The 62,869-nt window shown below is 45.6% G+C and overlaps 1 protein-coding gene across 1 annotated transcript; it reads right to left on the bottom strand.

Moving 5' to 3' along the window:
• Positions 1-4,951: 4,951 nt before the first annotated feature.
• On the bottom strand, positions 4,952-60,430 carry psmf1 (proteasome inhibitor subunit 1). Its single transcript, XM_038803784.1, has 6 exons — positions 60,256-60,430; positions 54,803-54,885; positions 45,107-45,304; positions 23,489-23,542; positions 11,541-11,699; positions 4,952-5,814 (listed from the first exon to the last, which is right to left on the bottom strand). Exons 1-6 carry the CDS (start codon positions 60,256-60,258, stop codon positions 5,763-5,765), a joined length of 549 nt encoding a protein of 182 aa, XP_038659712.1. The 5' UTR covers positions 60,259-60,430; the 3' UTR covers positions 4,952-5,762.
• Between the last annotated feature and the right edge of the window lie 2,439 nt (positions 60,431-62,869).

The following is a 62,869-nucleotide window of genomic DNA, read 5'->3' on the forward strand; positions in this document are numbered from 1 at the left end:
TAATTGTGACAGAGGGACAAATGTTGCCCAGAACAGGAGGATGTCATTGCTCTTCAAATTGTGTCAGAGGAAATCCATCAAAAACAACCAGACAGGAGTTTAGTGGCACTTCTGACATGACAGCACTCCCTCTGTACTGTGCTCAGGTGGCAGCCTTGATTATGTTCAAGTCTCTGGAGTGGAGCTTAAACCAATGACCTTCAAACTCAGAGGTGAAGAGTGTGCCCAATCAGCCATTAACAATTAAATCCAAGGATAGACCTAACCTAACAGGTATTTTTTCAGCCACAGAACTATTTTTTAATGGTATTGATACTATGGGAAGATGTTACTGATGAGACTTAACAATAAAAAGATCTGCACTGTCTATATGACAATGTGAAATAAATTAGTGGATGCTTCATAAATGACCAAAAACAGCTAAGGGTCATTACTCTGTGCTTAAGTGTGCATGGAATCTATAAAATCATCTTTAATGGCAATTACACTCGTTATCCATTTAGTGAAGGGGATGTGAATGAAGAAACACAGATTTTAAAAGCACTGCATTATTTAAAGAATATTGGGTCTTTATGTTGGTGCAAAGAGGAATCGAAGATGGGGGTGGAGGAAGAGACAAAGGCAATGTTCTCAAATTGCACTTGGAATTAAAATGCACTCAGTTGAAGAATTACATGTAAAGCAGGTACCTCCCCAGTAATAAGTCAAGTTTGAAATTCTAATTACAGAGTCATCGATCGTAATGCAGAAGTGTACAATATTCAAAGCCTTCCACTCTTATCGACTGGTTGGTTAATGGCTGCTGGTTAAGTCAGCAAGCTAGCAAATCAGCATCGGTGTGATGACCAGGTTCCAATCACCATGGAGATATAAACCCAATAGAACTAGATTAAAATTTTAATAAGCGATAACCCTGAGCATGAAAATTCTTTCAAAAGCCATACTGACATGTATTCCTTTAGATAGAGCTTTTTTTTAAACTCAGAGATTGAAATTTAGCAAGGAATGGTGAAAGAGGCAGAGGTGTGCAATAATGCTAAAATAGAAAAAACCCGATGTCAGCTCCAGCTCAGTACGTAGCCCCCTCCTCTCTGAGTGAGAACATTGTGGGATAACTCCAATGAGCTGTACGTCGTCCTCCTGATGCAATGTTAAAGGCTCATTTGCCCTCACAGGTAAGCACGAAAGATCCCCTGCCGCTCCTTGAACATGGTGCCTTTCACAATCATGGCGCCTTTCACAATCATGGCGTTTTACAACCAATAAATTATTTTTCAAGTTCAGTCATTACTGTAATGAAAGACCTGCAGTCAATCAGTGCACAGCAAGATCACACAAGTAGGAATGTGCAAATGGACATTACTGTGTGTGTGCGTGTGTCAGGGTGTGGCGATGGCAGAAGTTACCACTGACTGGAAACTTCAGTGGACCAGTCAAACAAATACCATGGTTACAAGACTAGATCTGAGGCTAGGTATTCTGCAGAGAGTAACTGACCTCCTGACACCCCGCGGTTTGTCCACCATCTACAGGACATAAATCAGGATTGAGTTGGAATATCCCCACTTACCTGAATGAGCTCCAACAACACACAAGAAGCCCGACACCATCCAGGTCAAAGCAGCTCGCTTGATTGGCACCTTAAACATTCACTTTACCCATTGCTGGTGTACAGTGGCTTCAGTATACATCAGCGACAAGATGCATTTCAATAACTTGCCAAGGCTCCTTCGACAGCATCTTCCATACCCACAACCTCTATCACCAAGAAGGGAAGTGTATCAGGTGCATGGGAACACCACCATCCCTAAGTTCTCCACCAAGTCACTCACCATTCTGACTTGGAACTATGTCGTTGCTCATTCACTGTCGCTGGGTCAAAATCCTGGAACAACCTTCCTAACAGCACAGTGGATGTACCAACACCACATGGACTTCAGTGGTTCAAGAAAGTGGCTCATCACCACTCTTCTCAGGGGCAAATACCAATGGCTAATAAATGCTACGTCCAGCCAGTGATGCCCACATCCTGTGAATTGATCATTTAAAAAAACACAAGATAATCAGATTTAGTGATGTTGAATGAGGGATTGTATACAAAGAATTGGTTTGTATACAAGGGAGAGTATCCTTGTTCATCTTTGAAATATGCAGTCTGACATATTTACAGCACATGAACAGGCCATTTGGTCCAGTAGTTCCATGTCATTGTTTATACTCTGCAAAAGCCTTCTCCCCCTTCCTTCCCACCCTATCAATATATCTCCCTATTCCTCTCTCCATCATGCGTTTATTAAGCTGCTCCTTACATGAAACAATGGCAGCTGTTTCAATCATCCTTGTGGTAATGAATTCCATATTCTAACCACTCTCTGGGTGAATAAGTTTCTTCTGAATTTCCCATTGATTTATTAATGATTATCTTATGGCCCCCCCAGTTCAGGCCTCCCATGCAAAATATTGCCCAGCTGAGAGGGCTCATGTCAAATAATGTACCTCTGTCGGCACGGGTAGCGTTAGCCTGGCTTTTGTGCTCAAGAGTGTGGCGGTCTCCCAGTGTTTCACTCGAGGCCTCCACACAGCAAGGTCACTGCACAGGTTCAGCCATGGTCTGGAGGTGCTCGCCAAATGAGATTCCACCTGTTGCACTGTTGAGTGGGGTAATGGCACAACGTAGCAGCAGAAAGGTTTACAGCACAGGAAGAGGTCACTTGGAGCATGGAGGACAATAGCATGGGGAGTGAGTGAGCTAAATGGAGATGTGCTGCATCCTCTCAAGAGGGGAGGAAGCCACAGCTGTGGTGGGAGAGTGAGGGGAGAATGAACCAGCTGATGGGGATTCGGAGAGATCAATGGCGGCACTGGCTGAACTCTCTAAAAACAATAACTAGTTGAAACTCGTCAAAGAATATTATTCATCGTAAGTCAGCACATAATCAATTTGGAGTGTTTATTTAAGTGGCCTTTTTATTGAAGCAGTCAACTATTGACTAAATACCTGCTGCTGGACACATGCAGCATTTAACTTGCTCTAAGAGGCAAATTTCCAATCGACCGTAATAGAAAACGATTAATGTATTTTGGCTGATCTAAACAATAGAATCTCAAGAATCAGGAACTGTACTGACACTGGGAACCTGAAAAGAGCTCTGTTTGCCAGCGACATCTGGAGAACAGGTTCAAGCACTTTATTTGCAGCAGAAGTTCTGTGTTCATATAGAATACAGCAGATGGCCATTTGCTTCATCCTCATCTGCCCAGGTAGCTCTCTGAAAGCACGACTTATCCTCCTACTCTTTCCCTACAGCCCGGCACAGCTTTTTTCTTTTTAAGTGCGTATCCAATTCCTTTTTGAAAATAACTATTAAGTTTGTTTCTACCAGCCTTTCAATCACTTTCTGATTTCTCAGGAGCCTTTCTCTAAAACATCAAAATAAATATTCCAAAACCACGAGGCTTGCTAAAGGCTTTTTAACTTGTCACATTCATTTTTACAACAGCAACTTCCCGCTGTTTCCACTCAACTACGTTTTTTCAAAGTTCCAGAAGAAGTGTTCGCATGGAATGGCTGATAATCTGCACATCACTGAAAACGTCCAGGATTTATTATCTGAAAGATAAGATACAAGTCCTAAGGCAACCCGAGGATACTGTGGGGATCAATCTGCTTGCATTTGATGCCTTAAAATGTCATTGACTAAAACTCTCAGGCAATGAGTTGGTGCTGAAAATTTCTTATGAGAAAAGTAAAGCAGAGTAATCACATTCCTGAATATCAGGTTAAAATCTTCAAACAGCATCATTCAGCTTTGAAGGAAGCCATTTAGCCTGTGCTGGCTGTCTGAAAGAGCTACCATTGAACCTCACTCCCACGTCTCTTTTCCCATCGCCATACAAATCTTTCTCCTTCAAGGATTTATCCAATTCCGTTCCAAGTCACTACTGAATCTCCTTCCACCACCTTGTCAGACAGCGAATTCCAAATCACAACTTGATAAATTTAAAAAACTCAACTCCAACCACATCCACTCGTTTCTGTAAATTATTTTAAACCTCTTGTCTTCTGATGACTGCCCCTCTTGCCAGTGAAAACTATTTCTCCCTACTTACTCGATCAAAACACCAGAATTTTAAACAGCTCCATTAATCATCCCCAAGTACCAAGGGGAACAATGTGGGTGGCGGGGCAGCACAGTGGTTAGCATAGTTGCTTCACAGCGGCAGAGGTCCCAGGTTTGATTCCCAGCTTGGGTCGCTGTCTGTGTCGGAGTCGGCACGTTCTCGCCGTGTCTGTGAGACTTTCCTCCGGGTGCTCTGGTTTCCTCCCACAGTCCAAAGATGTGCAGGTTAGGTGGTTAAATTGCCCTTAGTGTCCAGTAAGGTTAGGTGGGGTTACTAGGTTACGGGGACAGGGTGGCGGTATAGGCTTAAGTAGGGAGCTCTTTCCAGGGGCTGGTGCAGACTCGATGGGCCGAATAGCCTTCCGCTGCACTGTAAGTTCTATGATTCTATGAATCCCAGTTTGCTAGTCTTTCCACATAACTGTGATGTACGAGCAGATATTTGGAGCAACTAATTTGTTAAATATGGGCTACACATGGGGAAAAGATAGTGATGGCGCCAAAGGCAAACAGGGCAGGGCAGACATCATTTACCAGGCACCCTGGTGTGCACACGGAGCCATTTCTGACACCATTTATTGTATTCCCTGTCCCCAAAATGTGTTTCTCCCTTAACAAAGAAAGTTTGGAGGCACTTATAGATCAAGTCACAAACACGGTGCTGTTAAATTTTTGATATAAGTTTTAATTGAAAATTAAAATAATTATTGGAGTTATAAATGAGATCAATATTTGATTTCTGAAAACAAGCTTGTTGATTGAGCAGTCCAGTCAAAGAGCCGGGATGGCGGAGAAAGTAAATCGAACTGAGCTCAACCCACTCACGTTTGTTTATTCTGGTACACAGAGAGAAAACGGTCCGTCTACTGAAACTAAAAAGGTCTGTTAGTTGTCAACCAAAACAGAGAGTCTGGCTCAGTATGGTGAGGTGCACATACCCTAGGTTAAGAAAATAAATATTTCCTATTTTCCCCCAGGGCAATGAACTGATAGAGTGAGGATTTACAGGGCGCTGTGGAAATAGCAGGGGGAGTGGAACTAAATAGATAACTTTTTCAAAGAGCTGACACAGACATAATGGGTCAGATTACCTCTTTCCATTCTGGAAGATTCGACAAATTCATGAATTCAACAAAAAACCCTTACTTAAAGTGTAAGGAGACCGGTGTAACATGACAAAATACAATCAACGACTCTTTCATTTACACATCAGTTTATTAAGAGGATCAGTTAACTTAAACCCTCTAATGCATTTAATGTCATCTGCCTACCTCAGTCACCTCACATGGTGACAACGTGCAGGAGAATGGTCATAGGTCCTCACTGGGAGCATGTGTCAGAAACGACAATAAAGCACTTGGCTGCTCTTCAGACTTTCACTAGTTCAGTTCATCAACTACGCTGCACTGCTAAAGGGCAGACTGCTTGAGCTGAAGCTGATCTTCATATAGGGAACACGCCAGAGCAAGCGGCTAATTTACACGGTTCATAAAATATTCATTAAACCATAAGAAGCGAAGGCCACAGGATTCCTCAAGTTGTGATCTATATCCGAGGTCTTTTTAAAAAATAACCAAATCTGTTTTAAGGGAGGGGAGAGGCGAGGGGAAGGGGGGGGGGGGGGGGGGGGGGGGGGGGAAATCACATGAACAAGTCGTCATATCCAGGAGGAGGAAGGTGGTCTGGATCGGGGCTGAAAAAAAAAGAAACATTTTGTAATCATTCAGAAATCCGAACATTCAGCATAAAAACCCACATCTGCTATCAGACCGCACAATTATTGTTTACGGTTGTTATCCCTCCAGGGCTGTCCTTAAGAATCAAAAGATTAATCTGGACACTGCTGAGAATAATGACTGGTTCCTCCAGCACACAAACAGCAGCTAAAAGGGCAAAGCTTTCACTTTTACTACACTAACTGGAGTGGACAACACAGGGTGAATAGCAGCAGGATCCACAGGAGCCGCACTGGTGGCAAGTTGCTATCAGCACACACATCTTGGAACTCACTGGGCTCCAGTGAAAGGCCGGGTCGAGCGCAGACCCTACAAACATATCCCCTGGGATTGCTGCAAGTTGTGCTGTAAAAGTTAGACTGAACGCTAACATCTGAATACTTTCACCAACAACACATTCCTCTGTTCCTTAAAGCATTCGCCCTGGTGATGTCAGGTGTAATTTTTAACCTGGCACAGAAACTGGTCGCAAGTGAATCGCCTGTAAAAGCGCTCAATGCATCCGACAGGTATCCTGTACACGGGAGCTGAAACTCCAGTGAGGCTGTACAGACTGATTCGGACAGTTCATGACCCTAATATAAGGTAATCAATGTGGCAGTCACATCTTCAGAACCTGTTCAGTGTCAGAGTGTGACGTCGTTCTGAGCAGTCAGGTGAACTTTGTGATTGCCAATGACTTTAACTTTATCAAAATTGAGATCTGGTTCAAAAAAGGCTAAGACAGGGTTCTAAATATTCCAGGGTGGCTACGAAAGACAGTGGAGGAAAGAAAAGGAGGGGAGGCAGGAGAACATCACAGTACTGGAGAGTGTGGGCTGCCTGGAGAAATCAAGGACCGACCTAATTGGTTAGAGGTAAAAAGCAAGAAGGTATTATTTACACTACTGGGTGCATTTTATGAGGCACCATCTATGGGGAAAGATGTAGAGGAACGCATTTGCAAAGTGATTACAAAGATGAACAAAAACTGCAGAGTAGTTTTATTGGAGGGCTTTAGTTACCTTTTTAAAAAAAAATAAATTTAGATTACCCAATTATTTTTTCCAATTAAGGGGCAATTTAGCGTGGCCAATCCACCTACCCTGCACATTTTTGGGTTGTGGGGGTGAAACCCACGCAGACACGGAGAGAATGTGCAAACTCCACACAGACAGTGACCCAGAGCCGGGATCGAACCTGGGACCTCAGCGCCGTGAGGTAGCTGTGCTAACCACTAGGCCACCGTGCTGCCCTGGGCTTTAGTTATCCTAATATAGACTTGGTGAGGATAAGGATAAAGTGCACAGACGCAAGTGTTTCTGAATTGTGCTCGGGAGAATTTTCTAGATCAGTAGGTTTCCAGAAGAGGACATTACTGGATGTGGTTCTGTAGAATGAGAATCTCTCTTGCTCCACTCCATCTCGCTGCCCTCCAATTCTCTCTCTTTCCTCTCCACCTCTCTCTCTTCCCTTCATCTCTCTCTCTCTCTCTTTACCCTTCATCTCTCTCTCTCTCTTTCCCCTACATCTCTCACCCCTCCATCTCTCACTCTCTTTGCCCTCCATCTCTCACTCTCTCTCCCCTCCATCTCTCACACTCTCTCCCCTCCATCTCTCACACTCTCTCCCCTCCATCTCTCACACTCTCTCCCCTCCATATCTCTCTCTCTCCCCTCCATCTCTCTCTCTCTCCCCTCCATCTCTCCCTCTCTCCCCTCCATCTCTCTCTCTCTCTCCCCTCCATCTCTCTCTCTCTCCCCTCCATCTCTCTCTCTCTCCCTCCATCTCTCTCTCTCCCCTCCATCTCTCTCTCTCTCCCTCCATCTCTCTCTCTCTCTCTTCCCCTCCATCTCTCTCTCTCTCTTTCCCCTCCATCTCTCTCTCTCTCTTTCCCCTCCATCTCTCTCTCTCTCTTTCCCCTCCATCTCTCTCACTCTCTCTTTCCCCTCCATCTCTCTCACTCTCTCTTTCCCCTCCATCTCTCTCACTCTCTCTTTCCCCTCCATCTCTCTCACTCTCTCTTTCCCCTCCATCTCTCTCACTCTCTCTTTCCCCTCCATCTCTCTCACTCTCTCTTTCCCCTCCATCTCTCTCACTCTCTCTTTCCCCTCCATCTCTCTCACTCTCTCTTTCCCCTCCATCTCTCTCACTCTCTCTTTCCCCTCCATCTCTCTCACTCTCTCTTTCCCCTCCATCTCTCTCACTCTCTCTTTCCCCTCCATCTCTCTCACTCTCTCTTTCCCCTCCATCTCTCTCACTCTCTCTTTCCCCTCCATCTCTCTCACTCTCTCTTTCCCCTCCATCTCTCTCACTCTCTCTTCCCCTCCATCTCTCTCACTCTCTCTTTCCCCTCCATCTCTCTCACTCTCTCTTTCCCCTCCATCTCTCTCACTCTCTCTTTCCCCTCCATCTCTCTCACCTCTCTCTTTCCCCTCCATCTCTCCTCACTCTCTCTTCCCCCTCCATCTCTCTCACTCTCTCTTTCCCTCCATCTCCTCTCACTCTCTCTTTCCCCTCCATCTCTCTCACTCTCTCTTTCCCCTCCATCTCTCTCACTCTCTCTTTCCCCTCCATCTCTCTCACTCTCTCTTTCCCCTCCATCTCTCTCACTCTCTCTTCCCTCCATCTCTCTCTCTCTCCCCTCCATCTCTCTCTCTCCCCTCCATCTCTCTCTTTCCCCTCCATCTCTCTCTCTCTTTCCCCTCCATCTCTCTCTCTCTTTCCCCTCCATCTCTCTCTCTCTTTCCCCTCCATCTCTCTCTCTCTTTCCCCTCCATCTCTCTCTCTCTTTCCCCTCCATCTCTCTCTCTCTTTCCCCTCCATCTCTCTCTCTCTCTTTCCCCTCCACCTCTCTCTCTCTTTCCCCTCCATCTCTCTCTCTCTTTCCCCTCCATCTCTCTCTCTTTCCCCTCCATCTCTCTCTCTCTCCCCTCCATCTCTCTCTCTTTTACCTCCATCTCTCTCTCTCTCTATTTCCCCTCCAACTCTCTCTCTCTCTCTCTTTCCCCTCCAACTCTCTCTCTTCCCCTCCATCTCTCTCTTTTTCCTCTCCATCTCTCCAGCCCCTCCCACTCTGCAACTTCATCTCTCCCTCTCTCGCTGTTCCATCTCTCACTCTCTTTCCCCTCCAACTCTCTCTCTCTTCCCCTCCATCCCCTCCCGCTCTGCAACTTCATCTCTCCCTCTCGCCGTTCCATCTCTCCCTCTCTCATCCATCCATCTCTCCCTCTTTCACCCTGCCATTTCTCCCTCTCTCAACCTTCCATCTCTCCCTCTCTCACCCTTCCATCTCCTTGACTTTCCATCTATCATTGCCCTCCATCGCTCCCCTCCATTTCTTTATTTCTTTCCACTCCTTTCCCTCTCTCTCTCTCTCCTCCATTTCACTTTCTCTCTCCTCCATTTCACTCTCTCTCCTCCATCTGGTATGGCAACTGCTCGGCCCAAGACTGCAAGAAACTTCAGAGAGTCGTGAATGGCCCAGCCCATCGCACGAACCCACCTCCCATCCACTGACTCCATCTACACCTCCCGCTGCCTGGGGAAAGCGGGCAGCATAATCAAGGATCCCTCCCACCCAGCTTACTCACTCTTCCAACTTCTTCCATTGGGCAGGAGGTACAGAAGTCTGAGAACGCGCACGAACAGACTCAAAAACAGCTTCTACCCCACTGTCACCAGACACCTAAACGACCCTCTTATTGACTGACCTCATTAACACTACACCCTGTATGCTTCACCCGATGTCTGTGTTATAAAGTTATTGTGTTGCCCTATTATGTATTTTCTTTTCATGTACTTAATGATCTGTGGAGCTGCTCGCGGAAAAATACTTTTCACCGTACCTCGGTACACATGACAGTAAACAAAATCCAATTTCGCTTTCTCGCTCCTCCATTTCCCTCTCTCCCCTCCATTTCGTTCTCGCTCCCCCCATTTCGTGCTCTCTCTCCTCCGTTTCCCTCTCTCATCCCTCTCTCCTCTCCGTTTCCCTCTCTCCCTCTCTCCTCCGTTTCCCTCTCTCCTCCGTTCCATCTCTCATTTCCGTTTCCCCTCCTCCCCACTCTTTTCCTTGATCTCCTCCGTGTTCCCCTTTCCCCCTCCTCTCCTCCGTTTCCCCCTCTCCCCTCCTTTCCCCACCTCCTCCCCTCCTTTAACATCTATCCCCCTCCCCCCTTCACCCTACCCAACCCCTCAACACGCCCCCCCCCTTTCCCCCCCCTCTCCCCTCCATTCCACCCCCTCTCCCCCCATTCCCTCTCTCCCCTCCCTTTCCCCCTCTCCCCTCCATTTCCCCTCTCCCCTCCATTTCCCCCTCTCCCCTCCATTTCCCCCTCTCCCCTCCATTCCCCTCTCTCCCCTCCATTCCCCCCTCTCCCCTCCATTTCCCCCTCTCCCCTCCATTTCCCTCTCTCCCCTCCATTTCCCTCTCTCCCCTCCATTTCCCTCTCTCTCTCCTCCATTTCCCTCTCTCCTCCTCCATTTCCCTCTCTCTCTCCTCCATTTCCCTCTCTCTCTCCTCCATTTCCCTCTCTCTCTCCTCCATTTCCCTCTCTCTCTCCTCCATTTCCCTCTCTCTCTCTCCATTTCCCTCTCTCTCTCCTCCATTTCCCTCTCTCTCTCCTCCATTTCCCTCTCTCTCCTCCATTTCCCTCTCCCTCTCCTCCATTTCCCTCTCTCTCTCCTCCATTTCCCTCTCTCTCTCCTCCATTTCCCTCTCTCCTCCATTTCCCTCTCTCTCTCCTCCATTTCCCTCTCTCTCTCCTCCATTTCCCTCTCTCTCTCCTCCATTTCCCTCTCTCTCTCCTCCATTTCCCTCTCTCTCCTCCATTTCCCTCTCTCTCTCCTCCATTTCCCCCTCTCTCTCCTCCATTTCCCTCTCTCTCTCCTCCATTTCCCTCTCTCTCTCCTCCATTCCCTCTCTCTCTCCTCCATTTCCCACTCTCTCTCCTCCATTTCCCTCCCTCTCCTCCATTTCCCTCTCTCCCCTCTCTCTCTCCTCCATTTCCCTCTCTCCTTCTCTCCATTTCCCTCTCTCTCTCTTCCATTTTCCCGCTCTCTCTTTCCTCCATGCCTCTCTCCTCTCCTCCATTCCTCTCTCCTCTCCTCCATTTCGCTCTCTCTCCATTTCGCTCTCTCTCCATTTCGCTCTCTCTCCATTTCGCTCTCTCTCCATTTCGCTCTCTCCCCATTTCGCTCTCTCTCTCCTCCAATTTGTACTCGCTCTCTCACCCAATTCACGCTCTCTCGCTCCTGCATTTCGCTCTCTTTCTCCTGAATTTTGCTCTCCTTCTGTCCATTTCAGTCTCTCTCTCTCCCCTCCATTTCTGTCTCTATGTTCTCCAGTTTGCCCTCTCTTCTCATCACCCCCTTTCTCTCCTCTATCCCTCTCTCGTTTTCCCTTCCATTTCTCTCTCTAGCTCTCCTCCACTTCACACCCAAGTGTATTCCTGCACAATGGAAACACTGAACAAGGCAATTATAAACTATATAGTGTGCCGTATCTGGAAAGAAAGTGTACATGACAATATCACTGGGAGCAATCTGACGCCACACATCCAGTCATCTATTCCAGACAGAAGCAAGTTGGTTTAGAAATGATTGTTCCTACAGCGTATGGCACAAGTAAATTCAAACAACCACTTTGCATTTGGAAAGCTTGCTGTGAATTTCCATTAACAAAAAAAAAGCTCACACATACCCCGAACGACTGGGTCCAACTGGTCCGAATGGGTCAAACCTAGCTCCAGGTGGGACTGCCCCGGGAGGAAGCTGCCCTGGTATTCCTGCTGAAGGATCAAAGCCAGGAATCGGTACTCCTGACCTTAAAGGATCTACAATCATTCCACCTCTTCGATCACTGGTAGAAACAAAGAAATGACACTTTGAGTTCGCTGCATCAAAACAAAGCTATCAAACCTGATACAACCAGGGACTAAACGTAACAATCAAGGTCTGTTTTTTTTTCCGGAAGTGGGGGCTGATTCATTCGGTTCAGAAAACAAAGGTAGTTTTAAGGGATTTATATTGGCATTGGTAATCTTTAGATAAGTGGGTTTTATTTAATGTTGCCATGCCTGGAAGGTTAAAACCAACATCCAAGTTGGACAAAGGCGTTTGTATGTGGGGGCTTGGATAAGTTCCAAATGCATTTCTATTGTGCTTAGAGAGAGCTACAGTGTGAAGAATCAATAAATGATATGAGCATGTGGGGGTTCTGGAGCAATTGGGGCCTTGTAAGATAGAAAAGTTTTACGTTTTGGTTTCGCTAATTTGATTGGCAATTGAAGATAGGTAGTGAGAGAGAAGGCAGCTCTCACAGAGGGAGTTGGTTTTGAAGGCTAGAGAGGGAATAACTATGAGTGATGGTTAAGAAAGTAGATACCGGAAATCTGGAGTCCAGATGGTATAAGGAAACTAGTGAACTGGAGAGAAGTGTCCCAAGAAGTCTGGAGTTAAGTGAACAGGAAGCAAGGTATGGTTTTGAAGAATTCAAGGAAGGGTGTTCTGAGTTTGGCCCTGGGTCACTGTCCGTATGGAGTTTGCACATTCTCCCCATGTCTGCGTGAGTTTCACCCCCACAACCCAAAGATGTGCAGGTTAGGTGGATTAGCCACGCTAAATTGCCCCTTAATTGGGGAAAAAAATAATTGGGTACTCTGAATTTTTTTAAAAGTGTTCTGAGTTAGAGAGACAATTGCAGTAACGAGACTTGATGTGGGACAGCAGCCTTCAAAGGTAAATTAAATGCCTGATGCCATTCTGAGGAGGAATTCACAGACACTGACTTAGGTTTCACACCCCCCCAGAACCCCCCGCTCACAACCCCTCCCCCAGAGACCTCCTATACAGGGGTATCACCCTCCCCCAGTGACCGCGTCACGCTTGAACGATTTTGAAGTGCTCAACCGGAAACTGACAGCACTTAACTCTCTTCGAAGTGGTTGATGTTTGTAAACATTGCAGCCAGGGCACTTCAGTTACTAAAACATGAAGGGAGATGAATGAAGCAAGGCTCACAGCTGTGTGTGTGTGTGTGCGTGCGGAAGCTGCCAATTACAGCTTACCAAGGGAAATGAATGAATGGCTCGCAGTTCAAGGACCTGAGTGGTTTAAACACAGCCTTCTCTTTCCAGGGATTGACACATGGTGCTTCCTCTGTTTGAGCCAGCAGGTGTATGCCCAGGTGAGTGTTACAAGAGTGATTTTTTCACTGCCTCTCTCTGGAATGCTCTCTGGGGGGGGGGGGGGGGGAGGGGTAAAGACATATTGCATCATAATCCAATTTTTTCCTGTTTAATAATTGTTTTTTTCTTGTTGTTAACTAATTAGCCGTTCTGTGATTCTGTTCCTCCACAATTTATAAAAAAAATTAAAGTTACTGTATTTGGGGCCAGGGTTCCGTTATGAGATCTGCCCGTCCAACTATAACATTAACTGGGATTGTGGCAATTCATTCAGGGCCAGATTTCAACATTAATCTCAGAGATAACACAACCAGCCCTTTCAATTGTACCTCTTAGAATGAATGTGAACACTCAAAACAAATGCCTCTATCTCGAGTTGACAATCCCTGTGCAGTATTGATGAGTGCTTCACTGTCACAGGAGCCGTCTTTTGGATGAAATGTTAAAACAAATCCCTGCTAGCCCTCTCAGGTGGATGTAACACTATTTGTAGAAGAGCGGGGATATTCTTGCAAAGATTATTCTGTGATGAACATCTAAAACCAGATAATTTGATTGTTTATCTGCCTGTTATCAGAGGCAGCTTGCTGCACATAAAATAGCATCTGCTTTCCGACATAGTAACAGTGACTACATTTCAAAAAACGTGCGTTCGTGGTTGTAAAATGCCTGAGTTTGCGAAAGGCTGAGTTCGACAGATTTTTGTTTGACAAGGGAGTCGAGAGGGTTATGCGGAAAATCGGGTTAATGCCACAATCAGATCATTCATGATCTTAGTGAATGGCAGAGTGGGCCTGATGAATTGGATGCTTTCTGGGCTTCACCCTACAATCCCTGTTATTACAACAGTCATAGGTTAAGACAAGAGGAGAAATCAAAGAGTAAAGATGAAGTTGAAGTGCAATTATCAGAAACGATTTTTGATCAGATGGTTGAAAAAGAATAAGACCAGGTGGGGGATGAGGTGGATATTTTTAGTTCAGGAAAATTGGCGGAGTTACAACAGAAAGATATAGAAATAAAACGGATGTATCAGAAAGCATACACGGAAGAGGAATCTGAGTGTATACCAGACTGTTATTACCGTAAAAGTGATGTCTTGATGAGAAAATGGAGACCTTTACATATGCAGGCAGATGAAAAGTGAGCAGACGGTTATCAAATAGTATTGCCGGTAGGGTATAGAAAGGAGGTGTTGTGAGTTTCACATGAGGTACCAGTGGGAGGTCATTTGGGAATAAGGAAAACTCAAGCTAAAATAAAAAACATTTTTATTGGCCTGGACTACATAAAGATGTTGTTAAATTTTGTCAATCATGTCACACATGTCAAGTGATAGGGAAACCTCAAGCAGTGATAAAACCAGCGCCCTTAATACCCATTCCAGCATTTGAGGAACCTTTTACAAGGGTCCTAAATGATTGCGTAGGACCGCTTCCTAAAACCAAAAGTGGGAATCAATATCTTTTGATGATAATGGATGTGTCTACTAGGTTTCCAGAGGCCATTCCAGTACGCAATATTACAGCTAAAAAGATTGTGGAGGAGTTACTTCAATTCTTTACTAGATATGGACTACCCACAGAAATTCAATCGGATCAAGGATCGAATTTTACCTCAAAGTTATTCAAAGAAGTTATGGATAGCTTAGAAATAAAACAATTAAAATCAACTGTGTACCATCGAGAATCGCAGGGAGCGTTAGAAAGGTGGCATCAGACATTAAAGACAATGTTGAGGGCTTATTGTCACGATTATCCAGAGGATTGGGATAAACAAATTCCATTCGTACTGTTTGCAATTAGGGATGCACCTAATGAGTCAACCAAATTCAGTCCTTTTGAACTAATTTTTGGACATGAGGTAAGAGGACCACTTAAATTGATTAAGGAAAAATTGGTGAGTGAGAAATCGGAAATTACATAATTGGATTACGTGTCAAATTTTAGGGAACGATTAAACAGAGCAGGAGAATTGGCTGGACAACATTTAAAAGTTGCACAAAATCTGATGAAACGGGTAGCGGACAAGTAATCCAAAGTTCGTAGTTTTGCCAGTGAAGATAAAGTTTTAGTATTGTTACCAGTGGTGGGTAAACCTTTAAAAGCAAGGTTTTGTGGACCTTATCAGATTGAAAGGAAATTAAGTGAGGTGAATTAGGTGGTTAAAAACACCAGATAGAAGGAAGACTCATCGAGTGTGTCATATGAATATGCTTAAAAGGTACTTTTAAAGGGAAGGAGAGAAAAAGGAGGAGGTTTTAATGATTCTAACTCAAAGTGATGAACCAAATCCAGATGACTGTGAATTTGACATACTTCAAATTAAATTGGAAAATTAGGATGTTCTTAAAAATTGGGATAAATTGTTGAATTAACTTCCAGAGTAAAAACGGACTGACCTGAAAGAGTTATTGATATCACGTGAGCAAGTTTGTAGAGATAAATTGGGAAGTACTAAAATGGCTATACATGATGTAGATGTGGGAAATGCTGTTCCAATCAAACAACATCCATACAGACTTAACCCTTTAAAATTGGCACAGGTTAACAAAGAGATTGAGAGTATGTTTAAAAATGGCATAATTGAAGTGGGTTGCAGCCAATGGAGCTCACCCATAGTGATGAGACCTAAACCAGACTGTACCCAACGGCTGTGTGCGGACTACAGAAAGGTTAATGCAGTTACAAGAACGGACTCTTATTCTATCCCACGTTTGGAGGATTGCATTGAGAAAGTGGGACAATCAGCTTTTATTTCCAAAATGGATTTACTTAAAGGTTAAAGGTACCTTTATCCGAAAGGGCGAAGGAGATTTCAACGTGTGTGACTCCAGATGGTATATACATTTGTGAAATATTTCTGTAACGTGGTTGCTCCACTGATGGACTTGCTGAAGAAACGTCAAAAATTTCAGTGGACAGCGGACTTTCAACAGGCATTTGACGGCCTGAAAGCTGTGATAACCAATGCTCCTGTGTTGGAGAATTACAAGGGACTCTATGATCAGATTGCACTGAGGTATATGACTTTAAAGAGAAATGCCGAGGCGTAGAGAAATGGACGGATCATGCAAAGACCTCCTTGTTCAAAGAGACTGTCAATCGAGAAGGATTCCAGTTGGAGGAGGAAGAACAAAAAATGGACTATAATATTATACCTGTTTGCGTGTGTTGTTTTTTGAAACAAAAAAGTATATTTACTGTGTGCATTTCTTAAAGATAGTGAAAAGGTGAAAAATGAAACCATCTTGAAGTTGATGGGGTTTTTTTCTTGGGAGGAGGTGTCATGCAAGAGTACCTTTAAGAAATGATTGTTTTTAGAATAACTGTAGTGGGTGTATCTTTAAGAAATGGGTGTTTATTACTGCAGTAATGTCAGAGAGTGAGTGGAGCTGGGCTGTCGGTCTGCTTTACTTTCGATTTTGAGCAGGCTGCTATAGAGTTTTTAGTTTTGTTTTCAGGGAGAAGAGCTGCAGTGAAAGCCAGCAGATGTGCATGGATCTCTCTACAAGCTAAAGAGTGTTCATTTGGGTGATTTCAAAGGGATAACTGCTCTCATTAGATAATTTAAACCTGATCTTGGTGTTAAAAGGGTCTTTTGTTTACTGGATGTTGTTTGGGAATTTATTAAGGATTACTTAGTGTTGTATTCCTTGGGGGTTGTATTTGAATTAATGGTTGCTAAGATGTTCACTGTATGTTTTAAAAAGGTTAACTTGAGTTCATAGAATAAACATTGTTTTGCTTTAAAAAATACTTTTCCATTTCTGCTGTACCACACCTGTAGAGTGGGCCGTGTGCTCCCCATACCACAATCTAGTAAAAGCTGTGGGTCAGGTGAACTCCATGATACACTTTTGGGGTTCTCTAAACCCTGGCCCATAACACTGGGGTAGAGACAGGGGCTGGGGGGTGGGGCTGGGGCAGAGGCTGGGGGAGGGGCTGGGGCAGAGGCTGGGGGAGGGGCTGGGGCAGAGGCTGGGGGAGGGGCTGAGGCAGACGCTGGGGGAGGGGCTGGGGATGGGGCTGGAGTAGAGACTGGGGCTGGGGGTGGGACTGGGGGTGGGATTGATAGAATCGACAGATAATGAATGCAAGCTGCAAAATCCGCTGAATGTCACGATCAGTTGAAAGGAATGAAATATTCAATTTAACAATACAATGTCTGGCATGATTTCACCTCACATATCAAGTAAGTGCAACTTGAACGCAGTGCAGAGAAATGTCTGAAAACAGCCAGAGGGGACTTATAACTAAGAACTTTAACAACACGGACAGACTCAATCGCACCACTTCAATTACAAAACAGATTAAAGCTTCCTGAGGCAATTATTAGTTCATCTGCTTATTAACCAATCAAATGCTGCTATAACTGCAAAGGTGAGGATGACTACATGTCAAGATTGTTTCAGAATCCCAAACAAAAGAGAAAGAGGGAGAATTCTCTGCTCCAGAGGACAGTAGATAGTCACTCACTTGAGCAGCGAAAAAGCCTACGTCTGCTCTTACCTCTTATAACAATGTTACAGAACAGCACTATGCAGATGTCCTTGTGATTGTCCATTCACACTGGAATCGTAGAATCCCTACAGTGCAGAAGGAGGCCATTCGGCCCATTGAGTCTGCACGACCCTCTGAAAGAACACTCCGCCCAAACTCAGTCCCCCACCCTATTCCAATAATCCCTGAACCTAACCTACATATCTTTCGTTGGACACTAAGGGACAATTTATCATGGCCAATCCACCTAACCTGCACATCTTTGGACTGTGGGAGGAAACCTGAGCATCCGGAGGGAATCCAGACAGATACGGGGAGAAAGTGCTAACTCCACACAGTCACCCAAGACCGGAATTGAACCCGGGTCCCTAGCGCTGTGAGGCAGCAGTGCTAACCTTGATCCCTGGTGCTGTGAGGCAACAGTGCTAACCCGGGTCCCTGACGCTGTGAGGCAGCAGTGCCAACCCGGGACCCTGACGCTGTGAAACAACAGCGTTAACCCGGGACCCTGGCACTGTGAGACAGCAGTGCTAACCCGGGTCCCTGGTGCTGTGAGGCAGCAGTGCTAACCCAGGTCCCTGGCGCTGAGAGGCTGCAGTGTTAGCCCGGGTCCCTGGCACAGTGAGGCAGCAGTGCTAACCCGGGTCCCTGGCACTGTGAGACAGCAGTGTTAACCCGGGTCCCTGGCACTGAGACAGCAGTGTTAACCCGGGTCCCTGGCACTGTGAGACAGCAGCGTTAACCCGGGTCCCTGGCTCTGTGAGGCAGCAGTGTTAACCCGGGTCCCTGGCACTGTGAGGCAGCAGTGTTAACCCGGGTCCCTGGCTCTGTGAGGCAGCAGTGTCAACCCGGGTCCCTGGCACTGTGAGACGGCAGTGTTAACCCGGGTCCCTGGCTCTGTGAGGCAACAGTGTTAACCCAGGTCCCTGGCACAGTGAGGTAGCAGTGCTAACCCGGCTACCTGGCACAGTGAGGCAGCAGTGTTAACCCGGGTCCCTGGCACTGTGAGACAGCAGTGTTAACCCGGGTCCCTGGCTCTGTGAGGCAGCAGTGTTAACCCGGGTCCCTGGCACAGTGAGGCAGCAGTGTTAACCTGGATCCCTGGGTGCTGTGAGGCAGCAGTGCTAACCCGGGTCCCTGGCGCTGTGAGGCAGCAGAGCTAACCCGGGTCCCTGGTGCTGTGAGACAGAAGTGCTAACCCGGGTCCCTGGAACTGTGAGGCAGCAGTGTTAACCCGGGTCCCTGGCACTGTGAGACAGCAGTGTTAACCCGGGTCCCTGGCACCGTGAGGCAGCAGTGCTAACCCGGGTCCCTGGCACCGTGAGGCAGCAGTGTTAACCCGGGTCCCTGGTACCGTGAGGCAGCAGTGTTAACCCGGGTCCCTGGCACTGTGAGGCAGCAATGCTAACCCGGGTCCCTGGCACCGTGAGGCAGCAGTGTTAACCCGGGTCCCTGGCACTGTGAGGCAGCAGTGTTATCCCGGGTCCCTGGCGCTGTGAAGCAGATGTGTTAACCCGGGTCCCAGGAACTGTGAGGCAGCAGTGCTAACCCGGGTCCCTAGCGCTGTGAGACAGCAGTGTTAACCCGGGCCCCTGGCACCGTGAGACAGCAGTGTTAACCCGGGTCCCTGGCGCTGTGAGACAGCAGTGTTAACCCGGGTCCCTGGCACTGTGAGGCAGCAGTGTTAATCCGGGTCCCTGGCGCTGTGAAGCAGATGTGTTAACCCGGGTCCCTGGCACTGAGAGACAGCAGTGTTAACCCGGGTCCCTGGAACTGTGAGGCAGCAGTGTTAACCCGGGTCCCTGGCACCGTGAGGCAGCAGTGTTAACCACTGCGCCACCGTGCAGCCCTTAGTTTCCAATTTCAATAATCCCAATCAGTTGCCTTTTTGCCAGTGGACACAATGATGTGGTTTGGGGCAGTGATGTCAAACTCAGGCCAATACAGCATACGGCCGTGGCAGCAATATGACCACTGGCTGTACCAGTTAGTCTTCATCCTATACGGCTTCCCAACACACAGCAAAGCTCAAAAGTCAGTCATTCCTGGGATTCACAACCACGTCGACAAAGACAGGTCGGAGAACGTACCCACATTAATATGATTGTGTCAATGCTGTCTCATTGATAACACTCTCACCACAGAATAGAGCACATAATCTAGATTGAACCTTCAGCGCAATGCTGAGAGGAAGCAACACATAGGTACACAAGAAAAGGTCTCACAAACAGCAATGAGGTAACAAGATCATTTGATGTTCAGTGATATTATTTAAGGAATAAACATTGGCCAGGACACCAGGGAGAGGAAGAAAGTTAGCCTAAGTATAGGTCCATGGAGGGGGGGGGGGGGGGGGGGGGGGAAGGGCGGCTTCAGTAGCAGATGCCACAACTAATATTGCATGGATTTTGCAATGACATCTGAGTTCAGCAATGAACTTGACCACTCAATGTGGATCAGATATCCAAATGGCAGTAAAATGGTGGACTGGATACTCCCAATTCCTCCCCTTTAAAACATGGGCTTGGTTATATCTAGATTGGAACAAAACAACGCCGTCACCAATTAGGCAGACACCTTTCTCTCCACCTCCACACCATCACTAGTTGGACAGACACACCTGCCTCCAATCACTGTCCCCACATTCTCACTCGTCGGACCGATTTCTTCTTCCTATATCCCCAAAACATTTGGGGTCAGGAGTCTCCTCCTTCTGCATTGTCTCCTACCCTTTAAGTGAGCAAGATATTTAAACCCAGAAGCATTTAATTAAAAGTTGTCATGGGAAGACAATGCGGGATTGTTTGGAACCATTCTGACCCAGTTTCTGGGACTAGTTCACGGTGAATTGCTTAGCTTCAGTGTACTTCAGATCACGTCTTTCGGGACTTGTGGGAGGAACCGGAGCACCCGGAGGAAACCCACGCAGGCACAGGGAGAACGTGCAGACTCTGCACAAACAGTGAACCAAGCCGGGATTCGAACCTGCGACCCTGGAGCTGTGAAGCAACAGTGGTACCCGCTGTGCTACCGCGCATGTAGTGCTTTGAGATGATTGGATGTGAAAGGCACCATATAAATACAAGTATTCCTCTCATAAGCAAATGTTCCTCTTATGATATAACCTTGAGGTCAAGAAAGAATCGGTGACTGCACAAAGCAGAAACATTGAACTGCAATAAAATTCATGAATTGAGATTTCAAGCAGAGGGCAGGTCAAACTGTAATATAGTCTTTTAGGAAAAAACGGCATACAGTTAATAAAGGACTACAAACGCATTACCATGTCCACTGAAACATAATCACCTACTTATCCAAATTGAGAAAAAATGCTCTGCCGATCACACATGAAGAATCCAGTCGCTGTTGGTTTGATTAAAAAGGGAGGTGATTTATTGCCCTTGACCTTCATAAATTACAGAAGAATAATGGGGACTCGGGGCTACACATGGACGTACTGTAATACAAAGCAAACTGACTGATAAAGGGCAATCAGATTGAGATCTTCCATCATACAGTACACACTCAATTAGAAGCTGCTGTTCAACTACAAGCTGGACACTGATATTTAATTGCAGTTTAATCAGGGAACATTTGCATTCAGAAATGAATGTTGTAAAACACGGGAGAACACAATTAAAATTTGACACAAGATGGAGAAATGCCAAGGATAGAGGACATGGCTGTGAGCAGTGATTTTAAATTCTGTTAAGTTTTTTTTTCTTTCTTTCTTTTTAAATTTAGAGTAACCAATTATTTTTTCCAAACCTGCACATCTTTTGGGTTGTGGGGGTGAAACCCACGGGGAGAACGTGCAAACTCCACACAGACAGTGACCCAGGGCCAGGATTCAAACCCGGGTCCTCAGCGCCGTAGGCAGCAATGCTAACCACTGTGCCACCGTGCTGCCCAAATTCTGTTACGTTAATGAGATACAGTTGGAAGGGAAGATTCCGTCATGTTTTTATGAACACTGGTAATACCAATCATTTAAACAAGTTGCTCGATAACCTTCACTGTTTACCTTTACTAAACAAGCCTGTGAACCAACTTGGGAGTAAATCTCTCGTACTCAAAAGAAAAGCAGTTACAGATTTTATAAGCTGGAGGTTTTAAAAGAAGCAAAACGTCCAGCAGTTGTCCCTTTCGGGGGGAGATAGTATTGTCGCTGGACAAGTAATCCAGAGACCCAGACTAATGCCCTGGGTCACAACCCCACCAAGGCAGCTGGAGGAATTTAAATTCAATTAATTAAATCTGGAATTGAAAACTAGTCTCAGTCGTGGTGACCTTGAGAGTCATCAATTCTTAAAACCCATCAGATTCACTAATATCCTTCAGGGAAGGAAATCTACATATTACTCCAGATCCAAAGTAACGTGGTTGACTCTTAACCGCCCTCTGAAATGCCAAGCATGCCACTCAGCTCAAGGGAAATTGGTGACAGACAACAAATACCGTCCTTGCCCAGCGATACCCACACCTCAAGAAAAACGTGTGGGAATAAGGATTGAAATAAATATTCATTATAAGAGGCAATTAAAACAGAAGTGAAGAGGTAGTTGGTGGAAATGTTGTTGCATTGGAAACGCCTTCTTTGAATGCAAAAGAAAAATAATGCAGCAAAATGCCATTCCTTCATTCAGACAGGATTCACGCACAAATTGATCCTAGAAGTAAATGGTTTGTATAGTTAATTATTGCCCTTGTCTTTGCTGCGTCATCTTTAAATGGAGATGGGAAGTGCTCCAGAGATTAACCTCCATGAAACTCGGAATATATTTAAACTAAATTGGACACAAAAGCATTTCAAAGATCAAAACAAGACCTTACCGACACAAACCCCTGCACAGATAATAACAATTTGTATGAGGCAATGAGGTTTAGGATTTGCATGCACAAACTTCCAAATACTTTATTTGATAGGTACTAAATACACTGTTTTTTCTGTTGTGTTGGGTGTGGAATATTAAAATATGAAGGTGATGCAGAGGAACATGATGGGACATTTTACTCTGATATCAGGACTCAGGCTGGTTAAGCGCAATTGCACTTGGGGATTAGAGCAGAGATTATCCTCACACCCAGGATCACAGAGAAATAAATTAAATGCCCTTTAATGGTTTTCACCAATTCATCTTCAAAAACCAGGATTGTTCAACCTAGCAATTCAATTTCAACAAGTCCTAAACCACACGAGGCAGTGCACATGGGATCTGTGGGATATCTACCTTACTTAGAGAGGCAAAGGAACAAGTAAATGGTGCAATATTAAACAAACGTTATTCTCCTGGGGTCTCTGTATAACCCACAGTACCTCTCAAGAACAACTTTAATTTCTATAGCACCTTTAATGTTCCAAGGTGCTTCACAGGAGTGTTCTGGGCCAAAGACTGATATCGAACCACATAAGGAGATCATGGTGAAAGTGGTAGTTTTAACAGAACGTCTTAAAGGGGAAAGAGAGACAGAGGTTCAGGGAGGTAACTCCAGAGCTTAGAGATCTGGCAGCTCAAGGCAGGCATGTCAATGGAGTAATGATTAAAATTGTGGATGTGAATGAAGCCAGGATAGAGGGGCTTATAATTCTTGGGGGGCTGTATGCCTAATGGAGGTGGGGCGAGGCATGAATGGATTTGAAAATTTAAATATGTCTGTATAACCATCCGTCTCAGCAAGCAGCCAACACTAATTGGTATAGCTCAGTGTTCCAGACCGATCAACCTGAAATGGACACAAGTCTAAAACTGAAGGCTGCATTCTCGATTCAGAGAGCAAACAATGAACAAAGATTGACTTTAGTTTTCATCTTGTGTTTGCGTTCAGTAGCCCAGGCTTGGAATATGTGCAGTCTTCACCACTGAAAACATTCTTTAAAAGTAAGAATCATTATGTTTGACTAAGTTTGAGAGAGACAACACGGAGACATAAAGATATTTATCAAATAAATGCATTCATACCCGAATGGGTCGAGATCATCTCCTCCTGATACAAATGGTGCCATAGGGTCGGCCCTGGAAAGAGCGGGGGGTGGGGCATGGGGAAGAAAACACACGCGTTAGCTGAGCAACATCCAAATGTTAATGCATTAAAAAATTCAAACATCCCAAGAAATGTCATGTTAGTTGTGAATTTCTGGAAATAATTGAGCTGCTATATAATGACTTATAATATTCAACATTATTGCCATTATCAAATCCCCAATTTCAACATCATTGGATCATAATTGGCCAGAACGCAACTGGGCCGCCATATAAATACTGTGGTGATAAAGAGGTCAGAGGCTGGGAATTGTGCAGACAGCTACTAACCTCCTGATTCCCCAAAGCGTTTCCATCATCTACAACGAAGGAGCGATGGAATAGGGGAGGCAGTGGCGCAGTGGTATTGTCGCTGGATGAGTAATCCAGAGACCCACAGTCATGCTCTGGGGACCCGAGTTCAAATCCCGCCATGGCAGATGGTGAAATCTGAATCTAATAAAGATCTGGAAAGTCTAAAGGTGACCATGAAACCATTGTTGTAAAAGCCCATCTGGTTCGCTAATGTCCTTTAGGGACGGTAATCCGTCATCCTTACCCGGTCTAGCCTACATGTGACTCCTGACCCACAGCAATGTGGTTGACACTTAAATTCCCTCAGGAATGGGTAATAAATGCTGGCACAGCCTGCAACATCCACATCCCATGAACGAATAAAGAAACTCTTCACTTGGCTGGGCAAACTTCCATATATATGACTATGAGAAACTTGACCTCATCCATGACAAAACAGACCACTGAACTGGTACCCCACCCACCACATTAAACATTCACTCCCTCCACAATTGGCGCACAGCAGTGTGTATATCTACAAAATGCATTGGAGCAGCTTGCCAAGGTTCCACTGACAGCATCTTCGAAAATCACCGATCTCTACCATCCTGATGGACAAGGGCAGCAGATGCATGGAACGTACTTCAGTGTGCCAGTTTCCCTCCAAGTCACACACCATCCTGACTTGGAAATCCATCACCATTTCTTCACTGTCGCTGGTCCAAAATCTTGGAACTCCCTCCCCACCTTCACCACACTGATTGCAGTGACTCACCACCACCTTGGCAATGAAAATAGCTGCTCACCATGAATGAATAAAAACATTCTATGAAAATTAAACAAGTACGGACTAGCATCCTAGAAAATGCATCTGATCAAACGTGAAAGCTAACTGCTCAAATGGTCCTGCACTCGAGTGTGCAAAGTCTATAATCAATCACCAGCCAACGGAACTAATGGAAACTTGGCTTCTGTTCAAACCTTTCGTACCAGATAGGATTTGTAAGCTGCCAGCCATATTCTGGTGTCCTGTCCAGCCTCTGAGAACTTTGCACTCCTCCAATTCTGGCCTCGAGTATCACCAATTTTTATCACTGCAACAGAGCTGACTGTACTTTCACCTGCCTGGGTGCCAAGCTTTGGACTTAACCCATGGCCCCTCCTAAATTTATTCCACCTCTCGCTCCTCCTTTAGTATGTCCCGTAATCCCCTTCTTTGACCGCGAGTCCTCTTTTATCTCCTAATTATGTTTGATTATTATTTCAATGAACAAAGAAAAGTACAGCACAGGAATAGGCCCTTCGGCCCTCCAACCCTGACCCGACCATGCTGCCCATCTAAACTAAAATCTTCTACACTTCCGGGGTCCGTATCCCTCCATTCCCATCCTATTCATGTATTTTTCAAGATGCCCTTAAACGTCACTACCGTCATGGGCATTTCATGTGCATTCTTGAAGGGATTGACCATTAATGAAATGAAAATGAAAATCGCTTATTGTCACGAGTAGACTTCAATGAAGTTACTGCGAAAAGCCCCTAGTCGCCACATTCCGGCGCCTGTTCGGGGAGGCTGGTACGGGAACCATCTAACCATATATAATACTTGACGGGGAAAATTGTCAGGATGATGGAAAGAACAGAGGGGAGTGGGACTAATTGGATGGTTCTGTCAGAGAGCTGGCATCGCCACAATGGGCCAAATGGCCTCCCACCTTCTATGCTGCATCATTCTATGATTGCGCCTGTAAAATATTTTTCTTTGGCCCAGGCAGTGTAAGATCACGTCAAAACAATTTTGACAGCAGGTTTTTTTCTTTTGATAAAATCAGTTGCAGAGATGCCAACAGCTTTCTAGAGGTTGCACTCAAAATGAAAAGAGTTGGATAATAAAACAGATCAACTAGCATGCGGTGCAGGCTTCAAGGCTATCCTCCACTGCACTCAAGCATGGCCCCAGCAAATACAGGATAATAACTGCCTGTTTCATTTTTGGTGGCAGCATGATAGGAATCTACAGGGAGATGTTATTCATCAGAAATACATCTGACATTTCTGCAGTCTCAAAGCAAATAACATCTTTCAGCTTCAAAGCAATATAATGAAAAGGAAACTAATTAAAACATCAATTTAGAACCTCAACTGAAGGATCAGCTGATACTGTGTTTTAGTCATGAATTACAATCTTCAAAACTGGCAATCTCAATAGATGCTAGTGTTACAATATCTTCAAAACCTCTAATTAACGTATCTAGATTTTAAAGAAAGCTTCAGTAAAAATGTTCTATAAATCTGAAATATTATGAAGGGTTTTGATGGACTAAATCAGGAGAATCTGTTTCCAATGGGAAGCGGGTCGTGCAGAGGGCACCACAATTTAAGGTAACTGGTTGAAGGACAAGGGGCGCGATTCAACCCCAAAATTTCGAAGTGTCATTTTGAGTGAGTTTGGTGGGGTGCTTCTCGCTGGCTTTTGGGGTGAGATCCACACCGCTATTCAACCACACTTAGTCATTGTCTTAGGGGGGGGGTTTCACCCCAGCCCACATTTAGAAATTTTATCAATACTGGGGAGCTGAACTTGCCACCGAGACCGGCTCCTCAGAGATCGGAATATCATTTTGAAAGGGTACTCAAATCTCTAAGTGAGCTTGGTGGTTCCCCAATACCCAACACCCACAGGCAACGTCACCCATCACACACATAGGCATTATTCCACCCCCCCCCCCCCCCCCCCCCAATGAGGAGCCCACTATAGGGTCACTGAGAGCTTCCCTTTTCAGGCCTCCACATCTCTCCCTTTCGGGCCCCGCCCCTTAGCCCCCAACCTTTATGAGGCCCCTTCATACCCGCCCTTCATCTCAAAACCCTTTATATCCCCCTCATCTCCCTTTTCATAGGCATGACCCCCTCAGGCCCTGACCCTTGGCAGTGCCATCCTGGCATCCGTGCACCCTGGCAGTGCCACCCAACACCTTGGAATTGGCATGATGGCAGTGCCAAAGTGCCAGGCTGATAGTGCCAAGGTGCCCAGGTGCCAGAGGGAAATCCAGGTTACCATCCTTACTATCCCCAACCACCCAGGAATCTCCAACGGCTTGGGAGACCTGCTAAGATGCCATTACGCCTGGTCCATGTTTGTGTGGCCCAGTCGAGGCCTCGCTGGGGAGAACGTTAGTTGCTGGGCCCAGGGAGAATATAGCACAGGCATATTGAAATAATTCATTTGAGATGCGGATCTGGATATCGCCCAGTGAGGGGGAGATCTGGGTCGAAACGTTTTGCGAGGTTTGGACGAATCTCGCGAGGCGTCTCGAGCATCGCGAATCGCCTTAACGTGTCACCAAGCCAGGCGCGACCAAGCCAGTATATCTCCCCCAAGGGGAGAGATGAGATGATGTTTTATGAGTTGTGATTTGGAACGCACTGAGGGAGGAGCTAGATTTTTTAAAAAGAGAGAACAAAAGCAAAATACTGCAGTTGCTGGAAATTTGAAGTGAACACAGAAAATGCTGGAAATACTCTGCAGGCAGCTGGGGAGAGAGAGGGTTAATGTTCCAGGTCAAGATCCTTTTGTCAGAACCCTGAAAGCTTAATTCTCTTTCTCTGCACATATGTTGCCAAACCTGCTGAGTATTTTCAACATTTTCTGTTCATGTTGCTAACAAAAACCGCATAAATATGTGGAGATAAATTTACAGGGATGTTGGGAAACAACTGGGTAGTGGGACGAAATGAGCAGCTCTTTGAAAGAGGTCGGGCTGGCATGATGGGCTGAATGGTTTCCTTTGTTGACATATGATCAAACGTTTTAAATACATTTGGATCACATATGCATCCAAGACTTTGAGATTGCGCCAAATTCCAATTGTTTCAACTAACATTCCTCGAGCAAATTGTAATACATAGGTGAGCAGTTTGTTATACTGCCCCCCCTGTTGACGAGGTGTAAATAAAGTGAGTTCAATAATGGCTGCCTACAGTTGTGCTCGTCATATTCAGTGCAATACACAACACAAGCAATCTCCACAGAATTTCAGCTTTTCACGGCTAGACAGATGTGATCGATCACCAACATCACCACCTTCAAGCTCCACAATCGGGGTAAGGGCTAACCACAGAGTAATTTACAGCACAGAAGGAGCCACTCAGCCATCCAGTCCATTCCAGTTTCCCATGGAGTAATTCACACAGTCCCACCTCCCTTGCTCGCTCGATCTCCATAGCCCTGCAGCTTTATTTCCTTCAAATACCCAGCCAATTTCCTTTTGTAATTACTGATTTTTTCCTGCTTTCATCACCGTCACTGGCAGCGGGTTCTGGGTCATTACCACTCACTGTGTAAAAAAGTTCTTCCTCGCACTCCCTCTGCATCCCTCGCCCCAAAATCTTAAATCTGTGTTCCCTGATCTTGTATCATCAGCTGATGGGAAGAGTCTATCTTATCGTACCTTGTACACCTGTAGCAAATCTCCCCTCAATCTCATTTGCTCCCAGGAGAACAACTCCAGATCCTCCAACTTAACCTTGTCGCCAAAATCCCCCACCCCGGGAACCATTCTGGTAAATCTTTCTCTGTGCTGTCTCAAGGACCCTCACATCTTTCCTAAAGTGGCATTACCAAAACTAGATGCAGTACACCAGTTGGGGCCTAACCAGAGCTTTAAATCGGCTCCGCATAACTTCCTTGCTATTGTAAGCAATGCTTCCATTTATGAAGGGCAAGATCCCATTGGCTTTGCTAGCCATTCTTTCAATGGGTTCGACCACCTATAAACATTAATGGACATACACCCTCAGGTCTCTCTGTTGTTGCACACTCTTTAGAACTGTGCCATTAAAGTCTAGATTTCCTCCCCCTATCCCTTCTGCAAAAATCCCTTCCCATACCAGCCTCCCCGAACAGGCGCCGGAATGTGGCGACTAGGGGCTTTTCACAGTAACTTCATTTGAAGCCTACTCGTGACAATAAGCGATTTTCATTTCATTTCGTGCATCACCTCACACTTCTCTGTATTAAATTTAAGTTGCCCATTCTGCGGCAATCAATTTGCAATCATCCTGACAGTTTACCATCCCTTTCAGTTTGGTATCATTGGAAAATGTTGAAAGCTTTACTCTGTATTCCAAGATCTCAGTATTTTATACATATCAAAAAAAGCAGCAGTCTGAGCACTGACCCTTGGGGAACACCAACGTCTACCATCCTCCAGTATGGAAAACAACCATCTCCCAGGACTAGCTGCTTTCTGTCCTTAAGCCAATCTTTTATCCCGCTGGACAATGACTTTTCTAATGCATAAGCATCAATTTTGTTCACCATCCTTTATGTGGTACTTTTTAAATCACTATTGAAAATATTGACTGCATTCTCTTCATCAAGTTTCTGTTATTTCATCAAATAAATTATTTAGATTCTTCAAACACGATCTGTGCTGACTTAAATTTCTCCAAATTTGATTGTTTTTCTCTGATTATCGATTTCAAAACATTAAAAAAATCACTGATGATAAACTAACGGGCCTGTAGCCACTTGGACTGTTCTTACATCCTTTCTTCACAAAGGGTGTTGTGTTTGCCTCTCTCCAAATCTCCAGTACCTCGTCCATATCCAGGGAAGAATGAAAGATTAAGGCAAGCCTTTCTGCTATCTCCACCCCTACTTCCTTTAACTGGACAGAACATGAAGGGAAGAAACTTAAGCGGGTCAGGAATGAGGGAGAACAGATTTAAAGTGATTTCCAAAAGAAGAAAAAATATTTTCACACAATGAGTGGGTTGGATCTGGAGAGGGTGGACACGGTAGCACAGTGGTTAGCACTGTTGCTTCACAGCTCCAGGTTTGATTCCGGCTCCGGTCACTGACTGTGTAGAGTCTGCACGTTCTCCCCGTGTCTGCGTGGGTTTCCTCCGGGTGCCGCGGTTTCCTCCCACAAGCCCCGATAGACGTGGTGTTAGGTGAAGTGGACATTCTGAATTTGCCCTCTTTGAACTCGAACAGGCGCCGGAATGTGGCGACGAGCGGCTTTCACAGTAACTTCATTGTGGTGTTAATGTAAGCCTACTTGTGACAATAAAGATCATTATAAGAATGCACGGACTGGAAGTATGGTGGAGGCAGGTTCATCTGAAGCATTCAAGAGGGCATTTGATGATTTGTGCAGGGTTATGGGAAAAAGCTGGGGAATGGCACCCGAGTCATAATGTTCATTTGCAGAGCTAGTGCAGATACAATGGGCTGAATGGCCTCCTCCTGCAGTGCAAGAGTTACGTGATTCTGTGAACCTGGGATGCAGCCATCTGGACCAAATGAGTTTTCTCCTCTTAGCATCGTCAGCCTGTCCAGTGCCGTCTCCCTTCCAAAATTCACACCATCTCTGCTTCTATGGATGTTTTGTCAGATTCTTCTAACTTAGCAAACGACGATCTGAAGAACTCATCAAGTATTCTAGCCTTGCCCTGCGCCTCTAAGCATACATCACCCTCAGGCAAGAAACAGTTATTGAAAAGAGTTGGAGTGCCCTTTTCATCTAATCCATGCTGACACTCCAATGCACTACTGAGGGAGTGCTGCACTGGCAGAGGATCAGTACTGAGGGAGTGCTGCACTGGCAGAGGATCAGTACTGAGGGAGTGCTGCACTGGCAGAGGATCAGTACTGAGGGAGTGCTGCACTGTCAGAGGGTCAGTACTGAGGCAGTGCCGCGCTGTCAGAGGGTCAGTACTGAGGGAGTGCTGCACTGTCAGAGGGTCAGTACTGAGGGAGTGCTGCACTGTCAGAGGGTCAGTACTGAGGGAGCGCTGCACTGTCAGAGGGTCAGTACTGAGGGAGAGCTGCACTGTCAGAGGGTCAGTACTGAGGGAGCGCTGCACTGTCAGAGGGTCAGTACTGAGGGAGTGCCGCACTGTCAGAGGGTCAGTACTGAGGGAGTGCTGCACTGTCAGAGGGTCAGTACTGAGGGAGTGCCGCACTGTCAGAAGGTCAGTACTGAGGGAGTGCCGCACTGTCAGAGGGTCAGTACTGAGGGAGTGCCTCACTGTCAGAGGGTCAATACTGAGGGAGTGCCGCACTGTCAGAGGGTCAGTACTGAGGGAGTGCCTCACTGTCAGAGGGTCAATACTGAGGGAGTGCCGCACTGGCAGAGGGTCAGTACTGAGGGAGTGCCGCACTGTCAGAGGGTCAGTACTGAGGGAGTGCTGCACTGGCAGAGGTAGCAGTGGTAGAACTATCATTGCCGCGGTCCTCCCAAGTGGATGCAAACAATTCTGTGGCACTTGTCTGAAGAAGAGCTCTTCCTGGTCGCTGGACAATATTTATCCTCCTAACTATCATCACTGAAGCAGACTGCAGTTTGTGGAACCTGACTGTGTGCAAATTGGATGCCTTGTTTCCGATAACAACAGTGATCTTGTTGTCTGTAAGATGCTTTGGGATGTCCTGGGGTCAGGAAAAATGCTCTCTAAATGCAAGTTTGTTTCCTTGTTTTATGTTTTCTTTTCAGTTCTTGGTCACTGTGGGGAAAATCCCTGTGACTACCGGAGGTGCCTCAAAATCAGAGAATGATACAGCGTTCAGAGGCCATTCAGCCCATCGTGCTTGTGGCAGCTATTTGACAGCGCGATTCAATTAGTCTCACTCCTCTTTTCCCATAACCTTGCAAATATTTCCTCCAGTAATCATTCCAGAATGTGACGGGAAAATCAGGCTGCAATCAATTCAGATGACTTACCATTCCCTCATTTAACAAACTCCTTGCAGCTGCCCAGTCTGCGGAAACATCTATTCTCACTGACCAAGCAAAGTGTAAGGTATGCAGAGTAGTTTGTTAATAATTCTAATTTTTAAATGAAATTAAAAAATGAAAAATCGCATATTGTCACAAGTAGGCTTCAATGAAGTTACTGTGAAAAGCCCCTAGTCACCACATTCCGGCACTTGCTCGGGGAGGTTGGTACGGGAATTGAACTGTGCTGCTGGCCTGCCTTGGTCTGCTTTAAAAGCCAATGATTTAGCCCAGTGTGCTAAACCAGCCCCTAATGTATTTGTTCCTGCTAGTCATCATTTTAATTGGGGAGCCACCAGGCAGGATGCTCACAGCTGGAGCTCATGGCCAGGGCACACACTGCCCTGGAATCTTATCTGATTATTTTGTTTTTGGCAGAAATGTCTCATTTAAAAATCAAAGAAAAAGAACTTGCATTGATATAGCGTGATTCATTAACTCAGCATATCCCAAAGCACTTTACTGTCAATTCATATTTTTTGAAGTATGATCGGTGTTATAATTTAGGAAACAGTACAACCAATTTGTGAATTCACAAACTGCAATGTCATCAAGCTTAGATAATTGGGTTAAGAATAAACGTTGTCCAGGACGCTGGAAGTAACTTAGCTGCTCTAATTTTTGAAATAGTGCCATGTTATGTCTACCTGAGAAGGCCACGTTTAATGTCATATCTGAAAGACATCAACTCCGATAGTACAGAGCATTCCCTCAGCACTGGGCTGAATTGAGTGTCCACACATATATACACACACAGATATATAACCCTATATGTACTGAAATAATACCATCAGCCATTAAATACAACAGCTGCAACCTCCAGAACACAAACTATTAAAATGATAAACAGTTCAGCTGTTATCTGCGACACCTCAAACCAATTATACAAGTTACTGAATTCAGCTTCCACAGAACATGAATTCCTATAAGGAAATAAATGGTTCTTGGCAAAACAAAGCCTCAGGCATAATACTGGGGGCAAGGGACACAGTAAAGCAACATTCCTACAACAAAAGTAATGCAGCACACCCAACTAGTGATGAGCCAGCACTTGTTACAACTTTGAGGGAGTGACGCACTGTCAGAGGTGTCATCATTAGGCCACTACTCAAAAGAGCTGGTCGTTACTCAGCCCCCCCCCCCCCCCCCCCCCCGGCACCGTCTCCTGACCAGTGCTCTTGCTCAGACCAAATTGCTTGGTTATTTATCTTATCTTTGTCTGTGGACCTTATAGTGTACAAAATGGATTCTGTCACTGAGAGCTCTTCAAAAGTGATAAATTATTGAGACGATAGAACCAACTTAACTTGTCAGCTCCAGAAGCCAGTAATTGGAGTGCCTATACCTACAGTCAGAATGATTTACTGCATAGGGTTCGAAGGCCTGTTTCAAAACGGCATGTAGGGTATCATAAAATGGTTAGGGCGCAGAAAGTGGCCATTCAGCCCATTATGTCCATGTCAGCTGTCTGCAAAAAGCAAATCCCACTGCTTTGCCTTTTCCCTTTGGCCCTGCAAATCTTTCCTCTTCAGAGATTTATCTAATGCCTTTTTGAAAGATGCAATTGAATCGGCCTGTACCACGTTCTCAAGCAGTGCATTCCAGATCTTAACCACTAGCTACATAAAAAGATTATTTCCTTGTCAACCCCGTTGGAATTAGTGCATGTATTTACAAGCAGGACCTGGGCACCATGGCTATAGAGGGGGAGCCGGAGGCTAAAAGAAACTCTGAAAAAGCCTCATAAATTGTTAGACTTGCTGGGTGGGGGGTGCCTGCTGGGGCCGGGGTACTCGCGGGGAAGAACTCAGTGCTGAGTTGGTGGACTTGGGGTGTCCCCCTCGGGTTCAGGGTGTCCTGGCTCAGGCTGCCATTGCCGCATTCTGTATTTAAATGCATCACTCTGGTGCTACTTAACAGGCTGCAGGCTGCTCACACTGTATCCTTTGAATGCTCAGAGAGCCTCTGGTGATCTGGGAGCCCACCCAGACCGCCCCTCTGGACAACCTCATCCCCAACTGTATCATCAAGGGGGTAGGTGTGGTCAAGCTCAATCAGGGGCCCACCAGGTGTTGACACTCCTCAGAAACGCAGAGGAAGCAGTGGACGAGCAGAGCTCACCCCAACCAGAGGACACCTGCACTGTTGCCTTTGGGGCCCCTCCCTGGTTTTCCACCCCTCTCAGGGCAGAGGCCTCACCAGTGACCCTCACCCCTCCGGATCACCAGCTGCCTCCTCCTGGTGAGGCTGGCAGCGCTGACTGCCTCTGCCACCACCTCCCAGGCAGTGTTCAGGATGGTAGGATTGAGTCAGTGGCCACCGTGGGGAAGAGGGTGTCCCTCCGCTCCTCACTGCACCGCACCAACTGTATTACCCTTATCAAACCTCCATGATATCATCAAAAACTGAATCAAGTTAATGAAACACAAAATTATTATAATCCCGGATCAGACCCTAACAGTTGCTGGAATAATGGACAGACACCTCAATACTTTATTTAATTTGTAAAACTGCGAGGAAAGGATACTTTGCTCGAGGACAGATTCCACACGCAAATAGGGATGTGGTATATGAAGCAAACTTTATTACTAACACTATTATTAACTTTAACATGACAGAAATATAGTTTACAATTACCAGTATACCTCTCATTCCTCCCATTACTGACATCATCTAAGGCCAAACACAATGTCTATAAGTATCTACTCCCCAGGGAACCGTAGTCATATAAACAAATTCCCATAAGCCCAACTTTTACAATGCTTTAATTATCCCTTTTGTAGTCAAAGTGTCTGTCTTTTAAACCAAACTTTTAGCCCTCACTGCATATTATACAATCCTACATCCATCACAAAATACCGTTAAAAACTCTGTGCTGGCTTTCCTTAATTAACCCACATTTATACAAGCGAGTGTTAAAGATTGTTTCAAAAAGGTATTCCACAATCAAGATTAAACTGACTAGCCTGTATATTCTGAGCTTGTCTTTGCACCCTTTGTGAACAAACAGTGCAACATTTGCAATTCTCAGCCCTCCGGCACCACCCTTGTATCTAAGGAGGATTGAAAGATTATAGCCAGGGCCTCCACAATTTCCACCTTTACTTCCCGCAGTATTCGCGAATGCATTTCATCCGGTCCTGCTGACTTGTCCACCAAGCATCAAAATCCTTGCATGAGCCAGTGCGAGAAAGAAATAACATATATTTCTACAAGTCTTCTATAACCTAGGTTGCAAACCTAATGAGGTTAAAGACAAAGAAATACTCTTGAAGTGCATTCACTCTTGTACTGTAGGAATTGCGGCAAAAGCTTGCACACAACAAGCTCCAACCAATAACCACTCGTGACTCCTCAGACACTGAAGCAATCCATGCCCAAATGTAGCAAGACCTAGACAATATCCAGGCTTGGTCTGACAAGTGGCAAGTTACATTCGTACCACACAAGTGCCAGGCAATGACCATCTCCTACAAGAGAGGGTCGAACCATTGCCCCTTGACATTCAATGGCATTACCAGCGCCAAATCCCCATATAATCAACATCCTGAGTCACCAATGATCAGAAACTGATCTGGATTAGCCATATTAATACTGTGGCTACCAGGGTAGGTCAAAGGATAGGAGCTCTATGTAGGGTAACTCATTTACTGACCTCCCAAAGCCTCTCCACCACCTACAGCCATAAGTCAGGAGTGTAACGGAATACCCTTCCCTTGCCTGGATGAGTGTAGCTCCAACAACACTCAAGATGCTCGACACCATCCAGGACAAAGTAGCCCTCTTGATTGACACCCCTTCCATAAACATTCACCCCTCCACCACCAATGAACAATGGCAGCCGTGTGACCATCTATTCTACAAGATGCACTGCAGTAACTCACCAAGGTTCCTTCGGCAGCATCTTCAAAACCCACGGCCACTGCCATGTCGAAGGGGAAGAGCAGCAGATACGCAGGAACCCCACCACCTGGAAGTTGTCCTCCAAGTCACTCACCACCCCGATTTGGAATTTAAACAAATATATATATTTAGAGAACCCAATTGTTTTTTTTTCCCAATTAAGGGGCAATTTGGAGTGGCCAATTCACCTACCAGGCATACCTTTGGGTTGTGCGGGCGAAACCAACGCAGACACAGGGAGAACGTGCAAACGCCACGTGGACAGTGGGCTGGGGCCGGGATTGAACCTGGGTCCTTGGCACATCGATTTGGAAACATATCGCCGTTCCTGCACTGTCACTGGTGAAAATCCTGGAACTCCTCCCTAACAGCACTGTGGGTGTACTTACACCTCAGGGACAGCAGTGGTTCCAGATAGGCAGCTCATCAACACCTTCTGATGGGCAACAAATGCTGGCCTAACCAGTGACGTCCACATCCTGTAAATTTATTTTAAAAATATGATCAGGTCATCCCTTTAGCTGATGTGGTAAAGGGATAAATATTGGCCACTGTAATGGGATGTTTTATGTCCAAGCAAGCGTGTAGAAACAACCTTTGTTTTAACGTTTCATCCAAATGTCAGGAATTCTAACAATGCAGCGCTTCCTCAGGATTGCATTGCAAGTATTCGCCGGGAATTTGTGCCTGAGTCTCCGGAGAGGGATCTGAATCCGTCATCTCAATGTGCTACCCACTGAGCCCCAAGTGACACCTCATCAGTCATTTATTTGCCTTTCAACTTCCATCTGGAGAGGGTATTTGGAGCTTGCACAGAAGGATCTTTTGTGCATAAATCATAATATTGAACTAAAAATGCAGCATGCAACTATTTCAGAAATGTGCTTCCTAAATGGCATTCAGAAAAACATTTAAATAAGGACGCTGATGATAATTTTCAAGTCACAGGCCAAGGGCAGCAGTGTGCACAATCCATCAAAGCAAGGGCCATGCACTAAACACATCTGGGCTTATTCAATGAATCTAATTAATTAGAACAGTGCATAAACTTACCTTTTTTAAACAGCAGAGGCTGCATTGCCATAGTAATGTTATAGAAGCTCATTAAAAAGAAATCAATTTATTGAAGCACTGTCCATGGAATTTAAATGATACCAATCCTGATAAAACTGAAAACTGGTTCATTTAATCTCTGTAGGACTGATTTAAACAGCTAGCAAACTGCAATACAATACTGTGTAAACACGAGAGTTATACACTACTGCTAAACCACAAGCAGCAAGTTAACTCAAGCTCAACACTAAATATCAGGCATTAGGCTGCTGCTGAACAGCCATAAAGTTGAGTGAAGGCAGATTTTGGGGGCTGCAGGTCACACAGGTAGATTATTTAATCAGTTTTAAACACTTTTTCCTCAAACTTGACTTTTACTGGGTCGAGCAGCTCTCTGACACATAAGCCAAGTATCTGTCCTAGTTGAGTACTCGCTTTGATTCAGTGGGTGTAACATTGTCACATCGTGCCTTAGAACTAGGAGGTCGTTGGCCTCGATCCCTCCCTGCAGGATTTGGCCTCTTAATTCAAGGTGACACTTCAATGTAGAAAGTGAGGGAGTGCTGCACTGTTAGAGGTGCCGTCTTTCAGATGGGACATTAAACCTGCATTGAAATGCACTTGCTTCCATTTACACTGCTTACAGTGCTGCCTATCTTTGTCGGTAACCTGGATACGCGCCTTTCTCTTTCATCATCTAAGCTGCTAATAAATATGGTAATTATTTGAAGCCTCAGCATACATATCCTTGCAGGACACCACTAATTACAATCTGTCTCTCGCTCTCTTCCCGCTCAGTCGATTTTTTAACAAGGTCAATAATTTGCCTTCAATTACACAAGCTTCCACTTTAGCTGGCAATTATAATAGGAGTCATCTAAGTTTCCCATGTTCCCTCATGAAGAACAGAGTGTTAACACGAATCAACACTTTACAACATGAAAGTCGACCATTCAATCCATCGTATCTCTCTGAACCAGCAATCTACTTCGTTCCACTTCCCTACTCTATTCCCATATTTGATTCACTTTTAAAATTTACTTCTGAATCTGGTTCCACTATCCTCTGAGGCAATGCATTCCAGATCACAACACCTCACAGCGTAAAAACAAGTCTCCTCGCTCCTCTCCAACAGTTTTGACAACAAATTCTAAAAATGCTTGACAGGAAGAATCAACATATGGAAACCTTAAAATAAAGAACTTGTTTTCAAAAGGTGTGCGCACAGGAGCAGATCTCTCATCCTAGTGTTGCCTGTTAAGGACACTTCCAATCACACCTAGTATTCTATAATGTTCACCACAAAGGATTTTTTTTAATGTGAACGAAACACATACAGGGGGACAGAAGTAACGCAGCATTCAAATGGTCACACAGTTACACAGTGTACAAAAACTAACAATTAATTACATAATAACAAGCAGTGAGAGCTCTCTTGCATTTAGGCATCAGCCTCAATGGGTAGCTTTCTTGACTATAGGCCGCAAGGTTGTGGATTCAAGAGCACTAAATCAAGGTTGCCACTCCATTGCAGAGAGTCACATACCTTTGGAGGTGCTGTCTTACTGATTAAACACAAAACTGAAGGCCTTGTCTGTCCGCCATGTGGACACAAGATATCTCACTGCAATATGTCTATTCAGTTCCCCAAAACAGGTCATCTGGCCATTTATTTGATTGCTGTATGTGGGATCTTCCTATGCACAAATTGTGTGCTCTGTTTCTTGTATTACAAAATATATATGCAAGTCTTTCTTTCCCATGCAATCTGCAAATATGGAAGTATTTCGTTTCAAAGCCTGCGTTTTCCTTGTTAGAAATTCTTAACAAGAGGTTTGAAACTCAAAAGATAGAGCAGTCCCGGATACGAGCCAATAGTTTCAAGAACCACCGTGAAAAGCCTCACCTTGTGGTAGAAATGGGACACGACTGCACTGACTGTAATTGCAACAGGCAGGCCATAACAAATTGCACTAGCCTGGAGGTGGCTTGGGTCTGACTCCAGAGAAGGCACAGATTGCAGAAAGAGATGGATAAATGAATGATTATATAATCATGGTAGCTGACAGCCTCAAAAGCATTGCAAGCCTAGCTGGCGTAGATTGAGAGAGCTGGGGAAAAACCTGCCATTTATTGCAATGATACAGCTCACACCTGGTCAGGAGTATAAAACTTAATTCTATTCAGGATACCTGCCACATAAGGGCCAGTTCATCCATTTAAAGGGTAGAAGAAATATAACTTCAATTATATAAATTTTAGCACAAAGGGAAGTCTTTCATCCTTTTGCTGAATTAATGTTCCTCCAGGGACTGTCACATTTTCTGATATTTTCCCATTTAACAACACAACTTGCATTTAAATAGCTCCTTTAATGTAGCAAAATGTTCCAAGGTGATTGACAGGAATGAAACACTGATGCAAAGAGGAATCTATTAGGACAGGTGATCTAAAGCTTGGTCAACGTGTAATATTTGAAGGAGCATTCTAAAAGGGGAAAGAAGTGGAGAGGTTTGGAGATGGCGTTACCTGGCACAAATGTAACTTGCCACTTCATCAGCCCAAGTCTGGATATTGTCCAGGTTTTGCTGCATTTGGACATGAACTGCTTCATGATCTGAGGAGTTGTGAATGGTGCTGAACATTGTGCAAACATCCCCACTTCTAACCTTATGATGGAAGGAAAGTCATTGATTAAGCAGCTGAAGACTGTTGGGCCTAGGACACTACCCTGAGGAACTCCTGCTGAGATGACCGACTCCCAACAACCACAACCATCTTCCTTTGTGCGAGGTATCAGTCCAACCAGCGGAGAGTTTTCCTCTTGATTCCAATTGACTCCAGTTTTGCTCGGGCTCCTTGATGCCAAACTCAGTCAAATGTTGTCTTGATGTCAAGGGCAATCACTCTCACCTCACTTAAATTCAGCTCTTTTGTGCATGTTTGAACCAAGGCTATAAAGAGGTCAGGAGCTGGCGCTGGCGGAACCCAAGTGTCAGTGGCAGGTTGTTGCTCAGCAAGTGCTGCTTGACAGCACTGTTGATGACCCCTTCCATCACTTTCCAAATGATCAAGAGGAGACTGATTGGGGGTTAATTGTCTGGGTTGCTTGGTGTGTACTGGACAAACCTGGACAATATTCCATATTGTCGGGTAGATGCCAATGTTATAGCTGTACTGGAACAGATTGGCGAGGGACATGGCAAGTTCTGGAGTACAAGGTTTCAGTACTATTGCCGGAATACTGTCAGGGTCCAGAGCCGTTGCAGTATCCAGTGTCTTCAGTGTTCCTTGATATCACCTTGGGCTGAATCGAATAGTCTGAAGACAAGCATTTGTGATGCTGGAGGCTTTTGGATAAGACCGAGATGGATCATCCACTTCTGGCTTACATTTTGCACAGATGTGCTGGGCTCCTCCGTCATTGAGGATGGGGAAACTTGTGGAGCCTCCTCCTCCAGTGAGTTGTTAAATTGTCCACCATCATTCAGGACTGGATTTGCAGAGCTTAGGTCTGTTGGTTATGGAATTGTTTAGCTCTGTCTATCACTTTCTGCTTATGAAGTTTTTCATGCACATAGTCATGTGTTGTAGCTTCACCAGATTGACACCCCAGTATTAGGTATGCCTGGTATTGCTCCTGGCATGCTCTCCTACACTCACTGAACCAGGGTTGATCCTCTGGCTTTTGGTAATGATAGAGTGGTGGACATGCCAGACTAAGAGGTTACCAATTGAGTTGCGTATAATTCTGCTCTTGCTGATAGCCCACAACACCTCATGGTTATCCAGTTTTCGGTTGCTGTAGCTGTTCAAAATCTATCCGATTTAGCACATTGACAGTATCACACATGATGGAGGGTATACTCAAGGCAGGACTTCATCTCCACAAGGTCTGTGTGGAGGTCAGTTCTACTGATACTGTCATAGACGGATACATCTGCAGCAGATAAGATTGGTGAGGATGAAGTCAAGCATCTTTTACCTTCTTGTTGGTTCCCTCACCTTTCTGCAGCTCAGCCTAGCAGCTGTGTCCTCGAGAACTCGGTCAGTAGTGGTGCCGCTGAGCATCTCATAGAATTATAAGATCCCTCCAGTGCAGATGGAGGCCATTCAGCCCATCGAGTCTGCACTGACCCTCCGAAAGATCACCCCACCAAGACCCACTCCTCTAACCTATCACCGCAAACCGACCTAACCAGTACATCTTTGAACACCAAGGGGCAATTTACCATGGCCAATCCACCTAACCTGCACCTCTTTGGACTGTGGGAGGAAACCAGAGCACCCGGACGAAACCTACGCAGAGAGGGGGAGAAGGTGCATATCTCCAGTCACCCAAGGTCGGAATTGAACCCAGATCCCTGGTGCTGTGAGGCAATAGCAACCACTGTGCCATTTCTGAATACAGAACTCCCCCACCCAAAGAGCCCTTTCTGTGCCCTTGCCACCCTTCGTGATTCCTGCAGCTGGTGTCCAATATGGTGTAGTACTGATTAATCAGCTGGGGAGGGGAGGGGGGGGGTGCTCCTTGCCCATGTTTGTCCCGATGCCATGAGGCTTCATGATGTGGAATTGATGATGAGGACTCTCAGGGCAACTTTATACCACTGTGCCACCATCTCTGTTGGGTCTGTGCTGCCGGTGGAACTGGTCGTATCCAGAGATGGCACCTTGGACATTGTCTGTAAGGTATGATTATGTGCGAGTATGACAATGTCAGGCTGCTGCTTGACTAATCTGACCGACAGCTCTCCCAATTTTGGCTCAAACCCTCGGACGAGCACTTTGCTGGGTCGACAGGGTTGAGTTTACAGTTGTCATTTCCGGTGCTGAGCTGACATCGGGTGGTCCATCCAGTTTTATCCCGTTGAAACTTTGGAGCCGTTCGGTATAACGGAGTTGTTTGCTCGGCACTGCTGGAGGGCATTTAAGAATCAACCACATTGCTGTGGGTTTGGAGTCATATGTAGGCCAGACCAGGTAAGGACGGCAGATTTCCTTTCCGAAAGGGAATTAGTGAAACAAATGGTTTTAACAACAATCGACAATGTTGGTCATTGTTAAGACATTTAATTCCAGATTTTTATTGAATTCAAACTCCACCATCTACCGTGGTGGGATCTGAACCCTGGTCCCCACAGCATTAGTGTGGATCTCTAGAGTAATCGGCCAGTGTCAATACCACTGGGGCACTACCTCCCCTCCCTGATATCAGTCGCAAGGTTGTCTTTCATGAAATTTAACCTATGACTCCATACAACTCGACTGTCACAGATGCTTTGAAGTCATGTTCAATTCCATTTCCCTCAAGGTGCAAAACCATGGCTCAGTGGGTTGTCTTCGAGTCAGTAGCTTGTGGATTTAAAGCTCACTCCAAACACTTGAGCACAAATCCTACAGTGAAACTTAGTGCCGGTTACAAGAATGCTGCACTATCCAAGTTTACATTAAGCGGAGGCCCTGCCTGTCAACTTAGGTTGGTATAAAATATCTGGTGGCGCCATTTTGAAGACTCCATGTGTTCTCCTCATCACTGTCCAATATTTATCCCTCAGCTAGCATCGCTAAAACAGATTAGCTGATTATTATAACATTGCTGTTTGTGGGAGCTTGCTGTGCACAAATTAGCAGCTGCGTTTTCTGCATTACAACCTTGACGACACTTTAAAAGTATTTTATGGGCTGGGCGATCATCACACTGTGAAAATGTTATATAAATGCTCGTCTTTCTTCCTGTAACAGTAATTTATTGAATCATCATAACTGCAGTGTAATATATTCAGGGGCCGTGCCAAGGAAGGCTTACTCTGCTGATTGTACCCTGTCAACATTCCACTGTGTATGGTAACAGGAAAGGCCACTGGCCAATCAAAACATTCCTTCCAACAGTATCTATGACAATGTCAAACACAAGACTCCCCCGCACCTCACACACTCATTTCCTTAACTCGTGTGTGAATCAAACAGAGCTCTACAAGCTGCAGTCCACTTCCCCAACTGCTATTGATTCAGTACCTTTCCAAAGGCATCAATTTCACCCAGAAGAGGCAGCAAGTTCCGGCACTCTATTTGCTCTGCCTTCTTATCTGGTCACTTCTCATTTCGAATTGTGTTCGAGGCCTTGCCAGTTTTGTCATTGATGTCCTTGGTTTTTTTTAATGCTAACTCACTTGCTTATCTTTACCTTTCGTTGTTCAGAGAAACAGTGTCGCATCTCCCATCGCCCTTTCCCACTCCTGCAGTTTAAAGCATACAACCCCTCCTGGGGTGGTCACCGAGCTTCCTCTGTCAGAGGACTGTCCCACATTACTGTCACTACACACAAAATATTGACCAGAACTCCCTCTTCTGTTGACTTGTGATGAACCCGACCAGACAATAATGAGATAATTCGTTGCCAGGAGTGGACGTGTGCAGCATGGAAATAAATATCAGCCCCATGGAGTTCAAATCAAGAGCACATTCTCTTTTCACATTAAAAACTAGAATGATCTACCTCTGTCGAAAGAGTGAGCACAGGCACGTTAGACTGAATGGCCTCCTTCTGTGCGGTTAAATTCTATGATTGAAATTGTAACCCTTCTCCCCCCCCCCCCACCTCGCTAAGATATTACCACTGCAAATGCCACAGATTTTGAGAAACCTAGACATCCTGTGGGATAGGAGTACCAGAGAGAGCAGCATCTTCATCATGAAAATTTAATGAGACTTCCTCAGAACGCGGAAGGTACTAAATAAAAGGTTGTTTCTTCCTTACCTAATACTGGAACTTTCAGCTATGAGTCAGAAGGCCGTGGGTTCGAGCCACACTTCAAAAGCATGTGCGTATAATTCAGGCTAACAATATCGTGCAATATTGGGAGAGTGCTGCATTGTTGAAGATGTCTCTTTTCAGAGGAGGGGTGAAATCAAGGTCCAATCTGCACTCTCATGTGGACTTAAAAGTTCTCATGTTACTTTTCAAAGAGCAGAGGAGGTTCTCCCGTTGTGGGAGCTTGCTGTGCACAAACTGGTGGCCATGTTTCCCTATGGTATGACAACGGCTACTTTAAGGGTCCTTCCTGCATATTCGCCTATTTCCTCTTTCTTTTACTTTGGCCGATACATTTTTGATCCATGTTTGATTAATGGACATGTTACTTTTCGGCAAGAAGCTGTGTCTTTAGTTCAAACAGGAAGAATTGAAGACTGTGCTGGTTTGAACAGAAGCTGCAGACTGGTTGGCATCAGAGACAGAGAGAATCGTTGTGACTCGGTTCGATTGATTAGCTGATGGCCAATTGATTGGCCCAAATGGCTGTGCTCTGCCCGGTAACACGTGGTGATTGGATCCTATTCCACTGGAATGCTTACCAGAGTCCAAGGTTTGAGTTTGGTTTGAGTTTTGATTCTGGCAACATGGTGAAAGAAAGATCCAACTTACTCGCTCCAGAAAGATCCAGATACCTGTCTCCAGAAGGCTACTGTGTGGGCTGTCTCTCTCCAGATAGCCTGCGGATGCTGCACTCTTGAACCTACTGAGGTCCAAGGACAAACCTCAAATTGAAAGTAAAGTTTGAACAGTGTGAAAGAATAAAGAAGACCATTACAGGCTGCAAACCAAAGTCTTTAATCTGCAAGGTCGTTGTGAAGAAAAGTGTGCTAAAACCATCATATGGAGCAAAGACTATTTCTTCTGGGACAGCACGGTAGCACAAGAGGATAGCACTGTGGCTTTACAGCGCCAGGGTCCCAGGTTCGATTCCCCAATGGGTCGCTGTCTGTGCGGAGTCTGCACGGTCTCCCCGTGTCTGCGTGGGTTTCCTCCGGGTGCTCCAGTTTCCTCCCACAATCCAAAGACGTTCAGGTTAGGTGGATTGGCCATGATAAATTGCCCTTAGTGTTGGGTGGGGTTATTGGGATATGGGGATAGGGTGGAGGTGAGGACATTGGGTAGGGTGCTCTTTCCAAGAGCCGGGGCAGACCCGATGAGCCAAATGGCCTCCTTCTGCACTGTAAATTCTATGATTCTATGATTCCCTCCACTTGTGATTTTTACCCCTTTCCACCCCTCTGTGTCTGTCTGTCTTGTGCCTGTGCAGAGATTGGAGGGTAAAGTGGGTATTAGGTATTAGTTTGTCATTAACCAGTTATATTCCATGATAGTTATAAAGAAACAGTAATTGTGTTTACATTTACAAACCTGGTGACTGTAATTATTGGGCAGCCAAGGCCCAAAGACTTTGGATATTTTCCTAATAATTATTGGTTAATTGACTTGTATTGTGACTGGGTTAAGTGGGGTTGGAATTGACCGCGCTCTAGCCCAGGGTGTCGTAACATGACACCTCAAAGTACTTCATCGGCTGTAAGGTGCTTTGGGATATTGGTGTCATGACGGATGCTGCATAAAGGCAATCATTCTTTAAAATGCTGCAATTTATAGAATCGTCTTCTCTCTTTGCCAACCTTATTTTGTGCTGAAAGGTTGGGTGCATCCACTGACCCACCTTCTTTAATAGTAAAGAGATTCCCTACTCACCAGGGGGGCTGCCTCTGTGGTGCATTGGGTGGAATGGAGAATGGGTTGGTGTCTCTGTGTGGTTGAGCACCTGGAATAGGATGAACTGGCTTCTTTCCTTTCTGTGGCCCTCCTCCAGCCCTCTGTTTCGTGCCAACTAAAGGAGAAACTATTGTTGATTCAATATGCCTCCGCAACTCCTCTTCCTTCTTGAAGACTCTGTTTTGGAGAAGAGGCAGAAAAACATTCTCATTTGAGCGTCAAAAAATTCTTGATAAATGAGGATAATAACAACTGTGGGATGCATTTGTACCATTGAGGAGAGTGACTTGAATATCGTCTTAGAATGATACAGTACAAAAGGAGGCCATTTGGCCCATCATACTTGTGCTCACTCTTTGGATGTGCTATCCAATTAGTCCCACGGCCCACATTCTTTCCCTCTAGCCCTGCAATTTCCTTTTTGAATGCTATTAATGAATCTGCATTCCAGGTCACGACAATAGGGTGATGGTGAGACTACATCTGGCGTATTGTGTCCAGTTTTGGTCTCCTTATTTGAGGAAAGATGTGGTGACATTGGAGGCAGGTCAGAGGAGGCTCACCAGATTGATTCCGGGGATGAAGGGGTTGACGTACGAGGAGAGATTAAACAGTTTGGGCTTATTCTCGCTGGAGTTTAGAAGGATGAGAGGGGATCCGATCGAGGTATATAAATATATTAAAAGGGATTGATAAAGTAAACCCAGGCCAAATATTTCCCCTGTGGGACAATCTAGAAAGAGAGGTCACAGATATAGGTTGAGAGGGGGTAGATTTGGAACTGAGATGAGGAGGAACTACTTCTCGCAGAGAGTGGTGAATTTCTGGATCTCGCTGCCCCATGGTGCGGTGGAGTCTGAGTCATTAAATGGTTTCAAGGAGGAGATATATTTCTGATAAAAAAAACAGGTTAAAGATATATGGGGAACAGGTGGGGAGATGGATTTGAGACCAGGAAGAGATCAGCCATGATCTGATTGAATGGCGGAGCAGGTTCGAGGGGCTGAATGGACAATTTCTGCTCCTAATTCCTATGTTCCTGATCAAACTTGCTGTTTAAACATCTCCTCTTCGGTTCTTATTCCAATTATTAAAAATCTGAGCCCTCTTATCACCAACCCTGCCTTATGTTTCCAATCAAAACCATTCATGATTTTGATTACCCCTATCAAATTTCTCTTCATGGTTCCAAGGAGATGAACAACAGCTTCTGTACTTTCTTCACATAGCTGAAGTGTCTTATCCCCAGTACCTTTCTAATAAATCTCCTCTGCACCCTCCTCTCCAAAGCTTCCTAAAGTGTGGTTCCCGGAATCGATCACAATAGCCTAACTGAGGACTAGCCAGCGATTTATAAAGGATAAGCATAATCTCCTTGCTTTTGAACTCCATTAATAAAGCCAAGGATGCTATTTGTCTTCTTAAACTGCCTTCTCAACTTGTTCTGCCACCGTGAAAGAAAGTACAATTGCAGAGATTTTGGTTTGTAATCCTTGCTGTAATTATGAAAACCTCACACCTTCCAACAAAAGGATTGATTTTTGCATCATCTGCAGACGTCTTAATCATGTCTCCCACATTTAAATCTAAATCAATGATATATAACCACGAATAGCAGAGCGCTAACACTGGGCCCTGCAGAACTCCAATCATAAAAACATATCAGTCATTACCCTTTGCTACCAACAAAAACCTAAATTCTCCACCGCCACAGGCCCATTATCCTGGAAGATGAAACGCAAGTTCTCTAAAACTGACAGGAGTAGAGTAAAAGGTGCACAACTATCCGCTCAGCTCAAGGTCTCTGATACATTTGAAGAACTCTGGGGAAGACTCAAATTACTTATTTCCTCAGATTGGAGGATTCTTTCTGAGCTCATCGAGACAGGATCGATTTTTTGTCTGTTGGAAAAAAAGGCTTCTTTCTTTTAATGTTTGTATCTTCCTTCTCCCCACCCCCATCAGCTGTTTATGCCCCAGGTCATTTATTGAGTTCCTTTGATCCATGCAATATTTTCCTGCTACTGCGAATGCAAAACAAGACAACACTGACAACCTGCATTTATATGGTGGGGGGAATTCTCTGATAATGGGGCTATGTTCCCAGGCCCATGGGATAACGGGCGCAAATCACTCTGGACTTTTCTTCTCAAAGATCCAGAGTGTTTCTCCGTTTTGAAGGGGGCTAGCTGGGCCCTGAAGTAGTCCATGCAGCACCGGCTGCCGATACGGGGCCCTGTACTTCCGGCCGCAGGTCCGCGCATGCTTGCAGCGGCTGCCGCGCAGCATGTCGGATTGACACAGTGGGCCAGCCCTGACAATATAGGCCCCCCCCAGATCGCACGCCCGCTGATCGGTGGCCCCCCCGATCACAAGCCTGGCCGTCCTGGAGGCCCCCCCCCTCCCCCAGTGACGGACCCCCCCCCCGCCCCCCACCACGGCGTCCGCGGACTGTGTCTGCAGCCGCCACTCCGAGTGCCCGCCGGGGTGGAACCACGAGTGAACCACGCCGGCCGGAACTCGGCCAGTTGCCGACGGAGAATCGCCGGGGGGACCATGGCCCCCGACCCACGACATGCCAACCGCGCACGACTGGCGGCGATTCTCCGGTCCCTGGAGAATCGCGGGAAGGCGTCGTACCCGATCGCGGGTCTGACGGCCCATTCTCCGACCCTGCGCCGAGCGCGGTTACGGCACGGGGCTTCAGAGAATCCCAGCCAGTGTCTTTAACACAATAAAGGATGCAAAGACACTTTACAACAGTGAACGGGAGACCGAGGATGGGGAGCAGCTGTGGGGAACAAAGTTAGTCTTGGGAGAGGCGTGGCAAATTTGGGGGGGGGGGGGTTGGCCACGTACAGAGGAGGGGGGGATGTGGCATGGAGGTGGGTGCCATATGGATGGGGGGGTAATGTCACGAACAGAAGAGGCGCTTGGACAGAGGGGGCAGGCACGGAAGTCGGGAGGGGGTCTTTAAGGCCTAGGTGCCTGAAGGTAGGACCACCAAAGAATAAAGAGGTGGGAGATGGAAAACAGGCCAGATCTGGATCGACCCACTTATTTGGGCGACTATGTCCTTTGTCACACCGAGTTGACAATTCTCTTCCCAATAATCCCGTGGGAGCATCTTTGCAGCACCTACTCCAGGGGTTCAAGAAAGCAGCTTACCATCTTTTCAAGGGCAATTAGGGATGGGCAATAAATGCTGGTCTTGCCATGATGCCCCTTGCTGGTGAATGAACAAACATGTTTCCTTTGTGTGTATGCATCCAGTGTTATTAGAGAACAATGTCATTAAATGTGAAATGTACAGCACAAGAACTGAGTGATTAAAGGCACATAAAACATATACAGCAAGATTGAAGACAGATCTTGGTTTTGACCAAGATGGTCTCACATTCCATTCTTGCACTGTCATTGTGCTGGCTTTACAAGTGGCTTTGCTGCCCATCAGCTATGAAAAGGCGCTGTAGAAATTGTTAATAATTTCCTTTATCTTTTTCCAATTGTCTAGTGCCGTTTACGACATACGTGCTCTTGTTCTTGGGTCTTGATCCAGTGAAAGTCAAACCGTGCTGTCCGATTGCTGGATTGCTGCCAGAACCAGCCTAATATCGAACAGCCCGGCAGATTGCAGCATTCTCGACCTGTCAAAATGTTAAAGCCGGAGCTGTTGCAGAGAAATCAGCAGGCTGCACTGGGAGTGGAATTATTCTGACATGCAGCAGTACCATTCCTTACTGACAAGCGCAGCAAATTACAGCTATCGACATTAGGTGCTGCAGTGCTGCCGGGAGCAGCTATTCTGCTGCCAATCTGTCTTCCTTACAAATGATGGGATCCTTTCAGCCCCAGTTTGCCAGCTCAGGCATCAAAACATTTCCTTCCTCCCGTGTTTTAATTATACTCCTCAACACCCAGAGAGAACATATTAAAAGCTTTACATCCTTTGGACTTTGGTTAAAATTCATCAAAGGTCAAAAGGACTGCCACTTAGCCCAGGTAGCCGGAGAGAACATGGAACTATTAAAAAAAATGGAGCTGGTCTGGGGCGTAGTTTACAGCTACTCCTGTGTTCAGGATAAAATTATCTTAAAATTAGAGTCAAGCCATTTGGAGTGAAATCAGGAAGCATTTTTTCCACACAAAAGGGGTATGGAAATCCAGAACATTCTTCTCCCAGAAGGCAATGGAGGCTGGGGGGGGGGGGGGAAGTAAAATTATTCAAGACTGAAATCAACAGCCTTTTTTTTAAACTTAGAACTTTACAAGATAGAAACAGGCCATTCAGCCCAACTGCTCTATACTGGTGCTGATGCTCCACATAAGCCATTTCCAACCTTACTCGATCACCATTGCAGCTTGACCTTCTATTCTTTTCTCCACGTGTCCATCTCTAGCTTTCCCTATACTACTCACCTTAACCATGCCACGTGGGAACAAGTTCCACATTATTCCCAATCTCTGGGTGAAGACGTTTCTTCTGAATTTCTTATTGGATTTATTTGTGACCACCTCACATTTATTAAAATTTTATATTAGTTTTGGAATTGTCCCACATTGAAACCATCTCAAAGTCTACCCTATTGAAACACTTCATACCTCTATCAAGTCACACGTCAGTCTTCTCTTTTTATTAATACCAGTTATCAAGGAATATCCAGAAAACAGAGTTGAGGGCCAGTGCAGCATGATCAAAGAGAAATGCAGAAGATTCAATGGGCTGAATGGCTTTTTTCTCTTACCCTTTGCTCTTACCACATCAAAAAAAACCTGGAATACAGAGAAGATGTTTCCACCATTCTCCTGTACCGCAGTGAGATATTGACTATGTAATAATAATCTTTATTAGTGTCACAAGTAGGCTTACATTAACATTGCAACAAAGTTATTGTAAAAATCACCTAGTCGCCACACTCCGGCGGGTACACTGAGGGAGAATTCAGAATGTCCAAATCACCAAACAGCACGTCTCTCGGGACACGTGGGAGGAAACCGGAGCACCCGGAGGAACTCACGCAGACATGGGGAGAACGTGCAATTCTGCACAGACAGTGACCCAAGTGGGAATCACACCCGGGACCCTGGCCCTGTGAAACAACAGTGCTAACCACTGTGCTACGGTGCCACCTGTATCAGTGACACATAAGAGCGCGAGAGAAACTCCATTACTAATGCTTCTGCTGAATCTTCTGGATCAATGGGAGGATGTCGAATAAGGATTGTGGGCAGCACAAGCGGATAGCACTGTGGCTTCACAGCGCCAGGTTCGATTCCCCACTGGGTCACTGTCTGCACGGTCTCCCCGTGTCTGCGTGTGTTTCCTCTGGGTGTTCCGGTTTCCTCCCACAGTCCAAAGACGTGCAGGTTAGGTGGATTAGCCATGATAAATTGCCCGTAGTGACCAAAAAGGGTAGATGGGGTTATTGGGTTACAGGGATAGGGTGGATGTGAGAGCTTGTGGGTCGGTGCAGACTCGATGGGCCGAATGGCCTCCTTCTGCACTATGTTCTATGCTCATCTGTGTCCTTCTTAAAGCCAGCTTCATAAGCATTCAGGCTAAACCCCTGAAAAATCCACTACAATGGACCGGACACTTGTCTAGATGGACCAAGAGCATCTCACCCGTCAGGCCAGGTTTTCTCAACCCTCAAAAGGCAAATGTTTCACGGGAGAAAAAAGAAAATGCTTCAAGAAACTCTGAAGGTCCTCTTGAGTTGTGGTAGCATTGAGATTAATGAGTGGGAGGAGCTTACCACCAAGGGTTCAAAATGGCGGCAATCTGTCCGCAAAAAGATGCATTCATGCGTTGAGTCCAAAGGCTGAATGATGAGGAAGTGGCGGCAGCGAAGGAAAGAAAAGGAAGCAAATCCTGAACACCAGATCCTACTATGTTGTAGGACATCCTGCCCCATGTGCCCAAGGAACCTGAAAGGTGGCTCAAATTGGAAGGACGTAAAATTGGTAACAGGAAGTAGTAGGTGGACTAGAATGTGGGAGAAGCAATGCAAAGCGTTGTGTATGTTTCAAATGCAGATATATGTCACAAAGATAAAGTTAAGGTTACTCTACCTGAATGCGTACAGCAGTTGCAACAAGGTAGACTATCTGAAGGCACAGATCGAGGTAGATGGGTATGAGAAATTGCCATTACAGAAACATGGCTGCACAGTGACCAAGATTGGGAGGTGAATATTCAAGGATATTCGACATTTGGGAAGGACAGAGAGGAAGAGAAAGAAGATGGAGTCACGCTGATAATAAGGGAAGGGATCAGTGCCAGTAAGGGAGGATTTCAGATCGGAAGAACAACATGGGGAATCTGTTTGGATGGAGCAAAGAAACAACAAAGGGCAGCAGACATTAGTTAGTTGTTTAGCGGTCACCTAATAGTAATGGTAACGTGGGGCATGGCATTAATCAGGAGGTGAGAGAGTCATATAGCACAGACTCAGACTGAAGCTCTGAGGTCCTGGGTTCGAATCCCATTACGGATGATGGTGAAATTTGAATTCGGTAAAATAAATCTGAAAAGTCTAATGATGACCATCAAACCATTGCTGATTGTCATAAAAACCCATCTGGTTCACTAATATCCTTCAGGGAAGGAAATCTGCCGTCCTTACCCGGTCTGGCCTACATGTGACTCCAGACCGACACAGCGATGCGGTTAACCCTTCACTGCTCCCCCACTGAAATGGGCTAGTAAGCCACTCAGTTCAAGGGCAACTAGGAATGGGCAACAAATGCTGGTCCAGCCAGCACCGCCAACATCTGAAGAATGAATAAAAACAAATGGGCAACACAGTAATCATGGATGACTTTAATCTGCACGTGGATTCGTTAAACCAAGTGAGCACTAATGCGGAGGAAGATGAATTTCTCAAATGTGCTCGGGATGGGTTTCTCGAGCAGTTTGTTGAGGAGCCACCTAGTGGACGGGCTACGTAATGAAAATGGGTTAATTAATAATCTTGTTGTAAAAGAACCTTTAAGTTTTGAGCGCAATGTTAGATTCAAACCTAGTTATATTTATGTTAAACAAAGGAGGTTGCATGTATCGAGGTTTGAGTATCAGTTTAAACTGTGCTGAGATTGCAGAGTTCTGAGGTGCAGAAGGATCTGAGTGTCCTAGTGCATGAATCACAGAAGACTAATATATAGGTACAGCAAGTAATTAGGAAAGCTAACACAATGTTATCATTTATTGCAAGGGGAATTGGGGAGGTTATGCATTGGTGAGACCACATTTGGATACTATATACAGCATTGGTCTCTTTATTAAAGGAAGGATGTAAATCCGTTGGAAGCAGTTCAGAGAAAGTTCACCAAGCGAATACCTGGATAGGTCAGGCTGTCTGATGAGGAAAGATTGGGCAGGTTAGGCTTGTATCTGTTACAGATTAGAATAATAAGAGGTGACATGATTGTAACCTTTAAGATCCTGATGGGTCTTGACAGAGTGGATGTGGACAGGATGTTTCTTTCCTCTTCTGGAAGAATCTAGAACTAGGGGTCACTGTTTCAAATTAATGAGTCACCCATTTAGGACACACATGCAAAGAGATATTTTCTCTGACGATTGAGATACTTTGGAACTCTCTTCCTCTAAAGGTGATGGCAGCAGTCTTTGAATATCTTTAATACTGAGATGGATATATTCTGGATCAGCAAAGGGTGAAACGTTATTGGAGACAGGGGGGAATGTGGAGTTGAGGTTGCAATCAGGTCAGCCATGAGTTTATTGGATTGCGGGTTAGGCTCAAAGGGCTGAGTGGCTTCCTCCTAATTCATATGTTCATATTGTCCCATTATAGCAGCCAGAGAATTTAAATTCACTAAGTTCAATAAATCTGGAGTAAAAACATGGGACGGGATTCTCTCAGCCTGGGGCCGGGCTGGAGAATCCCCACGACTGGCGCGAATTGCGCCAGACTGCTCCGACGCTGGCACGCGATTCTCCGCAGAGGAGCAAATTGGCACCAGCATGATTGGCGCGGTGCCGGTGGGGGGCCGCTCTATGAGGCTGGCCCGCCGTTTCTCAGCCCAGGATGGGCCAAGCGGCCGTAAAAACGCCGCGTCTGGTGGCGCCGCCCACACCTATTAGCCGATGGGACCGCGGCGTTGAAGGGTCCGGGGGCGGCCTGTGGGCGGGAGGGTGGTGTCCAATCCCGGGGGGGGGGGGGGGGGGGGGGCCTCCGATATGGCCTGGCCCACAATCGGGGCCCACTGATCGGCAGCCAGCCTCTCTGGCTGGCAGCTTCCTTCCCTCGGCGCCGGCCCTGTAGTCCTGCGCCATGTTGCGTCGGGGCCGGCGCGTTGAAGGAAGCCACTGCGCATGCGCGGATCCTGTGGCGCGTATTTGACGCCTGGATCAGCAGCTGGAGCGGCATGAACTGCTCCAGTGCCGCGCTGGCCCCCTGTAGGGGCCAGAATTGCTGATCCTGAGGCCGTGTTGACGCTGTCGAGAAACACGACGGCTTTTCCGACGGCGTCAACACTTAGCCTCAGGATCACAGAATCCCGCCCATAATCTTCGTAATAATAACCATGAAACTACCAGATTGTTGGAAAAACTGATCATCTTCACTAATGGGCAGCACTGTAGCACAGTGGTTAGCACTATGGCTTCACAGCACCAGTAACTCGGATTTAATTCACGGCTTGGGTGACTGCATGTGCGGAGACTGCACATTCTCCCCGTGTCTGCGTGGGTTTCCTCCGGGTGCTCCGGTTTCCTCCCACAGTCCAAAGATGTGCAGGTTAGGTGGATTGGCCATGATAAATTGCCCTTACTGTCCAAAATTGTCCTTAGTGTTGGGTGGGGTTACTGGGTTATGGGGATAGGGTGGAGGTGTTGACCTTGGGTCGGGTGCTCTTTCCAGGAGCCGGTGCAGACTCGATGGGCCGAATGGCCTCCTTCTGCACTGTAAATTCAATGTAAGGAAGCTCATCAAAGTAATCTCAAGGGCAAACATGGATGGACTATAATGATTGGCCTAAATGAGGCAACGTGGTGGCACAGTGGTTAGCACTGTGTCTCACGGCGCCAAAGACCTGGGTTTGATCCTGGCCCCGGGTCAACTGTTGGAGTTTACACATTTTCCCCGTGTCTGCGTGGGTCTCACCCCACAATGCAAAGATGTGTAGGGTAGGTGGATTGGCCACACTAATGCCCCTTAATTGGAAAAGTTAATTCAAAAAAAAAAAATATATATATATATATATATATGTTTAAAAAAAAGGTTGGCTTAAAGAGTGACGTCCACATCTTGTGAATAAAGAAAGGATGGGCCTGGCTTGGTGAACCAGTTAGGATTTTAAAAGCCTATAAACTCGAGGAGAACAGTTGAGAAGCTCATTTGAGGTCCTAAAAGGAATGAATTGGAACAGAGCAATGAGTCATAATTTCAGTATGCTAAAGGCATACAGAAGGATAGCAAAGGGCCAATGTTAAGCCGAATACTGAACACCTTATGTACTAAATGATCTGCTTGAACTGCATGCAGAAAAATACTTTTCCCTGTACCTCGGTATAAGTGACAATAAACAAATCCAAATCCATAGTATAAATAAAGACTCCAATACTCGTCGCTACTGAATCCCGCCATTATCCTAATTGTCAAACCGGATGCATTGTAAGGTTCAGTCAGAAATCAGCCCTTGCATATTTACCTGTCATATTGCTGCAGGTGATCTGAGCTGATATAGTCATTTAAATTCACTGTCCAATCTACAACCTGTTCAGACTGGCAATTCTGAAAAGAAACAAAAGCAACAGAATGAATAGATACAAGATAACATAGACAGAGATAAGAAAGGCCATTCATTCAGTCTCTCACACAAACTGCTCTGCTTCCTGTCAGGTATTCATGACATCATGATCTTCCTGTCAGGTATTCATGACATCAGCCCCAAGTTTTTCTCCTGCTGTTGCACTGTGTTTTCCTGAGCGACTGTCCCATTTATGCTGTTTGGATTTACCCCCATCTATATCTGGACAATCTTATTTGCCTCTGATTGGACCCACCTCGCCCCCTTCCCTCATGCGTCAAAAACTCAAGGCACTGCAGTTTTTCCTCACAACTCAGTCCCTTGAGACGACACCACCAAAACCTGGATTTCTATTGCGTCTTTATCACTGTAAATCCCTGGAGCATTATTATTGACACAGCCACAAAATTAGATATTAGGACAAGCAACCCAAGCCTTGCTTAAAGAGGAGGTTTCTAAGAGGCTTCTCAAAGGAGAAGTGGTGAAGAAGCTCACAAAGGGAATTTCAGAGCTAAGGCGCTAGCCCGCTGAAGGTTTGGCTGTTGATAGTGGAGTGATCAGGAATGTACAAGGGGGCCAGAATTGGAAGTGCTTAAAGACCTCAAAAGATTTTAGTGCAGGAAGAGATTTCAAAGATGACGAGGGGAGGAGGCCATGGAGAGATTTGAAAAGAAGGATGATCATTTTAAAATTTAGCTCTCAGGCTGTTCAATGCACAATTTACAGGACGTCTCCAAGACCAGAACTGCACTCAGTACACAAGGTGAGGTTTAACTGTACAGTTTCTAGTGTGACGTCTTCCAACTTGCCATTTATTGCTTTGCTTATTTTAATGATCAAGGAAGCCAGCAGCAGGAATGGTAAAGAATAATTTCACTTTAACATAAAGTCTGTCCATGGCAGTAACCATATATGTATTACAATCCACATCGGGGCAACCAACATGCCGGTCCCTGTTCAGGCCGATTTTGCAAGCCCCAGCTGAACGGGTCAATGTCCACTACTGGGGAAGCTCTTGCTCCACAAACCTCATGGGGAACTCGATAATGGTTTCCCCCTGGAGGTTATCTCACTGTCCTGCTCTCTGCCCCACCCAGTCTGAAAGTTCCCCCTCTGCCACCACCTGAGGAGGCTTTTTGTGCCGCTGACTTTCTGGCGGGTCTGGGTCAGGTTGTGTGTAACGGTTGGTTGACCAACTTTTCCTGGACGGCTTCTGGAGGGCCAACATCCGGATCCCGTACCTGGACATAACATTGTCTGTCTGTCTGCATGGACGCCTCTGTGTCCATTTCTGAGCCAGAGTCATCATCATCCTGATGGCACAGTCTTTGGGCCACAGTTGGATGCATTCCCTGGCTGAGGCGTGTTTCCTGATAAGGCAGAGGTATCGACGTTCCTGGCTGGCAATCCTGTAGAGTGGACTTTCACTCCTTTAGGTGGTCCACGTGCTTACGTGGGGCCCTCCCTTGGAACTTGGTTTTGTATGAGAGGGTCCTGTTTTCTCCACTATGACCCCTGGGAGCAAAAGTGCATCATCTCCAAAATGCGGATGTAGATCTTGCCTCCTGTTTGGAAATTCTGCCCTGGCGTTCAATGGTCATGATACCGTCTCTGTGCATCTTGCTGTTATTATCCTTTCCCACCCATTCTGAGACGATGGCACATCAGCAGCTCCCTTGGTGCTACCCTGCTGTCACATGTGGCATAATCCTGTAATTAAAAAGGAATCTTACCAGCTGCGTGTCCAGGGAGCCTTTGGTCTGCTTCCTCATTCCTCTTTTAAATGCATGAGCCGCCTGTTTAGCCAGGCTGTTTGATGACAGATAATATGGGGAGGTTCTGGTGTGTCGGATCCCGTTCATCTTCGTGAACGTTGCAAATCCTTCACTCGTGAACGGGTTTCCGTTGTCAGTCACCAGTGCTCAGGGATCCCGTGTGTGCTGAAATAGCACCTCAACTTCTCGACAACGGCCCTTGATGTAGTCGAGGCCACCTTATAGACGAATCCGGCCGATGTTATTGGGGGGGGGGGGGGGGGGGAATCCCCTTGTCCTCTTTAAAGAGGCCCAGCAAAAGGCGAGTGGTCTGTAACGATGAAGTGTCGCCTATAGCCATACTGATGAAATTTCTTGACCCCCAAATACCACCGCCAAGCTCTTCCTTTAAATTCCTGTACTCCTTTCTCAGCATTTTCGTGGGACAGTGCTAACTCAGTGGCCCGCTTTAAATTTAATGTGGGCTCCACCAACAGCTTCCTTTGCGTAGCTGTGTTATTGATTGCACAGGCAAGACTAATGATTTAACATTTCTGAAAGGGATGGCCCAAACTCACAGCGCTCCGCCAGGCGCCTGAAGCGGGTCAATTCCTGGAGTTCGCAAAGCCGTCTTGAACCTGTAAGGGATGGCTTTGGATCATAATGGTCAGGCACCAGTGCAACCAGGGCTGGTTTAGCTCACTCAGCTAAATCGCTGGCTTTTAAAGCAGACCAAGCAGGCCAGCAGCACGGTTCGATTCCCGTACCAGCCTCCCCGGACAGGCGCCGGAATGTGGCGACTAGGGGCTTTTCACAGTAACTTCATTGAAGCCTACTCGTGACAATAAGCGATTTTCATTTTTTCATTTCATTTCATTTTCAACTAACTCATCAAATGATTTGTAATCAGGAGCAGTTAAGGCTCTTTATAATCCTGAAGGTTGGGGCCCCAGAAGTGTTCAGAGGATCACGGTTTGCCGGTCTTCTCCCAAAATGCCCAATCGGCTGAAAAAAGTACCTCATACATTCTGCATATTGGGCCCAATCTTCCAGGCCTGTGACAAAAGCCTCCAATTTACCAAAACCCTGCATCTTTGAACCTTAATTTCCCGGTCATCTTCTGGGGGCATCTTGCAACAGAGTCCGGAGTTTTGTTTTTCTTTGTCGCCAGTTTAATGACCAGGGAAGCCAGAAGTAAGAATTATAAAGGTTTATTTACCTTTAATGTAAAGTCTGCCCACGGCAGTAACCATATACCAATCACAGTCCCCGTTGGGACAAACAAGATGCCGCTCCCTGCTCGGGCCGGCTTTTATGCTGGGTTTTACGAGGCCCAGCTGAGTGGGCCTCCGCTCACGACCGGGGAAGCTTGTACTCCACAAGCCCTGTGGGGAGATGGATAATGGTTCCCCCGTGGACCTGGTGGGGCTTATGTATCACAAAATTATGTTTGCTTTGTTGACTGCTGCTCTGGGATGGCTGAACCATTGCATGGGAAGTCTGCAATTATATTTCCTACAAGAGAGTATTTTTCAAAAGTATTTCACTGACTGGAAAGTGCTTTAGGACATGAAAGATGGAAGAAAATGAAGTTGTTTTTTTAAAACAATCACTTTCAACTTCGCTGTTGTCTATTTCAACATCACTCACAGAATATGTATTCCTAAGACTCGTTTTGTCCGATGTCTTCACTGAATGTTATTGGCCACTGTTTAGCTCACTTGCTTTGCCTATTCATACCCACCACTTATTTAGTATCATCCAGCTCAGTGGTTTCCAAACTTTGTTTCAGGGGACCCACTTTAAAGAAATGGTTCACTAACGCGACCAAATAATTTCAGGCGCTCTATTCATAGTGTTGTGGAGTCGGCGGAGTAACTAACGTTTTCGCTGGCAGATTTGGATGCGAGATCCTGGCCAGTAGGTTTATCGGCTACTAGTGTCTCTGGACCTCTCTTTTGGATGACAAAATGATCCATGGGTTACCCGCAGCCTGTCATTTGATGTGTCGCATAGAAAGAGTGTGAATCAACTTAATAGAAAGTGAAAGAAAATTGGTGCCAATTGAACATACAAGGCACATAGACCTGTATATTGCCTCATGTAATCATACCGTGTACTGCAGAGAGAATATGTATTTCATTGACCCAGAGAAATAAAGTCAGGGAATCTTTGCAAAATCAATTTTTTAACAACCCGCGACCCACCCGAGGATTGCGACCCCACTTTGAAAACCATTGACCTAGTTGGCAATGTGATTCTCAACTCAAGGTGGTAATGTGTATGAATATTAGAGGTGCTAGCACCAAAAACAATTTACATTTTTAAAGCACTTCTGCACTGTAAATTCTATGATTCTGTGATTCACTATTAATGTAAAAAAAGCACTGCCTCTCCATGACGGTGGCACACTATTTCTCCTTGAATGCCTTCACTTCTCTGCGGTCATTGACATGGTCAACTACGACAGTGCCCTCCACAGCCATTTTTACTATTGCTTCAGTTCAGGACGACTTCACTCATTTGGTTCCACAAGCCATGCCAAAAAAATATCCTGCAATCGCTTCTCTTCCTGTCATCGTGCTGTTACCCTTGGAGTCTCCAAAGGACATTCCCTGGGCCATCAAAACTGGACTCCCAATAGGCTGGGTTCCCAATAGTACTGAAGATCAGAGGGACCTTGGGAGTGCATATTCACAGATCCCTGAAGGTGGCAGGGCAGGTAGATAAGGTTGTTAAGGAGGCAAATGGGATACAAAGAACAAACAAAGAACAATACAGCACAGGAACAGGCCCTTCGGCCCTCGAATCCTGTACCGGTCATGATACCAACCTTTGCCAAAACCCTCAACACTTCCTTGTGCCGTATCCCTCTAAACCCAAAATGTGCCTTTACTAGCAGAGGCATAGAATACAAGAGCAGGGAGGTCATGCTGGAAATGCATAAAGTGCTGGTTGGGGCACAACTGAAACACTGCGTGCAGTTATGGGAAGGATGTGATTGCACTGGAGAGGGTGCAGTGGAGGTTTGTCAGGGTGCTGCTTAGAGTGGAGGGTCTGAGCTATGAGGAGAGTTTGGATAGGCTGGGGCTGTTTCCCTTGGAGCAGCAACGGTTGAGGGTGGACCCGATAGAGGTGCATAAGATAATGAAGGGCACAGATAGGGTGGATAGGTACGCACTTTTTCTATTAGTGGGGGGGGGTCAAGTGTCAATAACCATGGGGCATAGATTTAAGGTGAGAGGCAGAAGGAGTTGAGAAACCTTTTCACCCAGACGGTTGTGGGAATCTGGAAATCACTGCTCGAAGTGGTAGTTGAGTCAGAAACGCACGTCACATTTAAGAAGTATTTCGATATTGATTTGCGCTGCCATAACCTCCAGGGTTCTGGACCAAGCGCGAGAAAGTGGGATTAGTGCAGTCAAATCTTTGTTGACCGGTGTAAACATGATGGGCTGAATGGCCTCCTTCTGTGCTGTAAGCATTTATGACTCTGTGAGGCTCCGCTCCAAGGGAATTGAATGGGATTACAAATCTGCCTCTACATGTTGCGGAAGACAATAAAATCTCACTGAAATACTGGATTAATTATACACTTACCATAACATTAATTATCAGACTGGAATCAACAGTGATTGCCTTTAACAGGAGTACTTTCTGATCATGGTCTGAGCTATAACGCAGTGTGTATAGCTCCTGATTGGCATTCCAACCCGTGGGTAACAGCTCTTTCTTCTTCTCATCAGGCGAGGCCTGCAAAGCAGAGGCACATCAATAAAATCTGTCAGACAGACAAGATCGCAATTTAAAATATTAATTAAGGATAAAAATGTAACTTTCTCCTGCATTATTTTAAATATTGCCTTCAATGCCACATTGGTGCATTGAAGAGGGAAGCTGGATGAATAAATGGGGGGGTTAGTAGTAGCAGGTTATGTTGTGAGGTGGGATGAAGGGGGAAACCCCAGTATAGACGAATTGGGCCTGTTTCTGTGCTGTAACATTCTAAGTTTGGAGTTGACGCAAAGCAGTTTCTTAGAAAATGACAAATCCCGACAGCACAGAACCAGAAGCCAATGTTGATACTCCACATGAGACTCTTCCCACCCAGCCCTGATATCCCTCTAATCCCTTCACCCTCATGCATGCTGTAAACTTCCCCTAAATACATCATTGCTTCAACCATTTCATTTGGGAGCGTTCCACATTCTCAACATTATGCGAAGAAATTCCTCCTATATTATTAATTTAACATGTTACTGACGATTGTATATTTAAGACCTCTTGTGGAAAGATTGATTACGAGCTATGTGCCACTAGGCTGTACGGTCATAACCAATTACATTCTCTGTTCACACTTCAGTGGTCCACTGACTTGGCTGTTGCTAAACCTTCTAAACTGGGGAAAACTACCTAAATTTATCAGCTGCAACTCAGTTGGTAGCAGTCACATCTGCGCTGCGATTACAGGCCCCAATCCTGAGAACTGAGCATGTCATCCAGCCTGACACTCCCCAAGGGAGTCCTGCATGTTAAACCAAAGTTCTGCCTCCCCTTTCAGGTAGGCATAAAGGGCCCCCTGGTATTACTTAAAAGAACAGGAGCATTCCTCCTGATGTCCTGATCAATACTTATCTTTCTATCAGCATCACTAAAACAGATTTTTGACCACTTAACATATTGCTGTTTGCGGGATCTTGCTGTTCATAAATGATAACGACTACGCTTTGGAAGCACTTTATTGGTTGCGGTTTAGAATATTTTTTCTGACTATGAACGGAATGTGCTTTTTCAATTGAACGCTTTGTTTTTAAGTACCCCCTATGGTTTCAGGTGTCACTGGCAGCAGCGTCCAGGGAGATGCATCTTTAATTCCCGAGACTCCAGGACCATTGGGAGTCACCGTCATACAGCACAGAACAGCATGTTGCTGAACCAACCAGGGAGCAGACTACTCTGGATTTGTGTAATGAGGAGGGATTCATTAATAACCTCATAGTTATGGATCCTCTGGGGAATATGACCATAGTGTGATAGAATCAAAATTCAGTTTGGGGGCAAGAAAGTGGAGTCCCACACTTGCATTCTGGAATTAAACAAAGGAAATGATATAGGCATGAGGACAGATTTGGCCCGGGTAGAGAGGGCAGGAAGGTTAAAGGGTGGGACAGCTGATGGGCAGTGGCAGCTGTTTAAGGAGATACTCAATTCCTCACAACTAAAATATGTTAGCTTTGACAAAGGGTCATCTGGACTCGAAACGTTAGCTCTTTTCTCTCCCTGCTGAGATTTTCCAGCATTGTCCCTTTGGTTTCAGATTCCAGCATCATCAGTAATTTGCTTTTATTCCAAATTCTCCCTCCATGTACCCGAACAGGTGCAGGAGTGTGGCGACTAGGGGATTTTCACAGTAACTTCATTGCAGTGATAATGTAAGCCTACTTGTGACACAAATAAAAATTATTATATGGACTTTCGGAAGGCGTTTGATAAGGTGCCGCACAGGTTAATTCACAAGGTTAGATCACATGGGATTAGGGGTAATTTATCAGCTTGAATAGAAGACTGACTGACAGATAGAAGGCAAGAGAGTTGGGATAAATGGATCTTTTTCTGGATTACAAGATGTGAGGTGCCACAGGGTTCGGTCCTTGGCCCCGGCTATTTACAATCTATATAAATGTCTTGGATACAGGGAAAGAGAGATTGAACAATTTTGGCTGATACTCTCCAAAGTTTAGAAGAATGAGGGGAGATCTAATTGAAGTATACAAGGTGCTAAAAGGTTTGGATAAAGTAGACGTGGAGCTGATGCTTCCTCTTGTGGAAAATTCCAAAACGATAGGTCTTAGAATAAGAGGTAGCAAATTTAAAACAGATTTGAGGAAAAACTACTTCTCCCAAAGAGTTGTGAATGTTTGGAATTTGCTACCACAGTGGATGCTGGGACAGTGAGTAAATCTGAGAAGGAGTTAGACAGATTTTTAATTGGTAATGGGTTGAAGGGTTATGGAGAACGGGCAGGTTGGTGGGGTTAAGGCTAGGATGAGATCAACCATGATCGAATGACGGAGCAGAATTGATGGGCCAAATGGTCTAATTCTGCTCCTATATCTAAGGAACTTATGACTTCTCTGCCTGCTGGACTGACCAAGCTTTCTGACTATGTTTGATTGAACTTCACTCCCAACTGTACATCTAAGCTGTGACCTAT

This window comes from Scyliorhinus canicula, chromosome 7 (genome assembly GCF_902713615.1).
Source record: "Scyliorhinus canicula chromosome 7, sScyCan1.1, whole genome shotgun sequence".
Classification (NCBI taxonomy): domain Eukaryota; kingdom Metazoa; phylum Chordata; class Chondrichthyes; order Carcharhiniformes; family Scyliorhinidae; genus Scyliorhinus; species Scyliorhinus canicula.

Coding starts and splice junctions, on each gene's coding strand:
- psmf1 (XM_038803784.1), bottom strand. Junction 45,305..54,802: donor CACCTGCAGCAATATGACAG/GTAAATATGCAA, acceptor TCTCCAAAACAG/AGTCTTCAAGAAGGAAGAGG. Junction 23,543..45,106: donor CCACAGAGGCAGCCCCCCTG/GTGAGTAGGGAA, acceptor CGCTCTTTCCAG/GGCCGACCCTATGGCACCAT.